Source organism: Grus americana, chromosome 2 (assembly GCF_028858705.1).
Source record: "Grus americana isolate bGruAme1 chromosome 2, bGruAme1.mat, whole genome shotgun sequence".
NCBI lineage: Eukaryota > Metazoa > Chordata > Aves > Gruiformes > Gruidae > Grus > Grus americana.
Window position 1 is genome coordinate 120,826,435 of NC_072853.1, and position 71,795 is coordinate 120,898,229.

At 43.9% G+C, this 71,795-nt stretch overlaps 2 protein-coding genes and 1 long non-coding RNA gene across 5 annotated transcripts; 1 reads left to right on the top strand and 2 right to left on the bottom strand.

Moving 5' to 3' along the window:
• Positions 1–1,130: 1,130 nt before the first annotated feature.
• On the bottom strand, positions 1,131–36,926 carry CDCP1 (CUB domain containing protein 1). 2 transcript variants are annotated; one of them, XM_054817790.1, is made up of 9 exons: positions 30,165–30,321; positions 15,893–16,096; positions 14,233–14,589; positions 12,509–12,877; positions 8,389–8,616; positions 7,274–7,654; positions 6,433–6,798; positions 5,067–5,148; positions 1,131–3,861 (listed from the first exon to the last, which is right to left on the bottom strand). In XM_054817790.1, the coding sequence occupies exons 1-9, from the start codon at positions 30,238–30,240 to the stop codon at positions 3,414–3,416; spliced, it is 2,511 nt and encodes an 836-aa protein (XP_054673765.1). In that variant the 5' UTR covers positions 30,241–30,321; the 3' UTR covers positions 1,131–3,413. The 2 variants fall into 2 exon arrangements, with proteins under 2 accessions (XP_054673765.1, XP_054673766.1); XM_054817791.1 differs by lacking the exon at positions 30,165–30,321 and adding an exon at positions 36,582–36,926 and having other exon boundaries at positions 1,137–3,861.
• A 1,132-nt stretch (positions 36,927–38,058) lies between these two features.
• On the top strand, positions 38,059–42,751 carry LOC129203388 (uncharacterized). 2 transcript variants are annotated; one of them, XR_008576011.1, is made up of 5 exons: positions 38,059–38,250; positions 38,332–38,545; positions 40,054–40,398; positions 41,642–41,744; positions 41,838–42,751. It is a non-coding gene; the product is annotated as an uncharacterized LOC129203388 (long non-coding RNA). The 2 variants fall into 2 exon arrangements; XR_008576010.1 differs by lacking the exon at positions 40,054–40,398.
• A 26,008-nt stretch (positions 42,752–68,759) lies between these two features.
• On the bottom strand, positions 68,760–70,475 carry TMEM158 (transmembrane protein 158). The gene has a single exon (XM_054818274.1). The coding sequence runs from the start codon at positions 70,312–70,314 to the stop codon at positions 69,379–69,381; it is 936 nt and encodes a 311-aa protein (XP_054674249.1). The 5' UTR covers positions 70,315–70,475; the 3' UTR covers positions 68,760–69,378.
• Positions 70,476–71,795: the final 1,320 nt, after the last annotated feature.

A 71,795-nucleotide genomic window follows, 5' to 3' on the forward strand; every position in this document is an offset into this window, starting at 1 on the left:
CTAATTGTTTCAATTTGTCATGCTTTATTTATGCTGCTGAAACAACATGCCAGAAATTTCTAAGTCCCTGTAGAAGGACTGTCCCCTTCTTCAGGCTGGATTGGTTTTCCACACCAGAATTCCTCAGTTTCAAAGAAAATTAGGTAACCCATGCTTACTTAATTGCTGGGAAGCTTTTAGCTTTTGCTATCCTTCATCAAAAATAAACCAATCACTAAGTCGGATGTAGAAAGCCATTTATACTAAAGGAATGAATCCTAATTTTTATTTTTTTTTAAGTCTCTAGCTTCAAAGTTCTTGGGGAGACAGATTTGCTCCCATCTTTGTGTACCCTGCAGCCCACAATTAGACACTGGCTGGCTGAAGATCCAAATGATAAGTACTTTCATTTACATTCATAGTAAGTGGCAATTTTGGAGAAGGCCTAGGGACTGGCCAATCCTTGCTGAGTTTCCTATGCCTTCCAAGAGTAGATCTGACTAATTCAGCCTAGGATCCATTTCCAGCAGTTACTGGGATCCTGAGTAGTGAGGATTTCAAACCCCATTTTCTGTGTGCTTTAAACTTGCCTCAAAATAAATAACAAACCAAGAAAGCAGTCAGTACGTACTGATTCCATGCACTTTAATTTAGAACAAAAAAAGGGCTTCACACATTTTCATAAAGGTCTCTTCTGGGCTGAATCACTAGTCATAAAATGTACTTTTATGCTATTATCCCTGAAAAGAAATTAATTTGGAATTCAATTGTATGTGTCAGTCGGGTGTGAATAAATTACGAACATCATGACCCTACCGAGAAGGCGCTGAACCATTTATTTTTATACGGAGAGCTTTAAATATTTTACAACCCTTCTCCCCAACGATCTAAACACATGCCTTTAAAACCAGCAATTAATAGTGTATCACTGGCTATGAGAGAAAAACAACACACAGAATAAGCAGTATATTATCCCAGCAAACTAGGTTCTCTAGAAACTCATGTCTATCATCTAGGGCAATGGCATAGCTACCAACAGTCAGACAGCAAAATACTTGAGGCTGAGTTTACGCACACACACGAAAGACACACTAGTTACTCCAGCTGGTAGTATCATTATATTTTATTTATTTTTTTTAAAAAAAAATTAAGTCACAACTTTCTGTTAATGAAAAGTGAACTGGAATTTTTGCCTGAACTCTTAACTCTAAAAACATACCAAAGTAAGCACAGTGAAAGTCAACCTTAGACTGGAAACAACTGTAAACTAAGGTTTATATTGCCATACCAAAAGCCGAGTTAAAATAGAATAAAAAAACCGCAGTCAACAAGCATCATATTCTTCTTCAAAGATCAAGAGGTTGTGAACAAAAGCCCAACCTCCATTACATTTTCTTCAGTTGGTTAGAAAGACCATGAAGTAAAAAAATATCATCTAAGCAACTGCAGAAACCGAGCTAGAGGGATGAGACAGCCTTGAATTTCTCTTACAGACTTCTTTTTTACTAAAAAGGAATGAGACGTGAAAAACATTGACCAGATGAATGCACAACTGGACTACCATGACAAAAATGTATTGTGGCAATTCAGTTACCTGAGAAAAAGTTATCAGTATTGCAGAAATCTTTTTAAGTTCTCAAATGACATTAAAATGACCCAGTACACTTTGAAATATGTGATCCCAGTGACTAGCCAGAGATGTAGGAATACACATTTCTATATTAAAAGTGATAAACATAAGCAGAAAAATACCTGAAACAATTAAAAGGCACTTTTAGCTGGCACGTGTTTTCCTATATGCTACAGAAAACCAAGTCAGATACACCATTATATTGAATCTTGTAGTGGTCCAAGCAGCATAATGGTATACACTGTTAAATACACACACTTGACATAAATAGTCGATTTGCAATGTCAGCATAGTTAACACAGGAAGAAATCCACATTCTTTTTTGATGTAAACAGTAAGGTTTCTAATAAAGACATTTTCATTTTAGACATTATTATTATATGTTTAACATTATTGCCGTGCAACATGTTTTAAGAGTTTTATGGCCCTTCCGTGTATCCTTAGACAAGAAACAGTCACGATAAACCATTTGGAGAGAAATTCTCAAGTCATTGGGTCTAGTGCTGCACACACGGACAAGCCAGATGTTTGTATATAAAAAGTAACTTTATTCAAATACCCGTAGTCCTCTGCATGAAGATCTGACCCTCAAGTTTTAAGAGGCACAGAAACTGAGGTGCATGGTAACTACAGCATTTAAAAGTGAGACCTATTATTTTACCTCATTTCAAGAGGTGGCTTTCAAAGGCAGCTAGATGACTGAAGAGTAAGTCCCGCTAGAAATCAAGAGCTGTCCCCACCATCATTTCAACATGGTTGTTAAATTCAGACTGATTAAAAAAAGTAAATCTAGGCTTTCCTTATGGATTGACTCTCATTCTTTGCATGTCGGAGAAACCACCTGCTGGAAACAATGTTTTCTTTCCCTCTTTTTTAATCCTTATTAACCAAGCATCTCTAACAGGTGAAGTGAAAAGCATTAGTAAACAGCTGGATGACCACACCATTATTTCTTCATTGAATCCTTACTCTTACTTGAGTCAAAAGCACAAGATATTAGTAAAATATGAATGCTACAAGCATCTGAACAGAAGCACAAATTGGTTTAGACTTTTGAAATGTTTTTTGTAAAAAAAGCAGAGAAAATACAGTTATGGTGTAGGTTCACACAGTGCTATCCGAGTATAACAACATCAGATGGAAATTAGAGAAAGCCCATAACTTCTGAACTAGAAGAGCCCAAGCTCAAGCCTTCACACTGATTTACACACACAGTGCTCTTCCAGGAGGCTTACGTGGTCTTTCACTATACTTGCACAGCCACCAGCATGCTAAATATGATGAATTTTCAAGCAGCAAGTAGTGGAAATGACAGCATCCCCTCCTCTGCTCAGACATTAGCAGATTGCTTAGACAACTGTGCAACCTGGAGCTGCCTTGAGATGGTGGTGTAGCCTACACCTTCCAGGAATCACCAACCAACACTCAGGAAAAAAAATGACTTGAGAGAGGAGGAGATACTGGACAAAACACTTTCCCCCGTCTATTTAAGCTGGAAGTTAGGAATTTATTTTCCTGATGGCTTAATAATAAAAAGCAGGAGCATACCTTTGCCACCTGTTTCACAACCAGAAATGCGTGCAGTCCAGGAGTGTCTCAACTGTTTGAGTTTGCTAGATGTTCACTCAAACTGAAAGCTATCAACAGCTGAAGTTTAAAAAAACCAAACAACCAAACACATACACAAAATAAAACAACATCAAAACACATTTGATAACACCACTCATCTTAATCTTTTTTTTCCTAGACCCTTGTCCTTATGGTCACCTGTATTCCACAGGAAACTGCTATACCTGGCATAGAATTACTCCACTAAACCATCCTGTTCCTTATTTTCCAGCAAGGACATGCTCGTATCTCCATTATACTTTTCATTTGTATCTCCATTGTCCTCTGGTTGTCCTGATTTCTGATGAGCAAATGTGTAAGTGTCATGGTCTGTGTCCATCAGAGGTGGAGGTTCCTCAGTGATAGAAGAGCGTTTAATGTCTTTTCTAAAGGAGAATGGAGGTGGAGAAGGTGGCAAGCTACCAACAGGTCCATCAAAAGGCCGGTACACATCAACTTCTGGAGTGACTGAGCCATTGGATTCCTTCAGCAAGTGCCCGTAGACCACAGCATCATCAATAACTGCATAGACATGAGACTCGTTGTTTTTCCTCTCTTTTGGGAATAAGCCTCGTTTTCCAGGCACCTGGGTATTCACGTTAGAATTGTACACTCCCACCATGGGATTCTGGCTTTTCTTCTTCCTGTTGCAGAGTTGAAATTGTTAACAGTTCAGAACAACGCATGGCTGGGGTGTTTGAACTCAATAACAGCAGCTTCTGTTTACCCATCCCAACCACCCAGGCTCAGGCAGCCTACATTGAAGGCTTTACTTGCAGTCTTTGGAAAAACAACTCTTGAGTCTAGACATGTTTGGGGTTTTTTTGCAAAACAGAAAATAATTTCACAGTATTTAGTTACCTACTGCTGTTCTGCTGACCCTGAAGTTTGCAAGATTAACTCCAACGGCCTCCCAAGTACAGGGTTGCCAGCTGTGCGGAGTACAGAGTCTCCCAACATCCACAAACACTAATAGGACCAGAGGCCATCAGATCCTCACAAAACAAGGCTGAGAGTTGCTGAAGACCAGTAAAACAGTGGGTCCTCTATAAGTGTCGAATGAATTTTTCTGGATTGCACTTTCTGGAGTGACTGTCCCTAAGGTAGGAAGACCAAACAAAGGCTGAACTGAAGATTTTTAAGCCTGTATTTGTAAAGTCTTTCCCGTGCTCACAACTGCTCTAATCATCATATTGCACAAATTAATTCCAGCTCTACAGCTTCAGGAGGCAATCACCCTGCCAGCACTGAGTGTACATGTATCAGAAACCCCAAGCTACCGATACCTTAAGACTCTGCTTGCATCAACAATGCTATACACATCTGCTTTGCGCAACCTACTTCTCTCTCCATGGGCTCATTTCACAGAAAAATGCTCCCACTTGATGTGCGAAGTCCAGAAGAAGTTGCTGGAGGTCATGTAGATGAAAGATAGCTCTTAGTATATCTGAGTGAGTTTACAGCTTGTCTGAACAAAGCCTTGTCTAGAGCCACAGGCACAGCAACCGCATTCATTGCGACTTCGTTTCACAGGAATTGCTGACTAAATCCAACCAATACCTTACTTCCAGGACAGCCAGAAGCCTGTGCTAAGTAAAGCCAATAGGCAATGCACAGGGGTGGAAGTAATGCAACTCAAGGAATGGTGCTCTACTCTTAAAGTCAATCAATTTAGAGTAAAGCAGCATTCTTGGAGGTGCACTAACTTCAACCACCAGCACGTTGCCCACCTCATGCTTCAGACGCTTAATCAAGGGATTTATATCAACACGTGAAACGGAGGCCCCAGCAGCTCTCCTGAAATGCCTCCTTGAACTGCTAAGCTACACATGCCAAATTACGAACTTACTTCTTCTTAACGCAGCACACAGTGAGTCCAATAGCCACGAGAACTCCAGCCCCAGCCACCACAGCAAGTATCACTCCTAGGTCTGCAAACAGACAAGGTACAAGGACACTGAGCGAGAGAGAGAAAACATTCAGCTTTCTCCTAAAAGCCAGCTAGGTTTGAACCTCCTCAAGAGTTTCTAAGCATACTAGCTGCTGGCAGAGCAGGAGTTTCCAAGCTGTGCTCACCGCAGGGTAACACAAGCCATTTCCAAGAGGTCGGAGGCCAAGCAATGACAAACTCCTGCTGCTAGCAGTGGAGCACAACCAAAAAACCCAACCAACCCACCACCCACCTCCAAGAATTCAACACAGTTCACTGGCTGCGAAACTTACCTGCAACATCTCATGTGCCTCTGGCTGAATAGGCAGGGAAGAAAAAAAAAAGTGCAGAGAGAGACAGAGAGGGACTCAACAAAGGAAACAGTGACATTTCACCAACTTCCTGTCAATACAATCCTTTCCTCTGAAACACACAAATTGTGTGGGTTTTGACCTGGAGCATGCTTGTTGACCTGGAAGGTTTTTTAAGAATCATAAAATTGATCAGGAAAGTCCACATGTGAGCAAAGAAAAATGCTGCATGTTAGAAGAACTATACGTTACAAAAAAAGAAAAAGAGGGAAAAAATAGAAATTAATTTGATACTGTTTTAGTTCTAGCCTGTGTAAATACTTCTACAGACAGCAGTCTCACACAGATGAAGTGCAAATGTGAAGCAAATTTACATGAGCAAAGCCTATCCGAAAAATGCCTTTTTTTTTTTAATTATTTATGTTTCAGGGAGATGAAAGACATCAAGAATCCAGATTTTGCTGTTAGTAGTCAGTGCACTCTCCACTAAATGGTCAGAACTGCCCCAGGGATGACTTCTTGCTCATGTGAACACTGAGACTAATTGAACTGCTAACACAAAGTAAAAACTACTTGGATGAATACGTTTGCATAATCAAATCCCCAGTTGTTCACCTGGTCTGTGACCCTGGGAGGGGAAAAAACATCACTTGATCTTCTTATACTTTCTGGCTGTGATCTCCAATTTAAAAAGCCAAATTAAATAAAGAAAATAAAATCCAGTCTTACTCCCTCTGAGCCCTGCAATCCCATCTCAAAAAAAACCCAAACCCAATCACATTAAAAGCTCTCCTTCCTCCCCAGCCTCTAGAAGTACCCAGCTGTAACTCTCAGAAGTTTGAGGGACAGGTATTTCTAAAGGCAAGGATCTCATAAAACCCAGCGCCAAGGTGGGCCAGCATCCATTACTGTTCCCCCAAGGGAAAGCAAGGAAATGAGCAGAAAGCAAACCACCACAACCTTACAGGACTCACCTATCTGCTTGTCAGCAAAAGTCACCCAGAACTGCAAGGTCAGCTGCGTCTTATCCACAGGTTTACAGTTGGAGACATTTACCCAGAAGTCGTGATACATATTTCGGGGCTCGGGCAGAAGCTCATCCTCACGGCGCACAGTTTCCTCTGCCCCCGATGTCTCTTCCTTTATGTTGACATAGGCACGGCCCGTCTCACAAGCAATGCCCATGCGGTCCTTGGAGAACCCTAGGTGGGCAACTTGCTTACTGGGCACGATGACGTGCCAGGATATGGAGACATAAGGAGGTAGACCGTATGGCCAGTTGGGAGTCTGCAAGTAAACTTTAGCTTTTGGATCTGGACTTACAGTGAAAATGCACTCATCTGTAGTAAAGGAAAAGAATAAAGGACTGAAAACTTAGTTTTGATATTTAGTTGTGTTTTTTTTTAAAAAAAACAAACTTTCTCTTTCAGCACGTAAAATTATCTGGTCTTTCTTCTCCACAATAAAAAAGTGTCACTTATACCAGTGACTAGCAAATTCACAGAGTCAACTGCACCTCAAAATCAGCAATACAACTCATCTATCACCCCTTTCACATCAGTAATTATCCCAATCAGCACAGATATATCTGCAGAATTTCCCACAAACAACTATCTGCCATATGGAGCACAAAGGTCCTTCCTTCTTCCAGGAATAAGCCACCTCATTGATTCAGATAAAGATCGATCTTAGCAATGGCTCCAGGACTAGACTCTAAAGAACTGAACTCTTATCTCTCTTTGTTCATATGTGCTCTAACAAGCATATTGACAGATCCGACACTGTACAACAAAATAGTACAAACCACTGCCTTACCTTTAATATGTGGCACAAAAGACATTTTCAGATCCTGATGGTTAGACTCATTGAGGAATCCTTTACCAAATGTTTTTAAGGATATGGTGACATTATTCCTCATCTGAATCTTTTCTATGGATCCACCAGGACAGAATACACCAACATTCAACTCCGTCTCTGAGGTGGCACTAACAATGCCGTAACTGTAGCTTGTGTTGCACCTCTGCTCTGGGATGTGCTGCTGAAGTTTCAAGGACGGAGATGTAATTTCTATGTTGATCAGATCAGGAGCCAAGAGCCTCCAAATAAACTTATGCAGTCCAATCGGCAATTGGGTAATAGCCTTGGGCACCGAAAGGGAATAGATCTTCTTCTGACACCACCGAAGATCAACACAGCCTGCGATCACAAAAACAAGTCCCAAGGGTTGTATTTTTCTTGCAGAGGAAATATTTAGGAAAAGCAAGTTTTCCTGCGTAACAGAGTACTGTCAGTTTTGTGATACAGACACAGATAAGCGTTTACCCTCTCTTAGTAACCTTTACCCAAACATCTATCATTTGTAGTTAAAGATCTTTCCTTAAAAGGGTGCAGGATGCCAAAGAAACCAACAGACACAAACATTCAAAATTTCTCACTCAAGATATTACTTTTGCTGTATCACTGGCTGACTGGGCCACAATTGCAAACTAGCCAAAGTCCAGATATATGCTTTAAAACTCTTTCTCTACTGGTAGTTGAAAGCATTTGGGAAAACTCTACACCAAGTGGACATGAGAGCAGCACAAAATGCATTCCTGGTGGCCACCTTGGTCCTAGATTTTCATGGGCAGATTTATGGCTCTCCTGTTCTGTTTCCCTATTTTACAGTTTTCAGCAAGAAGATTCTTAGGTGCCTTCTGTCCTTTCCCTTCTAGGAATAGCTACGCAGTTTCTATTTTTAAAGGTAGAATGACGTGGCAAACAGCAAGGTCATCTCCAGATTCACTGTACCCGTCCCCCAGCTGGCTGACACCTCGTTTCCAACCTCACCCTATTTAAAGCCCAAACAAGAGAAAAGGTTTGGCTGACCGCTGGGGAAAAGCGTGCAAAAGCATTCCCTAGGAAACAACATTAAGCCACTTTTGTCATACTTATGCCTTTTTCAGCTGTGATCCTCAGACGGGACAAGTCCTTGCACAGAAAGGAGATCTTGTAGACAGTGCCAGACACTAAAGTCATGACGCGGTCGCAGGTGCGAGGATCCTTACAGATAAGGCATATTGGTTCAGACATGAGCGGGATGTGGCTGGGCCACCCTTCGAAGTGTATCGTTACAGTCATATTCCATTCCTTGCTCAGGTCAACCAAATGGGTGACATCTGCAACGAAAAACACTCCAGAGTAATTACTGGCAAGAAGCATGGTGTGAAGCAGAACTTCCTCCATCTCTTCTCACTCCATTACACGAGCAGCTGTTATAGCTATTTCTATATTAGCTAAGAAAACAAACTTGGACAGTATCGTATCACTACTCTTATTTAGACGTTTGAGCCTTTCCACACACAAAACCCATTTCCCCACCACTTTCCAGCTACAACAGGGTAATATGTATGCTAGCCTCTTTTGCACAGGTTAGGCTATAATGTAAGGAGCTCAACCAACTATGTTAGATTTGTTTTCCCTGAGAGTTTTCTTGTATTTCTTTTAAAGTCAGCTCTACTGATCACACAACAGTCAATTGGAAAAAAGGTTCTCCTTTCTCAAATTTTGTATTTATTGCAAGATTGCCATCTCAGCTAACTTTTTGTTAGTTTAGGTTTTTCAGAGCCAAGCTGAAGAAAATTGTCCAAAGTCAGTAATTAAGCACATCTGGTTGTCTGGAGTCAGTAAAGATTAAGCTAATTTAAATGCAAGTACCAATATGGTTCAAAAGGGAAAAAACTGCCAAGTACTGTACTTCAGCAGAAGTGCTGGCAGTCATCATGAAGGTCACTGGAGCCTCCAAAGACACTTCCTAAAAGTCTCTTCTGTTTGGCAGTTCAAAGCATACAGAAATGCCACAAATTATCAAAGTCTGTCACCATGTTGGTGGGAAGGCTGAGGACCAAGCCTTGCTAGACTGCTTGGTTTCCTTCAACAGCATGACTGAACTACCACACTGCCCTTCCATTTAATTGCTCAAAATCATTCTTCCAGAAATATTTTCTGACTAGCTGTAAAAAACAAACCTGAGGGCTGGCAGAGATAACACTGAAAAGTAAAGAGCACCTTCCCCTTCCTCAACACTGGCCTCCACTTCTCTTGCAGTCCACTTGTTTCCCCATACCCCACCACACAAGAGCTATAAGTCCCTCTGACCTCGCTGGTCCTGAGGTGCCCGGGTGCATACAGCGACCATTGTCCCTGGCACCCTCTCTCAAACATTGAGATTCAACTCAAAGATCTGCTTAAGGAGGCATGTACCAAGGCCAAAACTGCTTAACATTTTCACTAGCGGGACAGATGATGGGATGGAGTGCACCCTCAGCAAGTTTGCAAGAGTGGGGCTGGAAAGCAGGTTTGCAGAAAGACCTGGAGGTCCTGGCTGACACCAGGTGGAATATGAGCCAGCAACACGCCGGTGTAGCAAAGGTGGCTAACAGCTACCTAGGCTATGCTTGAAAGCATCAATAGTAGGTTGAGCAAGGTGATTCTCCCACTCTGCTAAAGCACTGGTGAGACATCTGCAAGTGCTGGGTCAAGTTCTGGGCTCCCCAGTACAAGAGAGGCATGGATGTACTGGAATAAGGCCAAAGACACTTAAGGGACTGGAGCACCTGTCATACGAGAGGAGACCAAGAGAGCTGGGACTGTTAAGCTGAAGAAGGTGGCTCAGGGGGATGTGTGCGCGTGTGTGTAAACAATATGGTGCCAGACTCTTCTCAATGGTGCCCAGTGACAGGGCAAGAAGCACAAACTGAAATACAGGAAATTCTGCTTAAGCATAAAAAAAAAAAAATCCAAAAATAATGCAAGTGTGGTCAAACACTGGAACAGGTTCCCCAGAGAAATTGTGAAGTCTTTGGAGATACTCAAAACCCAGGTGGACACAGTCCTAGGCAACCTATTCTATCTGTCCCTGTGTGAGCAGGAGGATGGACTAGATGATCTCCAGAAGTCTGTCAACCTCAGCCGTTCTGCAAGGCTGTGATATCCTACATGACTTGCTACAGCAAGTCAGAACAACAGGGGCAAGCAGGGATGACAAACACCTTCTCCCACCTAAGCTAATGACAGCTGCAAATACTTGCAACATCTGGAAGGGGGAGAGGAAAGGAAAGAGAGAAAAAAAGATTCCAAGATCATGGCCATAGCCTAGCTCACAAAGATTAACTATCATGTGGAAAGATAGTTATCTGATCGACACAGCATCCTTATGCTGTTAACAAGGCATGTGTCTCTGATGTCAAAGAAAGATTAAACAAAAAAAAAAATATATATATATACTTCTTACTCTTCATTTTCTGTTTTCATCTATGGATCTCAAAGGCATAAACAGAAAGTGAATAAAATAGCTTTCTTCTGTATGAGAAATGAGGCACACAAAAAGACAAGAGGTGAGGTGGAAATCTCCAAGCCATTGCCACAACCAGGCACAGAACCTAGGATTACTACCATAGGGTTATTCATTCTTCAGAGGTTTGCTTTTTTGCAGCAGCAGCAGCTAAACACAGAGCTGGTTAGATCAAGAAATTATTTTGATTTGAAAGAGCTATACTTTCCTTTTATTTAATGATAAGCATTGCAGACAGCTGTGGAATACTCAAATGTTCGGGAAGCTTTGAGAATATGCAGATACCAATGCATTTTTAATAAGTCATGTTTAACTTGCACATTGTAGACAGCATTTTTTGTTTTTCTTTTTTTAAATAAAAGTTTCAATACTGTCCTGAGGGCTGAATTTGAATCTTTCATGGAGCTTATATAACTAGGAAATCACTCCTGAAATCCTATAAAATCCCTAGAGAAACCACTGTTGTCTCTCAAATCTGAGTGGTTTATTACTTGCATTTCATTCCATAAATGACAACCTGTTTTTTATTTTTTTAGGTGATTATCATCTTATCTACTGGTCATGAATATATTAAAATTCCTCTTTGCTTTCCAAAGTAGAAGGGAGATAAAGCTGATTAAGTGAACATAATGTTTTCACTCTGTTTGGCTTCTAAGGTGCAACACAAAATAAATGTAAGCAAACATGATTTGGTTAACAACAATTTCAGGAGGATTTGCAGTTCATGAACAGAGCCAGACTAGACAAAAAACTGAGGATTACAGCGGTGAGATGCTACAGACCCTTTCTGGATACGTGACTTCAAGGTACAGGCTATTCAAACTCCATTCCCTCTAAAATGACTTAAAGCTGCTAAGTAGCTCCTGCTGCAGTGGTAGTCCAGAGCATGGACTTCCCTCCACCTGCTCCTCTCAAGGGCACCTTGACCATTAACCTCCACCATGAACTGAGGTCAGAGCTAAGAAGCTAGAGGACAAATTACTTATTTCATAGCTCATTACCTAGCCAGGCCTTTTATTTCTGTTTTTCGATAGATGCTGTGGTATTACAAACCATGGTGTTAAGCCTGTCTGAATTTAGGGCAAGAAAACAGAAAAAAAAATTTTCTTAGTGTAGCAACAAGCATCAAGAAACCTAAAGAACATCCAAATGTGTAGGGGATATTATCATTGGAGTATCTTATTGACAGCTTCCACGTCTAGAGTGACAAAGTCATGCTAGAAGATGTTCAGGCTTCCCTAGGAAGCAAAATAAAACTTGGAGGAAGGAAGAAAGGAAGGAAAAATGCATATTGATGCTATTAGTAATATGAAGACAATTTTGCATTGCAAGGAAAAGCTGCACGGTGCTTAGCTTTGTTTATACGACATGCAAAACCTGATACTGCAGGTGTAAAAGGCATTTTTCAATTACATGATGCGAGCACTAGAAAAGGAAAGGAATTTTCCACTTACGAGACACATTGTAAAATCTGCAATGGAGCTTTATACTACATTGCAAATTACAAATTTCAGCATCTCCATCTGCCTTGCCATAAAGACAGCCGGTGGTACCCAGGGTGGCAAAACAGGCCTCAGCAACCTACCTCCTTAAACTCAAGGAAGGCCCAAAGTTCAAGAAAAGAAAAAAAATGACAAAACCCATAATTTATCTTCCTCGCGCTGCTGAGCCCAGGCATCTGTAAGCAAAAGCAACAGAAGGGGCAGGCAGGTACTTACTCTCATCGAGCTGCGGGTGCTGAACGATGACTTGGAAGAGCAAGCGGAGGATGCCCGGGTTCTGAGCATCCTGATCGCAGCCCTGCAGGGACAGGTTGAAACTGCCAGCGATATTGGCAGGCTGGCTGTCGCTCAGCTTGAACACCTCTGGGTTGCTGAGGGAGCCGGGGATGTAGTACTCCACCCTCTCCTCTTTCCTTTCGCAGTTGGAGAGGCTGTAGTTGTGGAAAAAGACGCTTGCTCTCATGTTGGAAGGAATCACAAACTGCCACGTCATGAGCTCGTCTTCTGGAAAGCCCAGTGGATAGTTTGGGGACATCAGGGTGATTGAAGACTCTCCCTTCAAAATGGATTCAATAATGCATAACCCTAAAGCATGGGGGAAGAAAACCATACCAAAAAAGTTGCAATTAAAGGAGACACATTGGTGCATGTAGCATCCCAGCAGCAGAGTATTTCTATTTTGACAGCGAGATCATCCATTTCAGCTATGGGTTAGTTTATTATAAAACCCTTAGACTAAAACATACTTGAGTTGATGCTTTTGTCTTCAATTACAGAAAAGGTAAGGTTATATTCATGCTGTACTTTCAGTTAAGTGGGTTCACCTTTCAAGAAGGTGAACAGTCTTTTTTTTTGTCTTTTTTTTTTTTTTTTTTTTTTGAAAGATGCTAGTTCCAACTTCTGCTCCTGGCTTTACAAGAGCAAACATGCAACCTGACAACTACTTCTGCTTCATTGGGTTTCAGGAAACAAAAGATGCGAGCTTTTATACCAGCATGGAGCTGTCCATCCAAAAACCTCCCAGATTTAACAAAAACAAACCAGCAAAGAGCCTCAAATATGCATGATAAAACATGAATGTGAACCATGAAGACTGTGTAGGACACTTCATGCTTGGCAGACTCTTGACAGCGTGAAGTTGGGTACACAGAGATTACAGTCCCGCTCTAGGACTCCAGCGATGATGTGCAACTGCGAGGAGTGCCAGGAGTTACAAAAACTCGTGTTCTAGAAGCTTGAACCTGGACAAGGTCCCTTCTACAACTGATGGCAACAACTCCAGAATTCAAGTAAAGAGCAAGAACATCTCCCAGAGAGGGTTTGTCACAGGATCACCAAGTAACCCACTGATTGCTATACAATATTCCAGGGATTTTAATAAGATTATTACACAACGTTTTATGTTACTGTGCAGGTTGAAACAGATAGCTGTATTTAAGCAGCCTCATGTACCTTCCAGGCACTGCTTCCCCTTTCTCCCATCTTCCTCTCTTGAAGGGAGGCACTGGTTTAAGACTCCAGCAAGTTAAGGAAGCTTTATTTAAAAATAAACAAACCCAACTACACACTGCAGCCAGCAAATAACTCTCTTGGCTCATTCTAATTATGCTATTTAGTCTCACCTAGTTGAAAGCACAAAAACAATAGAGCAGGTATGTTTAAGTTTTAGGTAGTTTAAAGACGATTGAAAACGAGCAATGTACACCAAAAGCAGCAACACAGTAGTTTTCATAATTATTAACCAAACTAAGATATTTTGACCCCAGAAGAGCTACCAAACTAAAAAACACCCAACAACAGCTTTTAGAAAACATGAAGTAGAAGGGAATTAGGGATAGCATCACCGAAACTAGAAGGTTACCCGAGAAGAAAGTTTTGAAGAATTGTGCCTCAATCTGCACGAGGTGGCTACAGGTGAGGAAACACTACTCCGCACTTACGTTTTATGGAAGCCCTGTTAGCTATGTTGAAGCCCGAGCTGTTGAGAGATGAGTCCCATGGGAGGTGCAGAGACATGACGACTCCTCCCAGCAGCTTGACGCGAGACACCGAGCCGTTCCTGCAGAAGGTGCCAATGTTGACTGTGGCCATATCGATACAGCTGTTGATGTTGTAGCTAATGGAATCGGGGCACCTCTCTCCTGGTTCAATCTGTCTTAGCCACGGGGTAGAAAATTTCAGTTCAAGTCCAGCCTTTGTACTGGCCTTCACGTCCCAGATGAAAGTCCTGTTAAGGCGAGGTAGCCCCGGTGGGTAAAGGTAAACATCTCCAAAGGGACACGGGCCTGACACACAGTCTAAATGCAGAGAGAGAACAGCCATGATACACTCTGGAACCTTCTCCATCCATTAAAAGACACTCCTGTAACATGGTCACATGCTATCTCTAACCAGGACTCCTAGCCCATACAGTAGACAAGATAAACCTGCTTTAGTCAGGTTGACTAATGGAAGGAATTTATTGTCTCTAGTATTCCCGCCTTGTTTGCTGAAGAATTTAGAAGGTATTTAGTGAATAGGGTAAAGCACTGAATGGGCAGAAGGAAGAAACGTAATGGCAGGAGAGCTGGAAATTGTGGATCTAGGGAACCAATTTTATCCCATCTTGCTCAGAGAACTCCTGGCAAATCATTCATCTTTCAGTTTTCCACTGCTTGCCATGAACTGTATCTTTGTTTCACTGGTGCCCTGATGAACAACCTGGGCTCCAGATTTTGCAGAGGTCATGAATAAAAACAACTGCCACTGCAGGATTCTGGGGAGAACTTAGAAAACCTTTCTCTGAAAAATCCACAATTATCGGTATTTCAAGCTGGACACTAAAAATAAGCATACTTTATGTCTAGGCGCCAACTTAAAGAAGAAATATCACAAATGCATCTTACAAATATATCATGAAATATTGTGAACACTACTATTTACATGAATCATATGAATAAAACTCAAAAATGTGAAGACAACTATCCTTGAACACTGCCCCAAAAATAACAGAGATGTTACTAAAGACTAGATGCCCAATGAAGTTTGAGATCTTGTTGAGAAGTAGCACATGTTCATACCTTTAAAGAGTATATTAACATACGTACATCAGGGAGAACATCCAGGGTAAAAAAAAAGCAAACAAAGCTTTAGTTACAACACTTGCAAATTTTCAGTTTATTGCCTTCAATAATGTTTATTAAATACAAGGAAACACATGCATGTCCTCAATGTTTCTGTTGCCCTTATAGACGCAATCAAGCTGTTAAACAAATAATATGGCTAATACGTCATTATCGGTGCTCAGAGGCTTTTGACAGGAAAGAAGATTCTTTGATGGGTTTATAAACTGTGGGAAAAGGGAATGTAGCAAGGAATTGATGCAACAACCTATCATTTAACTGTTTCCGAAACAGCCAAGTTAACATTAATTTTGCCAGCCATGACACAGACTGCTTTAACTTGCATAGTTTCAGTAACTCAAGGTTATTTATCAGTGCTCAAAGATTTCTTTTTACCCAAGATTATAGGGGATACCTTAATATAGTAACAAGAAAAAAAAAGCATGTATTTTTACTGAAGGAAAATTACCATTGGGGGGAAAAAAACCCTGTATCTTACCAATATTTTTCTGAATTTCCATGATGAAATACTTCTCCGGATTACCACAACTGAAGGTAAAAGTCACGATCTCCCCAGGCTTTATCTTGAGTTCAGACACGCTGCGATTTTTAAGACGAATTTGACAGGTTGTTAAAACACCAGGTCTCGTTTTAATCATAACTGTGATGTTATCCACCTTATGAAGAGAGATCGAAAATGAAGCTAAGAAAGAAAAAACAAAGAGATAGAGGTGTTTTGTCACTAGCATGTATGAGTATTGCCAGCCATCCCCATAGACGCCACACTGCCGGAAGAAATATTTGCATCCATATTCTCAAAAGTCTCTGGTTTTGGACCTACAGAAAACACCTTGGCTCTCCCAGCCCAGCACAGACGATTTAGAAATGTGCTTGCTGCCTGTGCCCAGAGAGGGGTATACATGGAATTTGCATAGGACCAGTTCTGCTCCAGTTTACTTTCACCTGTGTTATTTATTTTATGTTAAAAAAGCAGCTCAGCTTTTGTCCCAGTTTTGGTTTTTGGTCTGTTATGCCTATCATAGAGCCTGCTTCGTTCCTGAAGGCACCAATAAAGTTGTGACTCAATTCAGGAAGTTTATTCAGCAGCCAAACAACAAAGCAAGCCTCAACTTTAGCTGCACCCAACGGTAACAGGTGAATGTCCGGGTATACCTCAAAAATTACTGCAGACCAGGCAAGGTACTCCAGCAATACCAAAAGCACATACCAACAGACACTTCAGAGTTTCAGCTATTCCTAGTTATTAATGCAGCGTTAGCTACTGCACAGTTTGGTTTGCTCTATGAAAGCTTTTGCTTTCCAGTCCTCAAGACAAGGAAGAGACAAGCAATAAATATCTTCTTACAGATGACAGCTTTGGCTAAGAGAGAATTGGCTGATAAATATATGTGGTCATGGCCCTCTCCCATCTGCCCCACCTTTTACAACTTGTTCCCTGAAGGTACAGGGCATCCATGCAATGTTCCTCAGCAGCACAGAAGGGATGTGTGGCCTGGGACAGACTGTGTGTGCTTGGATACCTCTTCTCCATCCCTGACATGACCATCACAGACGCAATGGCTTTTGGGGAATACGTCAAAGCCTCAATCTTCGCCTATTTCAAGCCATCCTCAAGGACTACCAAATGCAGGAGCTGCTCTCACGGGAATTGGATGTTGAATAACCTTCTCATATTGAATGGGTAGTGGTTTATCAACAAATGGACCAAACCTGAATGTCTTTTAAAAGCATACACACAGTATAAGACACCAAGGAGCACCAAGTGGACATTCAAGATGACTAGAAAAGTTATTAGCATCAGTTTGATGCTTAGCAAAGATTGACCCCAGTCCTGGCTGACATGAATAAAGTTTGCGTTGAAGTGAACCATATCCCAGCCCCAGGTGAAAATCTGAGGACACGCCAGTTGGTAAGTTTTCTGCCATTTGTTTTCACTACTCTCCCTTCCTTATTTCAGTGTATGGAAGATAAAACCACAGTGTCTACAGCATTTGTGCCTTTTGTGTTTATGGAAAAAAAAAAAGTTATGTATACATAAAAAACCAAGAAAACTAGAAATATGGGTATCCCAAGTTCTGTTCAAAAAGGTCTGTTCCTTGAGTGAGACATCAGGCAGGGCTGCATGGCAAAGCTCTGCCCATATGCCAGGCTGGGAATCCTCTTGCTCATAAACCCCAATAAAGAGAGATTTACCCTAATGAACCCAGTGGCGCAGCACTCCGGGAGAGCCCCTGCAGCCATTCCCATTGCCAGGCAGCACGCCAGGAAGGTGTGAGAGAACAGCTGGCTCAGAAGTGCACACCTGCAGAGTGCCCTGGGCTCTGCCTGACTTCTTGCCATCCCTTGAGCACCTAAACTTCCAGCCTGGCCCATGCCAGCTGCTATCCCTGTGGTGGTGGTAAGGAGGCTGGCCAAAGCCCAGAGACCCAGGAGCTCACCTGGTGAGCGCTGAGCACACCTTGGGAATCCTTGATTGGCAGAGTCCCCTCACAGCAGATGAGCACACCAGAGACCCTCAACCAACCTACCCACCCAACTCAAAACTTTTGCCATTGCAGCTGCAGAGAGAAGCGTACAGCATTAGTGACTCAAGTTCCCACAAAACCCACCTGTCCTATTTTTAAACCTCCCTTTTTAAAACTCCTGATTTTTACAGCAATCTTGTGGTTTGCAGGGCCTGACTTTCATTGCAATGTTTTGCAAAAGCCCTGGGGACTGAGCAGCCAGCACGGGCTATTCTCCTTCCCTGCCACTGGGAACATTGCAGCTCCAGGTTGGCAAATACCAGGCATCAAAAATATCACTGCTAGGGTAGTGGCAAGTAGGGCAAGAAAAGAGTACTCAAACAGATAGCCCATTGTGCTTTTATTTGAGTTTTGTTGGTCTTGAGCCTTTTTTCAGCCTTTCCAGCTTTTCTACACAATCTTGGAGTCAAAAGACTTAGCAAGCCCTTGAAAATGCCTTACCTATTTGCCTCCGGGATCAAAGGCTGTAAATGAAAACCTCAAACACCACGAGGTTTGCCAAATTTCTGCACGTACTTGTAACTGAGTTTATCAATCCTCTATACCATTAGTAAGAACCTGGTCACTTAGCAACTTTCAAATGATGGGACAGCCCTCTTCCCTGAGCGCCTACACTGAATTCCCTCGCCTCTGCCAATGGCTGGCACTACTCAGCATCTGCATTTCTGCTTTAGAAACGCTTTCGTAAAGGTTTTCAATCTGGGTTTTCCTGAAGGGAGGAAAAAAAAAATAAAAAAAATAAAAAAAATAAAAAAAAATAATACCATACAGGCTAAGAACCATCCTGTGCAATGACCTTCCAAGCACACAAGGGACAATCCCTGGGGCAGTGTCCGAGGGGTGGGGAAAAAGAGTAAAGCGAAGCCAGTGCCCAGAGCTGCTCCTCCTCGTGCTTCAGGAGGAAGCAGCTTTCAGAAAAGAAAGTGAAACAACTACTTCCAGCCTAGCCCAGAGTTTTATTTTCCATACCACCAGACACTTTTTGGGTTATTTGGGGGTTTTTACTTATCATGTTTAGTGCACAAAATACCCTTTGACCATGATAGCAACAATTTTTCTGACGTTTATGTCATCCAGTTATGAAGTGTTAATAGCATAATACCAATAATGAATAACTACAGACAAAAAGAGCCTTCTTTCTTATATACATTAATTGTCACGCTCACCTACAGCTTATAAGTAGGACTGAAAAGTCTGTTCCTCACTTTCTTGTCGAACACGGTTATCACTGTTCCTTCTCCCATCCCTGGGAGAGCACAGCCGTACGGCCAACCTGGCAGGACGGAGAAATGCAGCAGGGTCACTAATAGACGGCACTTCTGCACTAAATGCTCATGCACAGCTCTAAGACCGTTTTTAGTCATGAGGATTAAGCTTAAGCATAACCTTAAGCACATGACTAGCTTTCAAATAAAACAAATACACGCCCTGAGCTGAAACCAAGGAACATAAATTTTCAACATGTTGTGAAATAGGCAAAGCCTTCCTACAAGGGTCAAAACAATGCATCATCTTCCCCGGCCCTTGAAGGACCTGACTTCTGCTGCCTGGGTTTTGTGTCCGTCTGTCCCTCCCACCCCCTCCAGACTTCATGACCATGTCATCATTCATTTGATCTCCCTGCAAGAAGATCAAATCCTTGTCAGCCCACTATCACTTTCCAACGTGAACATGGCCCACACCTCAGCTTTCCAAAACAGGGCCTGCCCAAAATTGCAGAAGTGCTGCAATGATCAATATATCAGCATCCCAGTAGGCAACAAGGACGCAGCTTGTATAGCCAATTATGCTCAGCAAAGCTGTCCACTAGAAGGCCGCACAAGGACAAATACCAAGCTAGTTTATAACATAAACAAACAGCTTGCTAAGATGAAACTCCACACACAATCATTTTGTTCAAAGAACAAGAGCAGAGTGCCGTCACGTCAACAGCAGCCAGCTGCTAGAAACGTGCGCAGTAGCATTAGACTATCAAATGTCATTTTCGTAGGAAAAATGGAAAAAGAGAATCATGCAGAAAGTATATCCAGTGATCCCAAAGTCACTAAAAATAAACGACTAAATGGCTAAACCCCCCAAAATATAGCCACACACATGCAGGGCAATAGAGAGACTACTTAATGTCACCTCTATTGCAGAGCTTTTACAAACATCAGTGAGTCTCTTCGTGACTCACACTGATCTGTCATTGTCTATGATTCCCACTGCATGCCTTTTTATTAGGATTACCAGTAAGCGTACACGTTTCTTGTAAAGAAGGAATTTCCACGCCTCATTAATGCTGCGCAGGGATGACACACAGGATATCCAAACCAACAAGAGGAAGCATTGCCAAAGCTGGATCTACTCTCCGTCTACACAACAATGAAATTGTTGGGCTAGAAGATGTCAGAGATGAAGCCACCGGTCCTGAGCTGGTTCACAGGCTGACGTAGATATCTGATCTCACCCTAAGTTTTTCTCCTCTAAGCAATTAGAGTTTTGCAGCTTCCCTTGGCTATTTCCTCAACTGCTCTAGTCTCAGTCTGCATCTTCCCTGCAACCAGATTTCACTACTGCTCACCCATGTTTGAGTCTGCACCTTCACGACAGTTGTCTCATCACAGCATCCCTTTACCACTCAGTAACGCTCCTCCCTGCACAAAGATACCTTGGCTAGCTTTTTCTCAACAGTATGATTTTCCCAAACTTTTAACCAATTTTATTGCTCAGAGCTCTCCAACCTGAGTTAGAAACAAACTGCACAGTATAAAACAAGTTGGATTACTCCACAGAGTTAGCCTAAATTTATCTACTGTGGGTGCACCTGACACTAATCTCCTAGTATTTTTGTAGTATGTATACATAAATGTCAAAAGGACATTTTTTTCCTGTACAAGAGGGGGGTGCAATGTAGCAGACAACTTGAGGGTGGCAGAACCAGTGGCACTCACAGACAGTGTGCATACATACATACAAGGAAAAGACTTGGCAGGGCAGCAATTTTTATTGCTACGTACAGTGCCTTGTTAAACAAATCAGGAGTGAGAACAGAGTCCAACTAGTTTTGGCTAGAGAGTTGCCTTTTATTACAGCAATTTATCCATAATGATCTATAGATTGTTTCACATAACTTCACTGGATGAATTAAAACAATCAAAAAAAACCCAGACCGACCAAAAAACCAAAGCCTACAAGAGTCACCACCAAAAATAAAATAATAATCCCAGATGTTAATTTATCCCAAAATAAGGTACAAAAACTGTTGGTTTGCTCATTCTGGTTAAATCAAGGGCTTGTTCCCCTACAGCCATTTTTAATAAAAAACAGTTGGATGGGACTGACTCAGACACTGTTCACGAGCCGGCGGCAGCTGGAGGAGACGGGTTGCTGCAGAAGACGAGTAGCAGCAACACTCACTCCGGATATGAAGTACGTGGATCCAAACCCCTGTTCTGCCCGAGGGGGATCTGAACCCACACAACCAACACACCCCCCAAGAGAACGGGCTTGTCCACCGCAGCGCTTCGTGCCACCGCCTCGGGACAGGGATAGCACCGCGGCACTGTTTGCCTCTACAGCTCGGCAGGCTCTACCTGGGAAGCTCACCACCCCTTCTGAGCCCTCACAGGGATGCTGGCCTGCAGGCATGCTCGTAACCTTGCTGAGGTTGTTCCGCTACACGTAATCTACTGCAAAGGTCAAGGCAAGACAGTAGGAAGCAAGGAGTATGACTCAATAACACAGTGACCCAATCATAAGCTGAACGATTTCAGTTTCAAGCTGTAGGAACTCCTATTTCTGATCTAATGGACAGTCTCGGTGCAGGAGACAGCAGCCTCGGTAGGACACATTCAGAGCAATCCATCAAAAATACCCCTTTGCTATTGAGGGGACCTCAAGGATGTCTCCTGCGTGATGGGGACTGCAGGCTCCAGCTCCCACATCCCAAGTGAATGCCCTATGGCTCAGCTAAAAGAGACACACCAACAGCTACACCATCATCTCCAACACAATTCATCGCACAGTTGACTCAAATTTGCCAACAACACGTCAAAGAATATTTAAGAGAGTAAATGTTTCCCTGCTTTGCCGACTTGAACATTTTGTACATGCCTTATTGACTCTTTCTTTGTCAGTTTGAGTCCAACTCTCTAGTTTAACTACAGCACCCAATTGCCCAAGCATCATCACTCCTCCGGTTCCACCAGCAATACCCACCCAGGTAATTGCCTTCACATTCTTCAAGACCTTAGCAAAGTTAGTCAGGGACCCAGACACCATTTATACTCTTCTCACCCACTAAACGGTGCAGTGAGCAGCAAGCGGAGATCACAAGTACAATCACAAATGACAGCCAACCCTATTTGCTGCAAGCTGCTGAAATCCTGTTGGACTTTATAAAGCAAACAGGTTTTCTGTTTACATTTTAAATATAAACTAACTGCTCTCTACATTGCTCAATGATCTCCTTATGTTTGGACCTGTCTTCCAACACCATGCTTGCTTGGGATACGAGGCCCATATTTTGTGAAAGGATTGCTTTCAGGGAATGACCCAGAAAATTAAAGCTTTAAATCTGCGAAGATTGTAAACACAGAGATAGACGCTGCTAAAGACTATGACGCCAGTGTGACCATCCACATCTCAGGAGAGGGCACCTAGGGGAGAATATCCATTCCTCAGCTGCCACAGTACAACCCCCTAATCTTTGCTGACAGTTTAAACCGATAGCCAGGATAGGATGGGGATACGAAGCAGGCAAGAGGTCACACATCCCATTTTCCTCCTCATCGGGAAAGAAGGGTGGACACTTCTGGGGTAGTGATGTTACAAGCCAGCACAGCTCAGCAGAGCAGGTCTGTCAGTACGCTGGGCCAGCAGGGGTTGTTAATTCAAAAATTGTTAATTCATTAAGTTAATTTGTAACACCTCACAGGAATAAAGTACCTTTGGCTTAAAAATACCTTTTTTAAAAAAAAAGTAATTACAAATTTCAGTACTTCACCCCTTTCTCTAGACTCTTTTTAGAAGGATAATTAAGACACTCACGTAAGTTGTGTAGAAGACACTTTTAAAAGAAGCTTTTTTCACCAAAAGCAGTGAAAAAAGATAATTTGAGACTTGGAAAGCTTAGCTGTAACTAAGGGAGAACGTTGGCTGCTTTTTCTTAATTATTATTTTACAGATATGAAGTTTTGTAGCTTCTGTAAAAGCAAGATACAGAGCTCAGTGAACGCTGTCTGCAAGCTGACTGCCAAGTGGTGTACAGCGTACAAAATGTAAGATACATGGGTCGTGTAACTTGTCAAGAAAATGTTGCACTGGCACAAGGAACGCTAAGACAGCATGCAAGTCGCTGCAGGAGCCTCCCATGATCAAGAGGGTGTTTGCCTGCACAGTTTATCCCTACCTCAATGTAAGCCAGCGAGAGGACAGCATCATGGAGCATGTCTGAGCAGCTCTTTGGTCTTGGCTCTAGTAGGTGGAAAAGCACTGTTTCACAATCAGTGGTCCCTCCCACGCCAAACATCCTGCCAACAGCTTTGTCTCTCACTTCTGAGGAACTTCAGATCATCCCTTTTCACGCCTCGCAGTTTGCTCTCTGTATGCTAATCTCTCAGCTCCACCCACGGACCCAGAAGATCCAGGGCCAACTCTGAGATGCCATGCCGGCGTGATCGTACCTCTCAAAATAAGCATTTGCTCTGACAGTGAGCAACCGCGCTCACTTTGTTCCCCAAGAAGTCAAAAGGCACAGCTCTAAGCAGGTTGTCCCATGGCACCCTTGAGGATGGTTGTTAAAAGGTGTCCGATGGAACAGGCACAGGTGAGACTCTTCCCCCAAAACACGAGATAGGTAAAAAAAAAAAAAAAATCTGTTTTCCCACAGTATTGGCAGCCTGAGCACTCAGAAGCAGATGAAACTTTACTAACATACATGAAATGCACATCTACCAGATGTTATGGCACAATTCTTCAGCTGGGTCTTCCTGAAGGTCTTCCAGGAGGTCCCATCAATACTGTCTACATGGGGCAGGTTCAGCTACAGGCAGCAAACCCTTGCCTCTGCCACCAGCTAATACAGAAACAAAAGATTTTGCTCTGACATAACAGCCAGCAATCAACAGTTTACTAAGTGCAGCACAACCCAAGTCCTTTCCTTCATGCCTTGGTGGCACAAGCAGATGTTGAACAAGAGGAATCTGCCTGGCCACACCTCCATCAGATTAGAGAAGTTTTTGAGTTGAGGGATGGTGACCAGGCTCTATTGGCTGAATCCTACTAAGAGACCACCAAAAGTCACCAGGTGCTCTAGGGGAACTGGCTAATGGTTTGGCTCCAACAAATAAATCACCACCACTGTGCTGCAGTGGGTGTGTTGTTCGCTCCAGAGCTGAGGTTTGACAGGGATACCTGAACAGCCTTAGTGAGATGGCTGATGTCCCAGAAACTGCTGGAAGTGCTCTGTTAAGGTTATATCTTTAGTCTTTCCACCAGTCAGATAAAGGTTTATAAGTTATAAAAATTATTAAAAGATGTATAATTGTAAAAAAGTTTTAACAGAAACTTAAGAAAAGCAAGGGCAGAGAATATGAGATTACCCAAAAAGAGACCCGTTAGATCAAAACTGGCATCCATGACCTGTTTTTCCCACATCCCACAGTCTAACACACACTTCGCTGCAACGGAGCCTTTCTAGGAGCTCTTGCATGGAAACCGTGGCCAGAAAGCATCCAAAAGGCACACTCAAAGGAGCACCCAGAAGACAGTGAGAGGACCCTGCCACAGGTGTAGTACGCAAATCGCTGTTCAGTTCAGTGAAACACCCTGCCAATGACAGTGGTCAGCAACACCCAGCCTCCCACCGCACAGCCCCAGCAACAACCCAGCACCACCAGCAGCCCCGCACTGGCCACAGCATGAAGGGGTACGACTCCACGCACATCCACTGCTCTCAGGTTGCATTCGTCTATGGCTGGCCACGACCCGAAGGTGGTCATGTTTAGCCATCAGCAATGAAAATGAAATTCAAATCAATACAGAGAAGCTGGTGAAGAAGAAAAAGAGTTAGTCACCCATGATCTACACTCATTTGCAAACACATCACATCCCTGTCACAGCTGTAGCAGCCAACACAGGTAAGGCCAAAAACTTCTTGACTTTGTTCTCAGCAAAGGATGGCTCCTCATGCTATTTCTAATATGAAATATTTCTGCCATGAACTAAGTGCAAAGTTGTTCAGCCAGTACCCAAGACTGAGGATTCCAAAGCTTTTTATTTAACACATGTATGTAAACATGTTTGTTTAAACAAACACATTATACACATGTATAAATATCAATTAAGCTGGGTGATAAGGGCTATACCAATAAAACAAGCCCTGGCAATATTTATTTGTGAAATTACTGCTACTACATATTTCAACAAGTCAAAACTTATTTTTTTCAGTAGCTTTCCTCCTACTTTCTTTTCTATCCGATATTATTTAGAGATAAAATTAATTCATTTAAGCAATTAACAAGCCTGAACACAACTGACCCAAAGGATACCTGGTATCTGGTAGGGGAAAGGTTCTTCCCTTATTTCATAAAGCCCTGATTTCTGTGTAGAAACTCCCATTACAGTGTAGCGAGACAAGGCACACAAATCAGAATAAAAACGAGAGGAGGGCAATCCTCTAGCTAAAGAATAATTTCCTCCATGCCACAGGTCCATGGTACCCTGGACATGAGCTTCAGCCCTGTTCCTCCCCTAGTCAGTCCTTGGAGTCCATACCTTGAGTGAAAATATAATCCTTTTCAGTCTGCTCCCCCTTAATTATTTTTTTGGCTGATGAGCCACCACAGCTCATCAAATGATAACCCCAGGGATAAAAGACGTGCCAGCCACCTAAGGAGCCATCCTCAGGAACTGGCCCACCACATCATGTTTCTTCTCTCTTGGGCCACTCCTTAGCCAAATAACTGCTATTTGTTGGTGGGTTTGGCTTTGCGTATGAGTAACCCCATGACCAAGAGTATGGCTGTTGGAGAAACTTTGTTCACACATGACTTCAGAGACCATGACCTAACTGAGAATCTCCAGTGAGGGCATTCGAACTGGTGGTCGTTTGTGATGCTGCGAACAAGCGCAATTCAGTGTATTAATACTCAAATATTTTCAAGCCCCCACCACCTCACTTCCCCACTTGAGCCTTCACATTACCTCTGCATCCTTTCAGATTTTAAACAGACAAACAAATGAAAAAAAATGTCACAAACAAGACTCACCTGTTAAAAACAAACATCTCTATCCCCCAAAAATCTGGAATTGAGAGCAAATTTTAAGGGTATTTCCTGGTGGAAAATTAAGCACCAGAACTGAGACACACAATAAATAATTCATTCACTATACACACGTTATTTTCTAGAGAGTAAAAACGAAGCACTCCAGACTAATAATGGCATGAGGCCAACAAAAAAAAAAAAAAAAAAAAAAGGCACAACCAAATACTCATGCACATTAATTGTGGTCTTAAAAGGAGAGGTCTCGATCGAGTGAGCAAAACGGTGATTCAGAATGGAAATAATACAGCTTCCACCAATTTTCAGAGAATATAAATAACTGGCCTCTTTGTGCTTCTGTCCTAACACCAGAAAGACCCTGCTAACAGCTTGGGTTATTTTTATTTTATTAAAAGCAACAGCTCTACATGTTAAGACTGACGCATAACTCAAATCAGTCAGTTGCCAAGAAGTTAACTAGAGGGTAAAGCAAGAAACAACACGACATAATCTGCAAATTCACTTATTATACAATGACAGTTTAAGACAAACCCCATAATACATATGCAGATTTTATTACATAAGGATACTTTAAATCTGAAATATTTGTTTATGTTTCATAGACATCATAAAAGTCTGATTAACTTCATTATTAGTGTTTCAAAGAAACATGTTTTAGTTGGAAAACACATTTTCAAAGGTCAGATACGCAATACTTCGTTCAGACTCCCACGTCTATGCACAGCTATCGCACCAAATACTTCTTTCTGCAGTTTTCCAGCTACAAGTTAACCAATGTTTCATTTGATAATTTACGTTATGCATAAAGTTGCATCTGAAGGACAATCACAAGCTCCTCTGAAGACAATGTGACCAGCCACGCTTCACCTACATGTTTCTATAGGACAGTAAGCACAACACTATAATACTGTACCTGCTGGGAAAGAGTGGAGGGAAGAGGAGAGAGAAGAAAGGATTTCATCAAGGATGACAAGAGACAGCTTTAGAAATAGGCACACCAAGATTTGTAGCTGTCCCAACGGAGCATCACCAGTCCCTCAGAAGAGGCACGTGCACCTCATGGCCACTTCGTGCCCGGTTCTGCACACCCAACCTAAATGTGGCCTCGCTGAAAGGAAGATTGCTGCAACCCGCAGCCAAAACGCAGCAACAGCGGAGCCAGTACCAATGTCAGCACCAGGGCAACTCCTTAAAAATTACTAGCTACGTAGGATTGTGGGGGAAAATCTTAATCTGAATTATCTTTGGTTTTCAGGACAAAGCTTTGCTGAGGGAAATGTTCCAACTACAGTTTTGGCTGTGCAACAACAAAAGCAACTCTCACTGGGATGAGGGACACACCAGGCACATGACATCTGCCAACAAACCTGGGAAGGCACTGCTCCCCCTCACACCATCGCAACCTTCAGCCTGCCAACCCATGCCACTAACGCAGCCAAGATTGAGTCACCTCTCTTTTGGTGGGGCTGGAGGTCCACTAAGAGGAAGATGACACTGAGAGTTTGACAGGATGACAGAGGACCTGGTACACAGGAGCGGTGGTGCCTGTGTAGGAGAGGGACAAGTGGGCAGAAGCATGCAGTTGGTAAGGAAGGAACTGAAGGAGGTAGGAAGAGGGACCTCCAACAGTGGCAGCAAACCATTGGGTCTACCAGCAGCATTTTGTGCCTCTTCAATGTTACTAACTTTGCTTTACAGAGCAACTTCACCGTTTGGCCAAGGACAAGGTCACTGGCTGGTGAGAACTCTCTCCCCGGTTCCTCTAGATGAAGCTAAGAAAGCCCCAGACCACACAGACATCTTGTTTGTAGAAAAGGTTTGCACAATAAGGATAGACTAGACATTCTTCATCAGACTTGTCATCTTCCTTCATTTCCTGCACTGTCCCATCTGATTTGGTTTTGCCATCTTCCTGACAAGAGCTATTACAATCACATGCAAAGCAGACTTGCTTGGCTCTCCGAGGACACAGCCTGCACCCACAGCTGCCACACAGCTGGTGTCCTGCTCACTACTACACCCAACCAAATTAATGATGTGGGCTCAACCTTGCAGAAAGCAGGTATAAACTTTTTTTTTTTAAATGCCAACACAAATGCATAATTCATTTGGATGCTTTACACATGAGAGAGGGGAAGAAGCTGGAGCAGACAACCACAATAAGTGAAAGTCAAACACATTGGCTCAAAAAGAGCTGTACTGTACTGCAAAAGCAAGCCCATGAAGTTTAATGTGAGGCATCAAGAAGATTTGGGGTGGTGGGTGGGAAATAAAAGGAACAAAGGATTTTGATAACACAGCTTGACCAGAGGGTGAGAAATAATGTGTGAATGTATGATTAATAGGCTGCTGTGTCTCCCAATGAAAGTCTAGACCTATGAATGAAGAGAGATGCAATTGAGGATTTTTTCATTCACTACTTCAACAATACAAGATCTTTGGAAAGTCTAGCTCCTCTCCTTCTAACACTGACCCATCTAAGGTTTTAAAAGTTTGTCGTCTTTGAAAACAGCACACAGTTAACCACAGTATAATACACAGTTTAATATTCTTTTTCCTTGGAAGAGACGTAGAGAGGCAAATAGCTGTCATTCACTTGACTCTGAGGCAATGCATTAAATGCAAATATTTTATTTAAAAGATTACATCGCTTGAAACTTAAACCTCAGTGCTGTCCAATTTCACAGTCAATGTTTAGACTGTATTATTTATAATAACAATGGCTGTGAGCCACACTTCAGCATAAGCAGGGCAGTTAAAGGTAATAGAAACGTTAAAAGTGCACAAATTTCACATCTGACTCTTTAGCTTATTAATAGTCATTCCAAATAACTAGGCAATTATTTTGGCTAGAAGGACTCATGGTTCAAGAGTCTTTAACAGGACTAATAGCTATAAACCAGACTGTTTAGATTTGAAGACTTTTTTTTTTTTTTTTTTTTGCAATCAAGCAGCTTTGGAAATTGAGGGAAACCCCACATGCTGTCTCTGCATTTATTAACCGGAATTCTTTTGGGGTCACAGACAGGATTTGAGAAAATTATTTGTGGGTTATATACACAAGATTGCATCAAGCATCCAGGAATTTCAAGAGACGCAGAACTCGTAGTGAGGAGCGGTCTCCGCTTAATCTGTCCCACCGGGCTGAGCACACCAGCCATCCCGTTTCCCTGCACGTACAGTTCCTCCATTGCTCCATATAAATAATACCATTCTCTTTGCTTAAAAGCTTCCACGACTGCACGGTCCGACACAGAGCGCAATCCTGTGAACTCCTGCTCCTTACAGATAATTCAGCTGCGTCTCTGGCATGCAGGGAAAAGGACTTTGTGAAGTTACTTGCACAATCAATACTCTAGCGAGCGAGGATGTAAAGAGCAAACAACTTACCTCGTTAGTATTTATTTCATAGAGAAAGAAAAAGGAAGGTTCAAACGAGAGGCTCTGACAGCGGATGCCCCTATTTCAACGCTATTTTTAAGCGATGTCCGAGCACCCCGCAGAGCGGGACGCCTTTGCCGGGCGCCTCCCCGGGACGCGGAGCGGGGCAGCGCCGCAGTGAACTTTCACTCCGGGAAGGAGACCGAGCACCTGCACACGCCAACCCCGGGGCTCGCCCCGCCTGCCCACACGGCAGCCAGGAGACCCGCACACGCTCCTGCCGGCGGGCTGGGGCTGCCATAAAGCACCGCATGAACGTTACAGATGCGATCCTACCCCATCCCCCCCCCCCCCCCCGCCCCTTTTAACAAGTAGTAGTTATCAAATTTGCAGCAGCACGCGGAGATAAGACAGAGCCACCGGTCTCTCGCCTACGGTCCGGCCAAGAAAAGCAAGGTAGGGCTCAGCCGCGCACCGGGCGGGCCCCCCCTGCCCGGCCAGCCCCAGCCGGAGGTGAGCGGCAGCCGCCCCGGCGCAGCCCCCGCCGCCCCGTCCCTATCCCCATCCCCATCCCTACCTTGCTGCTGGAGGAACTGCGCCGAGGCGGCCAGGAGCGTGGCCAGGAGCGCGGCCAGCGCCCGGCCCGCCGCCATCTCCCCGCATGGGCCCGGCGCCGAGGCGGGCGCGGGTCCCCTCCGGCGCCACCGCCGCTTCCTGCTCCACCTCGCACCTGGCGGGGCGGGACGGGGCAGGTGAAGTCCTTCCTCTTCCTCCCTGGCGGCGGGGAGGGCCTGGGCTGGGCTGAGGGGCTGGGGGCGGCCCCGGGCGCTGCCACCGCCCCGGCGCGGCGGGGTGGAGCCGGCTCGGTGCGGGCCGTAATCGATGAGAGGGTGCTGGTGCTGCGGAGTGTTATTTCTGCTGTTACACCTTGCTCTAACGCTTTCCCCTCCCCATGTCCGACATTATTAACTCCTACCGAAAGAGTTTTGAATTTTTCGCGATGAGGCTGGTGAAACACTGGAGCAGGTTGCCCAGAGACGTTTTCGATGCCCCGTCCCTGGAAACATTCACGGTCAGGTAGGACGGGGCTCTAAGAAACTTGGTCTAGTTGAAGATGTCCCGGCTCATGGCAGGGGGGGTTGGACTAGATGACCTTTAAAGATGCCTTCCAACCCAAACTATTCTATGATTCCGTGTTTGGAAGTGCCACGTTTCACAGAGAAGTAGGTTCCTCCCTGTGAGCAGCGGTTTGTATCCTGCTTGTTAAATGTTTGGGGACTTTAAAATAAAAAACTCTGAGCAGAAACCATCATGAAGTAGTGAGAAGTAGATGTTTGCTCAGCTTACTAACGAGGGACAGCTCAGCTCCTAGCAATTCCACACCATTGCTTTGGAGCATTTGTTTCTTTGGCAATATTGTTGCAAAAAATCCAGTACGTTTATACTAACCCACAACAGCACCTAGCGATTACAAAAACGTACACAGCAATATTCATGTTCAAAGAAGGAGAAAAGTCAAAATTATGTCAGAATTTTTACAGATTTAAGACCAAGCTTTAGACAAGGCTGAAGACTGAATCTTGCTGATTTCAGCTGCCAACAGCACACTCAGCTCCCCTGGGAAATCTTTACTCCTCTTTTGTAAGTAAATCTACTTTCAGTGGTCTTCTACGTAGTATGGCTTTTTACTCATCTCAATGAAAAGTACGCAATTAAAAGAAAATGTGCATGGCAAAAAAAATCAGTCTTTAGGAATGGAAATTAATAAGTTAATAAACCGTTAATCAGAAAGTAGTTAACTGGTTATCCGACTGCAGAGAAATGAATGGATAGGCGCGTTGCACCACATGAGGAGGAACAGAATGATATCTTAGGCTCAGATCAGTTCTGATGCCACTTCATTAACATAAGGAAATAAGAAAGGGCTAGGGTTTCTATTTTCTCCTATTGGAGAAAGGAAGGCTTTTGGCCGACTCACAGCTTTTAGTTCATGTTAGGTGTGTTTTATCAAGTTTCACATCTTCATAAAGTTCAGTACTTTCCCACTGAAGGCAATTCTTATATCAGCTTTATATTACCTTACAGTTCCTTTTTTCTTTTTTCCCAGATCAAAATATGAAAAAAATGTGGTTGACTTGCCAAAACAGATGTGGGTTTATGTCCGTGGTAGTTCTTAACAGTATTCTGTCGTTTGTAATTCTGAAGTAGGAACACAGAACCAGTAATCACTTGCCTTCTGGCTGCTCTTCTGTTCTCAGTCACCCCTCTGGTCACTAGCATTTCCAAACGAGCCCATCATCATCTCATTCCCTTTGTAAACTCTATAGACATTAGCTAGCCAGTCTAACAATGGCCCTGTGAGACAACTAAGTTCAGTTCCCTCTGATTTGGAGATGATGGACCAAGGGACAGACGGTCCTTATGACTTCTCCAGTGTGACAGGAGAGCGAGTGCTCCTCCGCAGAGTTGTGAGGGCTGTGTAGTGACAGACTGGCTAGTTATGGGAGTCACTTCCTAGCGGATTTGGACATCTACTGTTGCATAAACAGTGTAGATAGCTGGATTAAGATGCTTAAAATATTCGGCATGGGAAAGCATGCAGAAATGACCACTTCAAGTCAAAAAACATTGACTGTACACATAGCTCTATGGGAAAAAAACCAACACAAAGCTAAGACATTTTCCATTGACTTCGTTAAGATTAGCACAGCTAATGCACTTCCTTACAGCAGTAGCAATCCCGGTTGCTGTAGTATCAGCTACAGTGAAGGAGTCGACCTCCATCAACACCTTTTGTCTGGACATGCCGGGATGCTATAGCAGAGCCCCGGGGGTCAGCAGGGTTAAAGACCCCAAAACACCCTGGCCCTCAGAGTACAGTGCAAATGGAGCTGTACCACTCTCCGTGATGATGCTCCAGCATCCAGGAGGTAAGAAAGCGTGCTCTGAAGGTGAATGCCGTTAAATAGGTACCCTGCTAAAATCAGACTTTTCTCCTTCATCTGCAAAGAGTGAGGCCCAGAGGTAAAGAATTGTCAGTCTAGTGGCAAGAGTCAATATGCTAAGCATAAAAGTAACTTAATCCACTTTGCTATGACTTTAATTGCTTCAACTTTGCTTTTAAAATTGAGAAAAAAGGAAAACGGGAGGAAGAGACTCTCCTCCTTTCACATGTCTTTTAACCAAAATTTCCCTTGAAATAGCTATTGACTTTCACTTCAGTGTATTTTCTTGAGAAGGTGAATGCTCTTGTGATACTGTCAATTTATCCACATGTCTATTTTGGCTGATGCAGCTGATGAACAACTCCCTCAGTCAGTCCTTTTATTGAAGACAAAGAATTTTTTTAAATTGTCCCATCTTCTTCTTTTTGTGTGTGTGTGTGTGTGTGCTTGAGACATTTCTGCTTTTCCTCTCCTTTTGTTTATGCTTATATATTGACAAGTGATGGGAAAGATCCTGATTTGGTCCTAATGTGGGTTAAATGTGAACGAGTCTGCAAGCAGAGCTACCATCCTGCAGGCAGCTCTCTCCTCCGTCTCAGGCTGGAGGTGAGCAAGAGCAGCGGGTATCATTTTACGTTCCTCCTCTCTGGTCTACAGTCATTTCCTCAGAAAAAAACAGGAGTCAGCCCGGTCACATTTGGGGGCAAGCCTTACTGGATCAGCTTCATGTGGTATGCAAGTCTATGGATAGAAGCTCCCATGGATTGAGAAGTAATTGCGTCTGCAGTCAGAGTGTGCACACATGCAATGAAAGCTCCATCAAAACCAGCTAATTTGGCTTTCACCTCTCATTAGCTTAATGCACAGTGCCCTGGTCCAGCTGGAAGCAGTGTAGAAAATCAGGGTTTAATCTTCATTAACATTGCTTGTCATTTTTATAGCATTCTTCTTCCACAAGACTTGAGCAGCCATTTGACACAGCCCGTGCATCGTTGTTCAGTGGTGAGCTTTACTGACCAGCTGACCACAGTAATGTCCATACACTTCTGAGGAAGAGCTAGGATTAATCATCTTGGAAATGTGAATTTAGCAAGGAAGCCAGGGAAGAGGTAAATACGGGATAAAAAAAACCCAAAAACAACACAACAAAAACAAAACCAAAAAAACCCACATGTGCTGGTTAGTCAAAACTATTCCTCTCCTTTGTCTACGGGAATCATATCCTTTGCCTGGAAATGCCCTGTTAACTACACAGAGCAAGTTACAAGAAAACACAGAAAAGTTGTAAATGGAAGCACATGAACTCTAAACCATACTATATTTGAGGAGCAAATCTCCCACTTCAGCTTCCTTATCGCCACAGTGCGTGTAACATTGCTAAATGAACACATCAAAGACTGAGCCAGCGTTGTTCCTACCAATAGTTGTCAATGAAAGATTCCACTTCTTACTTTTTTCCACCTAAAATGAAATCATCAAAGTAATAACCATACAGGCACATGGGCATAGACCCCCACAGTCAGCCTGGGGAAAAATCAGCTGAGAAAATATTCTGATAACCTCACACCAGGAGAGACACACATAAATGTGCTCTTGTCCTAATGAGAGAAAGTTCACTCGAGTAATTTTTAGGCTGGTCGTTTCTACCTTGCTCTGACTCTCAACGGCAAAACAAGCTCAGCGATCCTGAAATGACACGGTGTGTATTTAGTGCAGATGTCCATGAGGCAGGTGGTAGAAGAGCCGATGCGGCCTCAAAGAGAGTCATCAAGATGCAGTTCATCGTGCTTGAAACACAGCTGCTGTATGACACAGCACTTGCTTTCGCTGCGTAAACCAAAGCAGCTTTCAGCCAGCTGCGTGACGCTCATCCAGCTGCCCGAAGAGCACCAGACAAGTACCCCACGCGGGTGAGAGGGCACCCAACGGGTTTTCTAGCTGAATTTCCAAGTATTTCATCTCCTCTGTTACTAAAAAAGGTCAGATTGAGCAGCTGCTTTATGACTATATACTGTGGTGATGCCTAAAGACCATACCTACCACAGCCAGCTTCACCCAAGGCGCCGTGCCAACACCGAGAGCGAGCCTTGCTCCACAGAGCTTGCAAAGACATAAGCAAAAGGCTGCAGAAGCCTGTGATGGAGAAGAGGACATGGTAGGGGCTGCAGAACCTGGGGCTGTTGGTATCTGTACACACCAGACTCGGGTGAGTGCAGCTATGCTTTACTGGGATCTGACGTACCGGGGCAATTGCTATGTGCTGGCTCTCCAGTTCTGCTGCTGTTGAGAATAGCATTGATGCAGAGCATCTGCTTCCCCGTGCTGCTCAGTATAGTACAAAGTACAGTATCTCTTGCAAGAGCACAGGAAATACCACATTTTTCAAACCTAGCAAATTCCAGGCATATATTTTTTCACTGTCTGAAGCTTATTAGTGGAATAAACTGAAGGTGCTACCTCCTGACTGAGGTAGACATGGAAATATGTAATAGCCTATTTTTAAGCTGTTTTTCCTTACCGTGCTTTATGAAAGTGACCTATTTCCTTTCTGCAGTAGTTGCATCATCCTAGCAGGCCAATTAAGACAGAGCAGATTAATATTAAAGGAAAGACCAAAGAACTTTCTATGTTCCCCTCTCTTTATTCAAGAGAACCAAAGTCACTGTAATGTCTCCTTCAATCCTATCAGGAATATCCAGCTATAGTAATACAGCACATCCATCATGGCACTCAGGGGATGCAACACCTCTCTGCTGCTTGTGGCAGCTGCACGGAGAAGGAGGAGTTGGAGTCTCATGACTGCCTCAACAAATACGTAAGGAAATGGGGTTTTTATTGCCTGCTGGGCATACAGCCCCCCGCGGTCTTCTGCCTGTTTGTGAAAATGAGAGCCATACAAGCACATTTCTATTTGTTTGATAACTTCTTAAAGAGATTCTTCTGCTAAAGAAATTCTTCTACTAAAATGATTCCACAGGATAAGTCTGCCCCAGCGGCCCTGACCAGGTCTGGTGAGTCACTTCACAGGGGAAGGAAGTGACTCAGGAGGAACAAGGGAAGGCAGCGAACATAAATGCCAAGGTGCGTTAAAGTCAGGGCCCTTCTGATAAGTGTAGGTATGTACTTAGATAATTTTGTAATCGGCATGATCAATGTCTTACTGACACTGGCTCTAGTCCACTCAACCCTCTGGACACAGGATTAAGTCCATCTCTGCAGGACAGAACAGAATTTCCCACAACAAAAGACAATTATTTGCATGTACTTAAATTCCATTGCTTTCAAGTTGGGCACTGGCTTAAGGATGTTCTCAAAATGAAGTGTATCTGTGCTGCAGCTGTAAAACACCTGCTTGCTGCATTTGGGAGTTACTCTATTTTAGTGTTTAATAAGGATACATATGATGCTAAATAAGCAATACAGCTCTGCATGTCATCATATATGCATTATCGATCATAAAAAATGGAGGAAAGAATTTGGCCCAGCTATAATAATGATCCATGGAATATTTTGGAGGCAACAAATCACTCTTCTATAGACTGAAGTCACGCAGCATATAATTTTGGTCAAAAGCTTAATTATTTCCAAGTTATTCATGGTGGTTAGATGAATTGTGGGAAGCACAGGGACTGCTTACAGCACTTGAATACGGATTCTGATTAGTTTTTGAATATGAGTGAGATTCAGCAATGCCTGATTGCAGGACTTTGAGCCAAGGCTCATTACCTGAAAATACACCCATGAAGCACCCCGATAGCTTAAAGAAAGTTTTCTCTCGCCAGAACATTTAAAATGCTCTTGTTGATATCTCTGATTTGACTTGGCAGGTACATGGCACAGTGAGCGCAGCGACATTTGTTACAGCTTGTTCAATGATTTTATGCCGCAAAAGAAAACAGCCCCCCAGCTGACCGGAGTTACCTTTCAATCCATTAGTTATCATGGGGCTTTTTTCTCATCATAGCAGTGAGGCAATTCTGAATTGCACCCTGGTTATTAGACAAACAGGCTTACCTTAAAGATTCCAAGTTATATGTGAAAGGACTTACCTTGCAATCTTTTTGCCCTTTGCCTGAGACTTCACAAGCGGGGATGGATGGAGCGGCGAAGTGGAGAGGGGACACGAAAAGATGCGCCCTGAGCAAAGGAGGAGGTGGGTCACAAACTGCGTGGTAACTCTGTCCCTGGCCAAACTGCTCATTTAAATAAGAGTTACTCATTCACCTAAAGAAGACGAGCAGGATTTATCCCTGAGCATGCGTCAGTAAACAGATAGCTTGCAATTTTCCTGTGAAACCGGGTGTGAAGAATGTGGTGCTGTTACAGTAGCACGGGAGAGAAATTGCTGCCTCCGGTACATTTCATTTCTCTTTGGTATAAAGTTATTGTTTTCTTCTTGTTCCTATTTTAAAGGGAGCTTACTCAGGAAAAGAAATAGAAATGGGACTTCATAAGGAGCTGCCTGGCCCCCTTCTGCATTGTGCTGTGCAAAATGCAGGGGAAGAAAAAAAGCATAGCCAGAGTGGCTATTTGGCTGGTTTGTATCCATCTGCTCCCAAATGGTGGTCAGGGGTGGGTCAGCATAAAACGTATTGCCTTACCACGCGAGACATTGTGGCCTGAAAGGAGTGACCTGCTTGCGTAGGAAGGGAGCGCTCGTCATATATCACACAGACAGGCAAAGGAGACAGCAGAGAGAGTCTCAAGGCTCGGGCATTTCTGAAGCTCTGGGAAGAAACCCAATTTTTTGTCAGGAAGAAGTCATATTCCATCATCTTTATCTGTCTCTAAGTGAAATCATAACAAACCAGCTTAACAGCAGGAACATTCCTCGACGCTTAAGGGGTGGTTATTTATTGCATACTGTATGTATCTGTCAGTTTATACAGACATCTCTGGTACAGATGTTCAAGCTCTGATAACAAAAGATATAAATAGTAGGTGTGGTAAACAACTTGTAGAATAGGATGCCTCTACCAAATAACACATATGCCTATTTGTATTCTTAGCATCCACAGAGACAGCGTGAGTCACGTGAGGGACTCCATGGAGAGACCAGTGCTTCCCCATGGCTCTCGTGGTGGCATGTATGCAATGGGTCCTTTATATGTGGGAACTATTGGTGATGTGCCTGCACTATTAGCTGTTCTGATAAAAACAGTAAATTTGGAAAGAGCTTGAGACATTGAGGTTTCCTCCCCGAGTTGCGCATGTGGTCTAACATTCCCGTGCCTTCATACAGGTCTATGGCTTCATTAGGAAAGTGAATCAGGTGCCTACTGCATAATATTCTGCCTTTAAATGGGTTATGTTAGGTACTAAAATGATCCGATTCACACAGACACCAGTTGTGCCTGGCACTGACAGTCTTTCCACCATGGATTTATAAAGGTCCCAAGCAGGGGGATTGCATCCCAGGATTTTCTGTTGTCACTTATACCCAGTCCCATTCTGGCAAAATATTTGCCATCTCAGGTGGACAAGAAAAAAAAAGAAAAAAAAAGAAAGAAAAGAAAGAAAGAAAAAGACTATGCCAGTGATTAAAGACAGTTGCGGACTTTAATGGTATTTTGTGTTGAAGTTCTAGGTGCAATTGCAGCAGGTTCTCCAGGAAACTGAAGCTAAAGTTCTTATTCCACGTGTCAAACTTCCACACGCTAAGACTTTCCTGGAAATGTTTAACGAGGAAGAAGAGAGCATATACTGAAGCTATTTTAGGTAATACAGAATGTATCAAAAAAGTGAGATTCTGCCCAGCAAGATAATGTGAAGTGTTAAAGGTTTTTTTTAACTGAAAAGTTTACAGTTGGATCCAGTTGTCACCAAAGCCTGGCAGAGCTGGACGTGATGCTCCCCGATGATGTTGCGTTTACACTTTGATTGTTCAAGTGGCTCCCGATGCTGCCGTAACGATTTCTGCAGGCTACAGGACACCAAGCTAAGAAGCTGTCATCTACATTTGAATTCAGCCTTCCAGGAATCCGTGGCACGTAGGTCCAGCATCCCAACTCAGGTTTGTAGAAACAAAATGTGGTGTTAAGAAGCCTGCTCGGGAACGCGAGCACAGCAGTCAGTTCTCACGCTTGGCAGAAATTAGACATCTGCCCGTCATTTTGCTGTGCACCTCACTAGCCCTGCTTCGCCAAGCTTCCCAGCAGGGTGAGTTAACTAGACGGAGAACTTATTGGGCTGTACTGGGTTTTGTGTCACCCTCTTTAGATCCTGCTGGTTGAGAGCTGCTTTGTGTCGTACAGATGAAGTTTTAGGCTTTCTGTGCCTTAGTTGCCTAATGCTTAACAAAGAAAAATAGCAACACCTTCTTCATTAGTGCTAGAAAGATTAAATGCATTCAAAAGTAGGCCTGGCGGGGTGTTCTCTGATGCTGTGGCAATGGAGATCATACAAGTGTGAGAAAATTTACTTTCAGTTGAAGTTATGGACTTCAGTAGGTCTCTTGTTATCAAAAGCAGCTGGAGAAGAGGCTGCTTTGCCCTCTGGGGAGAGGAGCCAGGTTTCAGAAAAGCTGAATGCCCCCCCCTGGCCCCAGAAGACATACCTTCTTTCAACCTGGATGCTGAAAGGGCACAGATCAGCAGAGACTTTCTGTAGAACCTGTTAATACCAAGAACATGCAGCCCCGAGGCGAGGTCTAGGTCTATGTTGTGTCCACAGATCATCCGCTGCTCTCTTGGGTGCTAACTTTGTAATACATGCTGCTATACTTCTGCCGCAGAGACGATACATTCACGAATCCCCAGGCTTGTACATTAAAGACCAAAATTCAGGTGAAAGGCAAGGTAGCGGTCATTACTAGGAAATTGTCGATTCTCAGAAGATAATTGCCACATGTTGCCTATGGTGATTATACAGACACTGTGGGACCTGAAAATCAGAACGCTTTTCCAAGAGCAAATAGCGTTTCCAGTTAAGAGAACTTCTCCCCTAGGATTTTAGAGCTGGACTTCAGAAAACATCCTTTTTATAATAAAAGGCTTATCAAATCCCTAGGAGAAATACGGTCTAGGTAAAAGAATAATTTACAAATATCCAATTTATTGGACAAGGAGAAGGTGCTGGCGACGGCAGGTAATGTAAGATCCTTCTGCCTGAAAAGCCCCAACATCTTTTTCTTTCCTGATCACTGTCTGTGCATTCAAGCTCAGCAGAGGGCACCGGGCCCTCTCAAATGAGCCCTTACAGACCGAGCCTGTTACCTTCTTCCTAACAAAGCTGTACATAGAACAGGAGGAGAGAGAACCTATTTTCTAGGACACTGCATCTGTACCACAAATTAATTTCAAAAATCAGTTGGCTCTCACTCCACATTTAGCAAAACACGAATTCACATCTTCCATCTCAGAGAACTATGCTGAGGAAAGTAGATGCAGAATGTCTCCATTTAATTCTGTAACAGGACATAGCATAGGCCCTTGGTGTATGCTTTAAATTACATTCTTTTCCATGCTTGATTTCATTTGACTTTCCCTTTGTGCTGTCAAACATTCCTGCTGTTCCGCACAGGTTGAATCAGCTGAATGCAAAAGTCACTGCTGCCGAGACATCACGCACAAACTTATCCCCCGCTGGAACCTTCTGTCAGCTTTTCACATCAGGGAATTTCACATTCATGGAAGAGAGTAGGGGCAGATCCTGGCATGACATCTAGACCTATCCCCTGCTTAAGAGCTTAAACTTTCGTGACTTCAACTTCTGCACATTTGATTCTGCAGGACATTTGACATCATAGAGGTTATGGCTGATGTCCTGCAGAGCTAACGTGGCTAAGAGGCACCAGGTTCTGTAGTAAGAGCAGCACAAGGAGGTGTTGCATCCTTGAGTCCCCAGAGAGAACAATGGGGTAGCCAGGTACGTACGGAGCAGTTCAGGAAAGGCTTCTGGTGCAGGTTTGTGGGGACAAACAAGGAGATGAGACACCTTTGCTGTCCCCTCCTTCCTGGCAGTATGCAGCAAATGTAAAAAATCCCTAGATAGAGAGCTGGGATGCAAACTCGGCTGAAAATCCTAGTGAGTGTTCCTAACGCTTAGCCACTTGGGAGCCTTTGGTACACAGATGCTAATTGCCTCCTGAAATATTCTTGAATATCTTTGTGCTGTCAGATGGCTTTTTTTTTTTTTTTTTTGGTGAGCTACACAAGATGTCACAGCTTACAGCATCCTTTTATGTCAGCGGTACCTCCTGATCATGCAGTGATTCCTGCACTGTCCCCAGGAAACTGGTGAGGCCAGCAGGTTTCCTGGAAGGGAACAGAGACTGTGGGGGTGATTCAGACTGATTGCTCTGCCGAATGCCACATTCACCGTGTGGAGGCTGAGTGCCCCTCAGGTTATTTCAGCAGAGCAATAACTTACGTAAAGTGGTAGCCAGTTCATTTTGGAGGGAGACTACGCTAAATGGAAAGCCAGTTCCTCATTTCTCACTAGACAACAGCTGCAAGAAGAAAGAATATTAGTGCCCAACAGTTCACTAGGACATATGTGTCTTTGCAGAAGTCAAAAATCTTGTACAGGTAGTATAAACTAATGCTGGATCTGCCAAGGGCATACTTCTTGCATGGGGGAATGCTGCTTCTTTAATAAAGGTCCCTGCTGAATACCTGAAGATATAACTGTACAGCAAGGAAATAATCATTATCATCATCAGAAACAGCTCTATACCATAGGAGGTACCCACAATATCATATGTGGCATTTAATGGGATATATGATATTCATCCGTTACGGATTGGGAAGAGCATCTCTGGTTAAGGTTGTCTGATGCTTCCCTCTCTAAAATTGTTTTTGATTGTTTGTAAGCTTATCATGCTCTTTGTGCCAAAATTTTTCATGCCAACTATCTACCTCAACCTGAATTCTCTGAGGAAATTCTAGCCAAATTGATTCAACCGATTCAATAAACTCATCATTTTATTACATGCTACGCCTGTAAAAAAATATGGTGAGCATTTTTTTCCCAAAGAGCGCTGCTGTTCACATGCTTTGGAGCAAGGACTAGAAATACTGTGGGGGCAGTGCGTCTGTCTGTCTGTCCGGGGTTTTCCAGCAGTCTGAAAACTCCTTGGCTTTTGTTGCTGATGCTGTGTAGTTTTCAGGTGTCCCAGACTGCTGAGCCAACAAGCTTAGGGCAACAAGCTCTAGAGGTGACATGAGAAGGGGAACAAAGGAGGAGATGGGGCAGTGCTTTCGTAAGTCAAGGTAAGATGTTTCTAAAACAGTCTCTCAGGCTAAAGCAGTGAAACCAACATTTTTGACAAAAGTTTGTCTTACCTGAAAATTTCATCCAACCAGGTCCCAAAGCAAATACCAGAGAAAATCCCAGGAGATCTGCAGGTCTATCTTCAGAACAGTGCCCGGCGAGGAAGGCACGCAGCTTTGCCCGTCCCGGTGGGGAGAAAGCAGGAGGATGATCTGCTGGCACTTACCTGAGCACCATCCCTGCTGCCCTCTGTGTTCAACACCTGCTCCAAGAAAGAGGTCTCAGGAGCTCAGGGACCACTGCTGCGAATTGGCAGCTATCGAAAGCTGCAGGTTACACGTTGAGAAGTAGAAGAATCTTTATTTTTACTGCATGCTCCTGGATCCCCAAGTCATGCAATGTTTCTGCTTGCACATTGCTGAGGATCAAACCGGCTCACCAGGCTGCTGCAAGCTTTATTTGCAGCCACGCACACGTGCACCTTCTGTAGAGAGTAGATTTGCCATTTATCATCAAACTTTTCCATGGATCAAAGCTTGCTTTATTTGGTGTAATTTTTCTTCCAACCAACATTTTAATCAGTCAAGTTTTCAAAAACCATGTCTGTTAGGAAGGCTCACTAGTGCTGTGTAGAAGGGTAGAAAGAAGAGAGAGAGAAGAAAAAAGCAATGAACAACAAGATCTCCCCAATGCGCTTCGAAACGCTCCCAGACTTTCCAGTTTGTTCCGCAGTTTTGTTTACTTTGCCATTGTAAGGAGAATAAGCAAAACTTCTTTGTCATCATTCTTCCTTCCCTGAGACAGAATATTATCAATACTTACTGCAGCCAAGGAAATAATTAAAAATGAATAATTTATGCAATTAATGCAGTCTTTTCTCCCATTTATACAATAACTGCCAGAGGATCAAACATTTCTTTTCAATTTATTCCTTAGTTAAGTTTATTTGATACATCTTAATGATCCTACTGCTCTGTAGATTGAATGTTAATTTTAAGTAATTATTCACATTCATTAATATGCACATTGTTTTCCAGTGGCTGGTCAAATAAATCAAGTGATGTCATTTTTATTCCCTGGCAGAATAAATCTGCAGTCACTTCCAGTATAAATGTTCATAAGCATGAATTCGATGCCTATATTTTTGAATAGTCAGGCATACAAACTTTGAAAATTTTCTTCCAAGTTTATTTGAACTTAGTAACCGTGATTTCTCCCATATCTGCAAGCAAAAGAACACAAAAGGCATGACGGCACGTCTAGAGTGAATGGATTTAAAATTCAAATGGATATTGGCTTGTGGTTTGTTTATTTGTACATCTTTTTCCAGTCCTTCAAGTGCAGCTGATGCATGCAGGCCTCTGCATCAGACTGCTATATAAAAGACATTATTCCCTCCAAATTCTGGCATCCTCCTCTCTCTAACGCATTCCCAGCAGATAAACAGCATCCTTTTGTACTGCTGATAGGCATTTAAGAGCTTCTTTAGCCAGTCCCCAGCAGCAAAAAGTATGTAATGAGAAATAAAAATTACTTTCCTGATATTGTGTGGCCAGACCACAACTATCTGCTTTAATACAAACTCTTCTTTTGACTTCACTGGCAGATGGATCTACTCCTGGCTCCTTTTAGCAGATGGTTTTTTCACTTGGAAAAATCAACATTCCTTTAGCAGCAGCATGCAACCTTTATCAGAGGGAGAAGGAAGGGTACTCGCCTTCCCAAAGTCTCTGTTGTCTTTAAGAGACAGTAGCTTTTTAGTGTTGTATAAGTCCTCAGTAAAATCCCTTCTCATCATGGCACAAAGCTCCTGAGAATGTCATAGTAGCAACAGCACCTCGAAAACTAAGGGTTAGGCTGTCCTAAAAGCTGAAGCATCATTACTGGATTTAACCCTTGTTCTTTGTGGGAATTTCAAGTGTGATTTTAAATAATTTAGGTGCTTAATGTTACAAAAAAAAAAAAAAAGGTATAAAACCCAATATAATACAATAATACATCAGTAATCCAACCAATATAGTACAATGCAATATAGTATAATGCAATACAATATAATGAAATCCAAAACCTATACCACCAAAAAACTATTTTGGCGTGAAATCTACAGGTACTTTAGATGGGGAAAGCCCTCCCTCCGCACGCCAGAATACTCTTTGCCTGAGAAGTATCTCCTCAGAAGCACGCCCAGATTAATGCCGCATATTGCCCTGTTGTGAATGCTGGGTACTACTGATGTGGTGGGAGGCTTTGCTACTCTGAAAGAGCTAGGACAGCTACAAAATTATTTCCATTTCATTGATTTACAGGTGTAGGCTTGAGGACAGCTGGAACAGGTTCTAGCAGAGGAGCAATACACCAGGAGGTGCTACGCTGGCAGGCAGACATATAAAGAATGATCATTATAGCCCCAATTCGTGGGTTGCCATGGTTAGCGCAATCTACTGCCCAAAATGAGCAGCTCAGAGGCATGGAGGTACTTTGTGTTCAAGCCAGGACTTTAAGCAAGGGCCGCGGGGTGCTGAGCTCTCGCCCTGACTTCAGCTTCTCCTTCCCCACCGGTGCAGAGCTCTCTCCTGGCTTCGTTCCTATCTTTCATTCTCTGCGGATTGTTGCTTTGCCACAGATATTATTCACCTGCCCAGCCTTTGTTTTCCCTTCTATTTCTAACACGCTCAAATATCCGCTTGATAAAACATTTTCCCTCTGATTCCACCTCCTCCAACTGTTATTCACTACATGCTGCCTTTCCAAGGGCATCCAATTTAACTGAGGTGCCTCCTGGGGTTAATCATAGGAGATAAGCAGGACAGCCTTGCGAGCCTCTTCATCATCTCCTTTGCAAGTCTGATTGCCCTGCTGTTATTTGTCCATTTTTTGCACTTCAGCTCATCATTATTTTTTCATTTGTTGTTGTGAGTGCCAAAACTGTTAAGAAAGGCTTAATGCTTGTTTAAGTAGATAAACTAAAGGAGTTTTCTGTGATAATATTCAGGTATCGATAGTTTTAATGGTCTGCTTGGCAGCCGAGACAGACTAGGAGTGACCTCTGTGGCAACCTAGGTAGGCTGAGCCCAAGGCAGAGTCTCCAACCAGCTGGAGACAAAGCTGGGGCTCAGTCCTTCTCCTACTCATTCCAATCCATGTCCGCTCCTGGGCTGAACCTGTGACAACTGCCATAGCAACGAGTTTGTGAAGAAGTTTGAGGATAAAGTCTGTTGATATAAATTGTTCTCTAAATATCAAGATTAGTCAGAGGAATAAAAAAAAAAATCCAAAACATTATAAAAGTCAGGATTATAGGGGAATCATTTGATGATCTCAGGAAAAACTCACTCGAAATACCAGAGATACTTCTTGTCCATGTATAAAATGAGTAAACAGCCTTGAGAAGAAAACAAGCACTTTTTTAAAAACAATTTTATGAAAATATCACAGTAAATATTCCACTTCTTTGCACAAATGAATACCATTGACTTATACATAGACATCAGTCTCTCATTCTTTGGAAATGTGCATTTGGAATTGATTTAGATAAAACTCTTCTGTTTAGTTAAAAAAAAAATCAAAAGAGGCTATTGGACACAGAGGTAATCTTTCCCCTGATGTTTTTAAACAAGAAGGATTTGCACTAGGAAGGAATCCCTGTGCAAAGCGCTTAGTTTGCATTTTTTCATCTGGGGGAGGGAAGCATTGCTTTCACACGGGGAGCTGCATGCATCAGAGCACCAGCAAGCACGACTGTTTGTACTCTGAACCAGACCGCTATGGTCTTTATTTTTTTCTGAAGAGGGTGCTTGTGCTGAGGGAACAATTACAGGGTTAGCAGGTCTCTAGATAGTGATCCTGAAGAAAGCTTTTAGCAGAATAGATTTCCCGTTATTGTAACGCACCTATTCCACTGTTATACTTGTTCCAGATAGATCCAGTGCTTTCCATTATGCATCGCTCAGATTGCTTTGATAAACAAAGCATTTGCTCATGTTGATTGTAAAGTGAGAAGGAAACTCACACCCTAATCCAATTTAAAATATAGCCAGGAGGTGGATGTTGATTACAGTTTGAATATAGCCACCATCATGTTGTTGTAAGCCCAGTCGCCGGATTAGAGACCAGGCAGCTTGGTACCTGCAGCGATGGGGGAAAGGAGCGGTACCCACTCCCAGAACCCCTGGGAGTCTTGGGGGTATTGATTTTCCTTAATCACCCTTCCTTATCCACTAGAAACGTGCTTCTCAGTGTGTTTATGCATTCTGCTTATTTCAACCACCTAGAGGTGGGATGGGAAAAATAAATTTGGGTTAAAATGTGAGCACAGAGCAGTTTGTGAAAGAAGTGTGTGATTTTACCGGTTTGCCTTGCTTCGAAAAAACTCTGATAACTGAAGGATGGAAGAGAAGAAAAGCAGGAGCAGTGGAAGAGAAATAGGGAATTGAGGGAAAGAGGGAGGAATGGAGACAAGCAAAAGACAAGGGTAGGCATTATTGGGGAGCAGCATGAACATTAATGGGAAGCGATAATCCTAACCCCCCCCAGAGAACCAGGATTCATGTTCACAGATCAGACCTGTTAGAAATAAACAGGCTCTACCCTTTGCTCAGTTGCTTTCGTTTAAGACAAAGAAGCAGGTGGTCTCAGTTCGTTTTGGGTCTCATTGCAGATTCCACATCAAAAAGCCACTCACCAGTGGCCTTTTTGTTACCAGCGTAGGCACAGATGTCAGGAGCTGCAAGATCAGAGAGCCTTCCTCTTGCTACAGGCTCTCGCATGGCCTCCATCCCCGTAGTGCCTGTGTGGAGCGATAATCCCATCTGACAGATGGGGAACAGAAGCAAACCGATGCTCGAGTTCGACCAGGCAGCCCGTGTGAGAGCGGGGTTTGAATCCCCCCGGCCTAAGTCCAGTCCTCCTTTCAGCCATCCCTTCTTGGCGACGCATACATGCGCTGTAGCCTCTGTGCCTTCTCCTGAAGAAAATAGGGCTGGTTCTTCTCATAGACCAGCAAGGCACCAGGAGAAGAGACTTGTTTTCTGCCTTTCTAATGGAGTTTTACTTGGGGGCGGGAGTTGGTTTTGGGTAGCTGGGTTACTGCAAACATTATGACCTTCAGATTAAGGGAACTGCCTTTGTTTTGCTTAAGAAATAGGTTTTAAAAACAGTGTAGATAAGATCCCGTGAGACCTACTGGCTCGACTGCAGGCTAGATTCAACTATCAGCTGATTTAAATGGAGAGTAACCCAACTGCTGTCCATAATGTCGCTGCAAACTCGCTCTCAGGCAGCAGAGATCAAAATCCGCTCCCCGATTCTGCCTCAGAGTAAAGCCAAAAGCGGCATGCTTCCAAGGAACATGTAATTCCCCCGTAATCTCATGGCCAGCTACTCCAGGTTTGAACTAGACACGTCTGAAAAACATGTTTCTATAAGAGGCTTGGACTAACGATAAGATTACATGCTTTTTTTTTGCAGGGAAATGTTAGCTTGCCTTGGTGGTGCTCTGAGCCAGGCAGAAATAATGCAGGGCAGTGTTGGACCTGCGCTGGCTACAGCCCCTTGTAGGACAGTGCTTCTGCACTGGACTCAGCTCCATGCAGACTGCAGCTCTCCATCTTCCACCTCAGAGCTGACTCCGAGCGTGGGCTGAGCTCAGTCGCGTGAGGCTGCGAAGGCCATGGCGATGCATTCCTGGACAAAAGCATGGGAAAGAAAAGCAGAAGCAGCTGGGAAACTTTTGCTGCACCTCAGAGATTAAGATGTGTGGAGCAACCTCTGTGTTCTCCCCTTCGGGCTGTTACTAACACAAAACATGGCTCCACCAGAGAACACTGACCAAATGAGTGCAGACCAGAAGACTGTTACCTTCTGCAGGTCAGGATACAGCCACAGAGCAAGGCACTAGAGACCTAGGGTTTCATTTTCCCCCATAGGATCATCCTGATCTGAGACACCACAAAACAAACTATGCTTGGGCTTAATGAGGCCCCATTGGCCAAGACCAGACAGGTTGAGCAAGCCATGGGATGGGCCTCCTCGCCAGACAAGGCCAGTTTGCAGCGTGCCTTCCTGTCCTTGGTGCTGGTGGCTTCAACACTAAATCCGATACCCAGTACAGTCATTTTGCTGGTACAATACTGCAGGCACGAATGGTGCTTGACTACCATGAAGCAAGTCTTGGCCCTGAGGCATTCATAGTCTAAGACTTCAATTGCGGCAGGGAAGAAACGGGCAGATTCCTGGCCTAAACAGATTTCGTGACAAGGTATGAGCTGGAAAAGAGTGAGGGAGGCTAAGAGTCCAAGTGAGATACTTCAGCACTTGGGGGGCATCTCTGGTTTTATCGCTCCCTATCCAAATAATCCTCTTTTCCCCATTTAGCCCATCCCGAAAGATCTATTCAGTCCTTGCGGATGAGGATCTGCATCACCTCCCGTCGAGCAGAGGCTGCAGCAAGGCTTGGGTCTATTCACTTCTTACATGGCATCTCCTTGTGCGGCTGTGGATGCTGATGCTCAGGAAAAGAGGAGGAGAGAGGAGGACTAGGAGTACGACGGTAACTATCAGATTTGCTTGTTGTCTCTGGTTATGGCATCAAGTAGTGTGACTAGTTTGAGGATTTACACCAAGAAAAGCAGTGGATTTGGGGGAAGAAAGTGTAGAAGGGGGATTAGACTGCAAAGTCCATCAGAATGGTGTATAAACTATATAAACACACAGACACAAGCACACACACATATATATAACATAAAAATCCAAGGCACTCAAAAATGATTAATAAAAGACTACTGAAAATTAGCAGAAGTGCATTTCTGAAAGCAGGGAGACAAATGTGGGAAATGCTTAGTTATTAGCACACACAGACTCTTTGCAACACAGTTCTTCACAAATCCCCCAAATAAACCTGTACCTGGAATGGGAGTAAATGGAAATATTGACTGTTCTCTTATATTTTCTTTGTCAGCTTCGTTTCCCAAAGTGCCTTATATTTAAAGGATAAAAGATTTGACCCCAACATTGGCTTAGTAGGATGAAGATCCTGTCTATTAGCTGGCTTTGGAAATTCTCTTTTTTGTTAGGAACTGAAAAAGCTTAAGATGCAGAGAAAAGCTGTAAAAATGGTTTGGATACACTTAATTTGAGTGCCAGTTGCTTTTTTCTATGGTTTTTTTATTTTGGTGGTCCATCATTTAATATACATTATAGGATAAAATGAACCCTGGCCAGGTAATGGTTGTTTACTTACCAAAGAGGCACAGTTCTGGATACCACCTGAAATTTCAAGCTTCCACATACTGCTCTGCAAGCCATTTGGGTAGTCAGCCTTCCTGACCTACAAGCTGTCTGTGCAAAGCTGGAAGCCACAACACCTGTACCACATCCCTCAGAGAACCAGGGAGCCCTGGCAGTGACTCATGGATGAAGGATAACTACTTCTCCTTGTGTTTATCCTTGCAGCTTGCAGGACAAAGCAGGGCTGGACATGCCATTAGATCCAGGAGCAACCTCTTGATGTTTGCAGCAACCTTCCTTCACACAGCCTGCACAGGGACCATCTAGCCAACCACGCCAGTCTAAGGTTGTGTTAGGGGAGCCAGCCTGCACTGATGGTTCATTTTTGGGCTGCTCAGAAGCCACCATTGCTGCACAATAGCATTCTCCAGTTTCTAAATCCCAGCAGTTATTAAATCTTCCCTACCTGGCGGTTGTTGCTAGGCAAGAGGTATCCTGCAAGTGCTCCATCACTGAGGTCAATTAAATGCTATCCTCAAGCAAGCTGCTTTGAACTGAAGCCTCTGTGTAAACAAAGAGACAAGATCCTTGTTCTCTTCATTAAAGAATGATTTGAGATGTTGATAGAGACGAGCTTTAGTCACAGCTTTTAATTTCCTCAGAGTGGAAAGGAGGTTTGGACAGTAATTTTTAGGACTAAGCAAGGACACTGAATTTTTAAAGAGAAAGAAAATGCATCCAAGATAATGTACATCATTCGAAACAGCAACGCAGAAAGGTCCACCCACCCACTCCTCCCATGCATCACTTTTTCATCTGAAATGAGCGTGAGTGTTGAATGACACCGTAGTTTATGCCCATGCAAATGGCAGGGTCCCTAGTTGTACCAACAGAATGAGGCACACTTCTCTTCAGATTTGGGATTTACTGCAAAAGAAGGAGAAAGATAGGAGGGTTGCTAAGGTCTGAAAGAGACAGTGAAGCAGAGAAAGTAAAAAAGGGAAGGAAAAGATCATGGGTAGGCTTAAAGGTAAGGATGTTTTCTCACTGATAATAAATGTGCCAAGAAGGCTGAATTCATTTAAAAAGGTCATTGGAAAAAAGTCGGATGAAAAATGTTTTGATAATTGAAATCAAAAGTTTTGTGCATATTATTTCATCCCGGGTTCCTGTCATCTCAGGCAACCAGCTTCTGGGTAAGCAGCGCTGCAGCTTGTCAAGGAGCCTGCCTCAGAGCCAGGACCCCTGCACCCCCGCTGCATGCAGCCCTGCACAGCTCCGTCAGGCAGACACGGCCAGGGAAGGAGCCTTGGACCAGCCAAAACAGTTCAATAACCTGGGGAACTGCTTACCCTGGGACTGGGGGAATACCCAGGCCTCAGATAAAAAAGCTGGAAGTGGGATTGTGGTTGGGGTTTCCCTCATTTCAAAGCCCCTGGATTTCCTTTCAGACCAGCAGGCAGAATTCTATTTTTAAAAAAGTAACATGTAATGCCTTTTTTTTTTTTTTTGAGAAATCCCAAATCCAGAATGTTAATGTAACAGACTATTCATGCCTCATTCAATCCTAGTGGGTACCTAAATTAATTTTTGTAGCAAATATTTTTTTTTCGTCAGTGAGAGACAGTTTAGGAGACACTATGCTTATTCAAGTTTCATGACGAATTTATTGAATAATTCAGGCAGAAACAAATATTTAGAAAATGTCAGATCATTTTACTTTGAGTTTTTGGCATTTCATTCTGCTGCAGCACTGTAAAGCTAAAGAAAACAGAGGAAAACACTTGGTGGTGTCAATTCCTTCGCTAGATTGGGCAGCGGTGTGGGAAAATCCACATCTTACTACTCAGTGAATTGGAAACTAGAACCCACCTGCCCTTCACATGCTGAGCCTGTCACCACCAGGTGACAGAGTTGCTGGCTCAGGGTGATTTCAAGTATTTTAGTGTATTTTTAAAGGAATGTATTTTGGAGCTACAGCATTCACCTCAGAGATGAGGAAGTCCAACTTTGCTCTCCCACATCTAGGGTGTATCCCCCAAATGCTAAGTTTCTGTGGGAAGGGGGAAGAAACGTTGTGACCATGTCAGTCTTCAGTATCCAGAACAAACAGTGTGATGCTGTGCCTGGATATAAAAAATTTTGGAACTTTTTTAAAGGAACAGGAATCTCACCTTTCCTCTTGCTCTCTCCCAGCTGTGTTCCACCTCCTCCTGCGCAGGCTGCAGCAGAAGCTGCCGAAGGCATCTGTGAAATGCTCTATAAATTATTTCATTTAACCTGAAACACAGTTTCACAGCTTCTTCTTTTGGTGTGAAAAACAATGTTTGATTTTGGGTCAGTCCAAAATGGATAACTCTTTATTGTAATATAATCCTACAGCAATACAGTGCATTATTCGATTCCTCCCTCAAACAGTTTTCCACCTGGAAAAAATGAAGCCCTTCTTTTGATTTCTGGGCAGGCATCCTGCAGGCAGTAGTAGGCAATTTGCTATTTGTCATAGGATGGTAGCATCTTGAATACATATCTCAGCTGGTGAACCATTTGTCTTTTCAAATCTACGTTCTGCACCCTCTGGGTATAGTTGACACCCCAAACTAACACACTGGAGTAACAGGGGCTGCCTGCAGTCATATCCACATTTCCCAAAATGCAAAATATTTGGATCTGTGGGCTTGGTTCTAACCCAAAAAGCATGAACATTTTTTCCCCCATCCTCCTTCCCCTCTGAAGGACCTTTCCCAGATTGCGGTGGCTGTGTCATGTAGAGGAGAAGGCATCCACAAATTCTTTCAGCCAAGCCCAGTGCCAGGAAAACCACGGCAGGTATTTCTTACTGACTTCCTGTCTCAGCAGTAGTTTTCAAGGGTCTCTCCTCAGTGCTGTAGAAGTCCCTACAGGTGATGTGCCATAGGAGACCTTCAGGCTGCTGGAAAAGCCTTACGTAGAAGCCAGTGAGATTTTAGAGCCAGAGTTCAGACATGGTTTGTTCCCATTTCTGGGGCTGCAATCCTGCCCTCGCAGGAGAAGTGACAAACATTGCCCATGAGAGAAGACTGTAGTACACAAAAAAATCATTGGGTAAGAAAACAAATGTTAATTATGTAAGCTAAAAAAAAAACCCCAGCCAGTGCACAGAGGAAATCACAGGCAACTGCTGAATTTTCCTGCTACTGCATCTCACTTCTTTTTATTGCTAGAGCTTCCCATAAGAAGAGCCAAGCTACTCACGTATGTCAGGATTTGCCAGGGTTTTCATCTTTTCTGCTGTGCCAGAGGGGCCAGTGGCAAAGGAGCCTGACAGTGGTTTTATCCAGCTTTAACATGAAGTGCAACAATACGTCCTGGCAAGGATGCAAAATGGGGGAGTCAAGTCATCACAGCACATAATTTCTCACTCAGCTTCCTCCTGCTTCCCTTTTTTCCCTCTCTGGACAAGCTACTTAACTGCAGTCATCTTTAGTTGCCTTATTTTTGTGTTAGAGACAGAAATATCTGTGCCACGTTTCCATGCCTACTCATATTTACAGAGTTTGTTCTGAAATCCTGAGCTGAAAAATCAAAGGAAAGGGTTGCTAATAACGCGACAGCAAAGCAGTCCACCTCCTGCATCCCTTGTTTTGCCCTGAGTCTTATCTCCCAGGAGAACAGTTATTCAGAAAGGGAGGTCAATAAAACCCTAAAGACAAGCTAACTCAAAAGTTCGTATTTCTTATAGTCTTTAATGATGTTCAATGACATGAAATTGTTACCATGGAAACTAGTTTAACAAAGGTGTTATATGTGCTCTTTCCAAGGTTCAGACGAGGCTCCTGCCTCTACCGGTGAAGTTTCTTAGAAGAAGGGATGACTTTTCAATGTCTTCATGGGTCAAACAACAGCTATCTGAAAATCTGCAGGCCAGTAATTAGATGTTTGCCTGACTTCCCTCAGATAGGGCATCCATTGTTCCCAGCTCCTTCCTTTTTAAGTAATCAGTATAAATTTAAAATACTATTAGTTGAAGACTCTTCAGGAAATGCTGGAAATGAATATAGCATGAAACTGGACCTACCAAATCAATTATTTTCTATTGCTTTGCTGCAGGCTATTTTAGAACAGAGAAGACATGAACTGGACATTTAAGATGGAGTTCATCACTTTTGTTGGATGCTGAGAAAACAGAACATTCAAAATCTTTAGGGGTTTGATGATGGACCTACTCTCATTGTCAAAAGATATATTTCTGTGGAGCATGCTTCTGAATTCCATCCGGAGTGTATAGCAGGTGATTTATTCTTCATAGAATATAATTCCTGTTAGGTAATATTCCTATTCTATTCTTCATAGAATTATACTAAATAGCATGAAGAGAGAGTGAGAGAGGAGGCCTTTGGCAGTCAGGATTGAGAGATTTGCTCCGGAACTCCAGCACCAGCAGTGGCTACGAGGTAGGAACAGCGGGAAGATCATCTGTCGTGCCAAGGCGAGCGCAGCCCTGCAGGAAGCCTACAGAAGCAGAGGGCTGCTCAGTGCAAGTTGTGTAGGTACGTTATACCCAAGGATGGACTGCCTTGGGAAGGCCAGCTTGATGAAGAGATCCCCGATGACACAAATATGAAAGTCTAGAAAATAAGACCTGCAAGGAGAAATGGAAGGATGGGTGGTTCTTTAGCCAAAGAAAAGAGCATGGAGGAGTGATGTGAGAAGGGTCTTCAAATACTTCAAGGGTAGCTATAAGCAGGAAGGGACTATTTGATGGGGGGGGACGGGGTGTGCGAAGGACAAGGAATAACATGTTTAAATTACACATGGCAAAATTCAGATTTGGCTTTAGGGTTGGGATTCATCTAAGCATATGTAGACATCTACCATGTAAATACCCCACCTAAGCTTCAGCCATAACAGTGGAAAGAAATAGTCACTTACAGAGCACAGATCATCTCATCCTAAAATAGACATCTAAAATAGTGCTTTCACAACACCTCGTGCTTTTCACCCACAGCAATGCAAACCTGTTTCTTGCACCCAGCACTTCCAAACCGGTTCCTGCTCTCACAGCCCTAAACGTTAAAGTTTACAAATCCGCCGTGTATGCAGGACTAGGTGCCGGGGGCTGCTAACCCTGCTAATCCTAGTTTGCCAGGAGCAGGAGCAGGCTGAACTGCTACATCCAATTAGCGCTGTGACCGCGAGCCCGTATTTAGCAGTTGTAGCACACCACTGTGAGCACTAATGGCCACGTTAGAAAGACCGCACGTTTATGCAGAATATAAATGTCCCTGTTTCCTGCTGTCACGTGCTGGGAATTGGCTCTGGGTCGTGCTTCCTATGAATCCTTTCAGGAGGACAAGGGGAAGAAAGGAAGAGGGAACATCATCTTGGTGAAAGACAGGTTTTTGCTTGCAGTCCAAGCTGTGGCACAGCATCACGGTTTTGGAGATGTGGATGATTAGTGTGCGATGACCAGGTTTATATAATTGAAGCAAAATTATAGCTTAGGTTGTCAGAGGGTAATAAATTAAATTACTGCATCACCCAGAATAATACCTTCCCTTCACCATATTGAGTTCTCTGCCACAGACACTCCTTTTCCTTTCTATGTAATTCTTTATTCCAGTATTACCCATGCAAAAGGCCAGCAGCGAAATTTTTTTCCTTGCAGCGAGCAGACGTACACAGACAGACACAGACACACTTATCTGCTCCTTGTTTCTTTTTCTTTGATAGTTCCTGTAACAAAAATGCAGGGATGCTTGTAAGGGGTAATGGCAAACAGTAATAAGGGTGCATATTGGTACAGTATTATTATCTTTAAAGAGAAAAGCAAATTGCAACAGCTGTATCATGAGGAAAGAAAAAACCTCTCCAGCCAGAGCAAATGGAAATGACTGCGCTGTGCCCATCTCTTTTCTAAACCACAGAACTCAAAAGGGCTGAAGGTTGGTTTTAATGATCTCTTGATGAAGTGTAATGAAGGATACTTTTACTGCCCAGAAAGTACAACCCCACAGCGCATTTTACTTACAGAAACGGTCTGAATGCTGAGCCGTGGATAAGCCACCCCGCCTTTGAGACTCTGGCAAGCTTCTGTATATTTTATCAGATGCAATAAATAAACACCAACCAAAGGAACAAAGAAACAGTCAGGGTCAGTACACAGAAATCAGGTCAGCCCACTGGTACTTGGAAAACACAGTAAACATATGTTACACCATTAAATCAATACATGAGAAAATGAGGTGTTATCAGGAGGCAAGCAGCTATAGATATCTTCTAGTTTAATTGTATTTCTGCACCGCTGTAAGCTATTAGAGGTGAGTAAATATGCCAGCGTAAAGGCTTAATGATGACTTACTCTAGCGCTTCTGTAATACTTTCCATCTTCAGAATGCCACCCGTCTAAGACATGTAGGTAAATATTAACCCTGCTCTACGGCTGACTGACTTACAAGCTATCAGCAGGCAGGTTATGCTGGTGGGCTGCAGAGACTAATTTATAGCTCAGCCATGGGGACTCACTTGGTTTGTCTACACCTCGGAGTAACTTCATACCGTCACTTGTCCTTCTTCAGCCTGCGGATGGAGTTTCCCTCGTCGGCCAGCTCCTGCGGTGGGAGGATAACGGAGAGGTGGCTGCAGGAGCGCCGCCAGCCTCTTCCCCTCTGGATTTCATGGCTGCTCAGGTCCAGTCTCCTGGGCCAGTTTGTCCTCCGGCTTCTTAGCAATTGCTAGGAACAGCCAGGGGCACTTCATTTTACCTTTGGAAGAGCCTTCAATTTACTTGCCAGAGAAAAAAAGGTCCTGACCTCATATTCCCAAGTGTAAATCTGGAGAACCGATGCTGAAACCACTGGGGTCGCAGCTTTAGGGCCAGAGCGGTTACAAAGGAATCAATTCCTTATTACGTATTGATCACACAGAGGATCTGGTTCTTGCTGTCTTACAAAGAGTCAACCAGAGAAGAAAGGACATTTCATTAAGGAAATAAATATTTGGTGTGGATTGTTCCAGAGGCTAGGAGACTGCACAACAAATGATTTATGGCCACTTTTAACATCTTCCCTGGTAGGCTAATAGCACCGTAACACACAACATCTATCATTTCCTAACTCACTGTAACCAGTTAAAAAGCGGGTCTTTAAAGACAAATAGGTGATACTTTCCGGACGACGGCTTATGGCATAGCTGTTCTTGCTGTCTTGGGAACGGGATGCCACTGGTGATCACGGATGGGCTTGCAAGGTCTGTGGGGCGGATGGCACACAGCACAGCCACGTGTGGGGCGCTGCCGTGGGCAGCCTGGCTGCGCGGAGCGGGAAGCAGTCGGCAGAGCACAGCAGGACACAGCTCTGATCACAGTGGGGAAAGAGCCAGCGCCGTGCTTCGGTTTGCAGGCTAAAGCACACACATTCTCAGGTAATAAAACTGATTTGGTTAAGTCTATTTAGCCTGGATGTACTGAGATGTTAATGGCGCTTTACGGCACTGTGCATTAATGGGATGGCTGGTGAACGCACATGTTCATTCCCTTTCTGCTATTTAACCTGCCAGTGAGTCACTTCTGCTCATTGCACAGGCCGGTATTTGATAGCATCATTAGACAGTGTGATTACATCATAAATCACACTGTGTTAAAGCAAATCTCCAACTCTGTAGAACAAACATAGACATGCTTTGTGAGTACCTGTATGTCTGTGAGTCTCTGTCTTCCCTGACAGTACTAATTATATTTGGTCCCATTCTTCTCTGATGTACTTTACCCTAAGAGAAATCACTCATTTCAGTTGCAGGGGCTACCTAAACTTTTTGTTTGCTCATTTTAACTTTGTGAATTACTTTTACATCCAAAATGAATCACTACGACAAGTCTTGATGAGGTTGAGAAAAGCTATATCTGCACTAAAGGAACAAGTCCTTCCATCTTCCAACTCTCCTATCTGGAAAACGTACTCAAGACTCCCTAGAGTCAGGTCAGGGGCATGGTATGGCCACAAAGCCAGCAGTAAAGGACGCAGTCAGAAATCAAGCAAGGTCAGGTGAAGTGGTCAGGAACAGAGAAGCAGGTCGAAGCTGAAGGGGTTCCGAGGCAGCAGCAGCATGCAGAGCCAAAAAGTGGGAGACTGAACGAATGACCAGGAGCAAGAATCTGGAGCATAACGGCAGCCCAGAGTCGGGCCAAGCAAAGTCAGGGCATCCCAGCAGCCCCCCAAGGACAGTCTGGGGGCTGGTGACCGACTGTAGCTCGACTGCCTGGGACCCACAGGTTGAGCTCAGAAAGTCCTCGACATTTTGGCTGGTTAAAAGACTTTGGAGCAAGAGGAGCAGTGAGCAAGTCGGAGACCTCCAGCACAGCAGCGCAGCAACGGCACCACAGCGCCTATGTTGCAGTGTGGTGAGCTGGAAGGGAGCATCAGAGCTGAAAACTCAGTGGGGTTCCTGTGAGCAAGCACGGTGATGCCACGTGCTGGGTATGCTGCTGGGCCATGGCCTTTGCTGTTGACTTGTGCCTGCAGCACGTCAGAACGGGCTTGCTGAAGTTTGTACAAAGAGGCACTCATGCTAGCATTTGCAAAGGCTGTAGTAAAGTCGTACACTGCCTACACCCTCTCACGGTCATGGTCAATTCTGCGTGAATCATGTTACCATTCAGATACTGTTGTAGTTCATCACAGAGGCCCAGTTTTCATTAATATTGCCTCCAATTATTATTCAAACATGTGCTCTTACTATCCATCTCATACATTTTTACATTAATTTTTTTTCATTTCTTAATATGCAGAAGGTAACCTGATTACAACTTTGACCTTTAAGACAAGGCATAGCTTGTTTTTTAAATGCCATTTTCTGTATAATGTACACATAAGAGTAACCTTATTAGACACGATTTCTGGTTATTAGTGACATGAAGCATAAATATCCATGCACAGAGACTATAACCAAATGCACTGCTGAATTAAAATACCATTCATGTTAGCACTAATCATTCAGACCTTTGGGCACAGGCAACGTTCACGTAACAGCGTTAGAGCCAGGAATGGATTCCACTGTGAGAACAGTGGTTGTTGGTTTATCTTGCCTTCATCTTCCAACAGGACCTCAAAGAAAAGAAAATTCAGGATATGCAATGAAATGCATGGCAGGAATATAGTCCTACTCAAAACCACCGTGCATGGAGTATTCTGATACATGGGTCAGCGAAAAGAAGAAACCATCAAAGTTGTGGTGAAGTCTAGAAGCCAAACTGCCAAAGGAGAAAAATAACTTATGGAGGGAAGCGTGAAACCTTGAAAATACAAGAAGGCCGAATACTGGAACAGGCAACGTCAACACAAATGCCCTTCAGCCATGACATTTGGATTCCATTTGCACAGCACCTTAAGGTGCAAACAACTGCGGAAAATCTTACTCGATCAAAATGCTTTTTAAAAATTCTGGCTGCCACTAGTAGCTAACAAACTGAAGACTTTGTTTTGGTGATTAATATTTGTTAAACACCCAAGGCACTCCTTGGGCAACGACCTTCAAGAGTGGAGAAGAGCAAAAGTCAAGAAAGCATGACTGAGCACATGGAAACTGGAGTCAGAGTAGCTCCAAGTGCCTCTTTACACCAGCCACAAGAGGAAAACGGCTTCTCAGATTCACCCCAGCTGTTTCCTCCATGGACACGTGCCCACGGCTGTAGGGTTCTGCCTCCGAAGCGGCACAGAGGTTACCTTGCAGCGGCAATAGTGAGTGCTGCCCTCGGCTTGTCCTCTCGCAGAGGTTTCACCCTCCTGTCCCCCAAGGAGAAGGCTCAGCTGTCTCAGCTTAGCGTGGTTAACCAGTGTCTACTGCAGTGCTGTGGGGTGAGTCAAGGCGTGTTACGTACAGAAAGCTGCTGCGCACTATTTTCCATCACAAGTGCTCTTCGTGTGACCTATTCTTTCAGTATATATATATATATATTTCCTAAACTTTCTCTGAAGTAACGCACAACTCTACATTTCAGTTCTCTGAAGTCACTCAAAATCCTACAGTAATGTAGAAACTTACATCCCTCAACACATTTATTTATTAAATTCATCCAATTCTAACAACCACCAAAGCTTAAATTAAAAACAGGGGAGCTGATACATCCTCCTTTCTTTATGCTTTGTCCAGACCTTGACTGCTCAGCACCTTGAACAGATGAACAAAGATCAATTTCTTAAAATAATTGCAGCAAACATTAATTTCATTCTTTTCTGAAGTAGTGTTCCACACTTTACAGCAGGCAGTGCAAGGAAACCTCCAGCACCCTCTGTTCCCATGCTAACTCCAAGCCTGGAAGGATTAGTATTGCCTGTAGCGAGTTTTTTGCTGAATTGTGCACATACTACATTGCTTCCTAAATAACCACAACTATAACCATGCTGAGCATAAACAGACAGTACAGCAGCTGTAGGAAATAAAGGCAAGCAAATGAAGATGGTCAAAGGGAAAGAACATTTTGGACCTTTTGAACCCTAATATTCAGGACAGGCTCATAGTTAGATGAAGTATGCTTGTATCATTGAGGTACTCATAGTAGTAGTTTGAAAATATTTTATGCACATTTTCATGAGTAATTTCTTTTACCGTGAATGTGGGATTGGAAGATAGTAGGAAGTAGCTAACCATAACTATTATTTGGCAAGTAATAGAAGACAACACATGCTTGGGAATTTGCGGTGAAAGCTTTCTGTTGCTACAGCCAACCCATAGTCCTTAACGCTGAGGATTTTTATATTTTAAATACATTAAAGAAATATATTAACTCTTTGATGTTTTCCAGTTTACGAGTTCTCTGAATAGTGTTGTTAGAAGGATTTAACTGGGATTTTAATCAGTTTTTCGGTCAGACATGTCATGAACTTCTACATCCATCATCATAGGTTTCTCACTATCTTTTTATATGTAACAGAATAAAGATAGCAATAGAGACAACTTGATAGAGGTGAAGATACTAAAGATAGTGCAGTTATCAGCTGAATCACACAAAATTTGATGAAATTAATTGGGAAATTTTCAAAAAGTGATCCTATTCCTGTCACTATGGTAAAAGACCTTCCAATCACACAGTTACGCTGGGGCTGTTCTCATGGCAATCAGCAGGAGTCAGATGCACAGAAAAAGGCTCTTGGTTTTGTTTTTGAAGAACTGGTTCATTCAGCATCTGCTTCAGGGGTTTTGTTTTTCTTACAGGGGTAAAGTCACTGATTTCTGCTTTGCTACGCCTTGCACATGTAGGAAAATGGATTAGGCAATGTTGTTTTCTTTCTGTACCTTGTGTGCGGGAGGAGAGTGAATCTCTGTGACCCATTCCACCCACCACACTTCAGTTAGCATTGGGCAGCACCACTATCAATCTCACCGGCTGAATTCAGGGAACTCAAAATTGTCACAGGCATGAAACATTCCAGATGTAGGAGGAAAATAAGAGTCGTCTTCCTCTGTCTTAACCCAGCATGGGCTGGTGTCTGTAAGCGTTATGGTGGCAGTCTCACGGGGAGAGGATATAAGTGTCCGTTTCAGAACTGGAGATAACTAAGTGACATTTTGGAGGATGAGTGTTGTCACGGGCAATCCCCTCTCACACCGGGGTAGCTAGAGCAAAGCCTATGGAATTACATTTTATATGCATGGGAAAGGGGTGTTCCCAAGGCAGTGTCTACAACAATTCCTAGTTAAACTCTGAAAAAAAATAATAAAGCAAACCAAAAAGGCCTGCAAAACTCTCAGTATACATTAAAGAAATCAGTACATGGCTCGTATAGACACTCTGGAATAGCACAGTTAAAGATTTCTTCTGCTCAAAATGGCTTTCAGGCTAAAGCCTCATTCATTTCCTAAATTGTGGTTTCCCTTAGCTGCCCCGCATGGACCTATGGAGAAGTCATAGCTGTGGAGTGCTCCACTGGCACAGGCTGCCGTCAACTGAGGGCAAGAGGAACAAGAGGTCTGCTGGCAGCGGTCCTCTCCAGAAACCGTTACCTTTACAGCTGTATTCATTTTTGTGAGAAACTGCCGCTTGCATGCGCCTGCCGTAAACATATTCCCACCATAATTGTGCTTCCAGGACAGAAGGAAAGGTGATATACGGCTGGGGTAGGGCACAGAGGCACAAGGCCTCTGTCTCCGTGGTCCTAGCCCCTGAATGATCCTACAACTATATAGAGGGGGTTGGGGCACCACGAAAATGCCCGTCTTGGGGAAGAGAAGGGATGTTGCAAGGCCACATCGGACACGCTGTGAGGTAAACATCATGCCTCAAAAACGGGCTTCTCTGGGTTAAGAAAATGATGTGACCCTGCATTGTTAAGTGCTTTACATGTCCTGGAGGGGAAAAAAAAAAAAATCTCAAGAATTCATAGTAAGTATTGCCCGAAGAAAGTAGTTTCCAGTTTCCATTTAGGAGCAACTACAGTGCTGGCATAATTAGGCACAGCTCACATTCCCCAGAGAAAATGTGATGAAACACACAGTGCAAGGAAAGAAATGAAATAGCCCCATGATTAAATCTCCACCAGCTACCTCCACACCAATTTTTTCATATATTCACCTCCTAGAAAGTATTTCTTACACCTTGGGGGATTCTTTCATATACTTTTGGATTAATGAGAATCTCTTCCAGTAACATTCATCACTTAGTAATGATTTGTTTTTAATATATCAGCTCACAACAGCACCTTTCAAATGGGAAAAGCATTTCCTGAGTACAGCTATTGCCTGGCTAAATTGTGGGCAAAATTGTCCAGAATATCTTAATTTAACAACACAAGGCTCAAACCATGCCCCTAAGTGTGAAAAAGAACAGAGAAGGAATAAAATCATGTTCATGTTTTGCATTTTTATTGTGCATCACATGCTCAAAACACCAAACGGGATTTAGCTCATTAATCCTTTCACTACCAGTACAAGAAGAGTAAATATTATTTCCTCCACAGCTAGACATGTTGTTTTCAGAAGGCTTGAGCGCACTCAGACTCCAGCGTGAGCCGTACGTATTTATCATCTTACAGAAGTAGGGCTGCAGTCAGCTGGCCTGGCCACTCAGCCATCTACCAGTGAAACCAGAATCCTACCAGACCAGCGCTTGAAAAGTCTGCCAGGGCCCTCTGCTTGTACAACTTTTCCATCTGCCAACATCCAGGCAAGGGTCTTCAGTTTCTGCAGAACCCAAGGTTTAATTGAAAAGTAATGGCTTTTGACCCCGTAGTTGCATACCTGAGCTGAGTGTAACTTTAAATGCTGATCCGCTCCTAAGTGAGATCACTGCTGCTCTGGCCATGCAGAGCTTCACCAAAGGGTGAGATGCCTACCTTCAGTTAGAGCAGAAGGCAGCGTGAGACGCGTCCTGATGTTGCAATCGAGGGTATGTGGGAAAGGTGGCATGTGAGGGCTCCCATGACTCATGAGACAGGGTTTTGGGCGGGTGCACAAGCAGAGGGTTATTCAGAGAAAGGACTTTGAGGAATTAAGGTGGAAGGAAGGTCTTCAAATGGGTCTGCTTCTCATTTACCAGAAGAAGCCACAATAACTTAGGGCCTCAGCTCAGGATCTAGGGCAGAAGTGTGGAAGAAATCCTGTGACCACAGGACTGGTGGGAGACACAACTTTGCACTTGGGTTTTGCCCTCAACACAAGGTTTCCTGTTCATCTTTGCCTTGTAGGTGTCACAGACCAGAGGCATGAGAGGTAATGGTCTGAATGGATGGGAAGCAGAGTGGAAAAGCAGAAGAAACTGATAGCACAGTTTCCAGTTTTTTATAGCTTGATAATAAAAGATATTCTAGTGGGAAAGACAGGTGAGAAATCTGAAGACAGAAAATGTCAAGATAAAAACATGCTATGGAAAGAGAGAAGGGAAGAGGGAGAGAGTAAGAAAGAACAAATCTTAAGAATGATTAATTTCAGTGACAGAAGACAAATGGAGTGAAGCTTTGGAGACAGTGAAGATAGGGACAGAAAAGGAAGATTATGTAGGTAGTCTTTAAAATGTATGAGTGAGAAAGTATTGGCAATATAGATCAGAATGCTACAAACAGCATACCAGCACGTAGCCTTATCAACCGCAGTGGCCCAGCCTGGGACATACACTCACACCAGCATTACTTTGGTTCAGGTGAAAAGCTTTAATACAGTTCTGATGAACATTCTTGTGCTGGATAATAAGAAACGTATATTTGACATGGATCAAAGCAAGATATGATGGAAGAACCATATCCATTCCATAAAAATAACTTTTAGCATGTTTTCCTTGCAACCTCAGACAACATCTGAAGCAAAACCAGTGTAGATAGTATATGCAAAGAGTGCCTTGCCATTTTGTTGTTCGGCTCCCAGCAATATGTAGAGTGATTTATTTTTGCTTTTTATTTATGGTATGGTGGTTCCATGCCTAATTTTTCTTAGGCCTTCCATTTCTTCCCAGGCTCTTATTCTCTTTTGCTATTACTTTTGCCACTTGGAGCCAAGACGGCAATTATTTATTCAAACAGACCACTGAAAATTTTGATTGAATATGAAGTATGGAATCGAGTTCCTAATTCATCTTATGTCAGCTTTCTTTTTTCCCTATGATCTTAATCGCTGTCTTTTTCCTAGTTAATACTTCACAATTTCTTTACAGAACATGCTGGCACATTTACTTTTTTTTTTAATGCTTTTTCTGTGTCTTTTGTTTCCTTTATTCCTCCGTGCTCTTCTCTGTATCTCTGTTTTAACCACTTCATGTTGCTTAGCAACACTCAGAATGACACCAACAAGGTAAGGTCCCACTGCTTCTAGCAAGCCTCACCTTACAAGGAACAAAAATATAATTTAACTTCATGCTCCCAGTGAATTCACTTCCTCAGAACAGCGTTGATCCCAAATTCATGTCCCATTAATTGGATGGTTTTCTACAAAAGCTACAAACAAGGCAAACACACGGAAGCACACAACGTTTCGGAGGATATTTGGGTCTTCCAGTTTTGCTCTGACATTGTTAAGCTGTTGAGATAATAAGAAAACTAAAATAAGAGATAAGGATTTAGATCCTGGCTTTCCTGACATGCAGATCCAGAGACTCCCCTGTCAGAGAGATGCTCAAACTGCTACGCTCAGTTATGAATCCAAACTTTATAAAAGTTGGAAGATGTTTGGATTGGGACACTTAGTCTGGCCACAAACCTAATTTAACACCATCCAGACATTACTAGAAAACTTTTTTAATATCCCAAATTTTAGACCATGCTGCTTTCTCCCTTGGCATAATAGAATAGAAACAAAACAAATGAGTAAAGCTACTTTTTTTTTTTAAAATTTACAATTGTTTTGAACAACTTTTTTAACCAGAACTATTATGAAGGAAGGACAAGAAATGTAGTTCCTTATCTGTCACAAGCTGTGATCATTTCCAGATCACGGAACAGAACACTATCCTTACAATACGGCTATGCATTGAGCAAAAAATAGGCTTTAAAAAAATGGTTTTTTTTCCCCACAATATCACTTTTGCAAGGGAAAACACTCATATGCACTTCTGATCTTCATTGAAATGTTCTACTTTTGAGGGGGGGAATGGAAACCAATGTTTTTGATTAAAAATATGCTTTTCAAAATCAGTTCCTGGTTAAAAAGATTCATGTTTTGAAATCTGAACATGTTTGGGATTTGATATTTACACATCTTCCCATAATCACTAAAAATGTTCTTTTGAAAAATTAAGGGCTCTTTCTGAAATATGTTGGGGGAAAAAAAAGAGACATTTATTCTGTAAAATTCCTTGGAAAATAACTAGCATTTTCACACGAGCTTCAGAAAAAAGCTAATTTCCAAACTAGCAAGCCCTCACACTGGACTGAGAAATCCTGTCTCTGGATTTCTAAATTATGTGTATAAAAACCAGAGAGGAAGAAAAATGCAATACTTATTCTTACAGCTAGATACGTATATTTAAAATAGATTCTTTGATCTTTAGTCATACAAAACTTCAATTAACTTAACTATTTGATTTCACTGGGCTTTTGTTCAGCCCTTGGAATCACGTAATGTCAGCCCTGGAGACACTTTAATTCAGCAAGCGGAGGTCACGATGAGTAATACTTGCTCAGCTAAGTAAGGCTTTTAATTAGGTTTTTTTAGGGCCTGGTTCAGTAGCCCTTACTCATATTGAGTAATTATTCACTGCACAAATAGTTCTGCTGTTGCAGCCATATTAATCATCGAAAGCGCTGGTGAACTAAGCCCTCAATAAGTAACAATTCTCACATTTACCCAAGTATGGCAATTTCGCCCCAAATATCCACAAAACTGCTCTTGATTACTGATAAACAATTGAACAAAAGTATGATTACATAATATAAAATTATTATTACACTGTACATTTTTATATTTTTATTATGGGTATCAATGTGGCACCAAGTAACAGAAAAACTGTGTCTGTGCCAAAACTCCATATTCATCTGTATACTTTTGCTTCTAATATATCTATAAAACATAACTAAGCAAGTACATGAGGGAGAGAGATTAAATTCTGAGGTCTGAATATACAGAAAAAAATGTACCAGCCTAACACTAGCATACAAGCCTTAGTACCTTCTAATGCTAAATCTCTCTCTGGAGAGAGTTCCTGGTTCCTGGAATGAAAAAAAAATCTGTAAGGTAGTTGAATTACATAAAAAGGAAATCAATAAATTACCTCTGTTTCTAGATATCCCTTGCTTTCCAACAAACACATGTACATAGATAAAGTCGGGATAACTTACCAAGGAACACGATCCAACGAATAGTGAAAGAAAACCAGTATTACTTGTTCAGTATTATTTATTTCTCACCATCCTTCTTCTCCTTCTTGTTTTGACTTTGTTGTACACAGTAAGTCTTCATGTATAGAAGTATGTATATATATGCATATACATGCCCTCCTTGAGTACATGAAGGATTATATATGGTGACTAATCCCACTCTTGTGCTGACCCTTCTACCGACCGGTTTTAAAAATAAATCCAAATGAATAAAAATGGCTTAGAATCATCCCCAGTAAAGAGACAATAAAAATCCATTGCCAGTGAAAAAGAAAATAAATACACATTTTGGTGTCTCAAGTTGAAATCTGAAACCAGCTGGTGTGGAGACAGATCATTTTATATTGCTCTAGGCTTGACTCTGCTGGGGTTAATTCAGATTAAATTCCCATGGATGCGGGCAAAAGTTGTGTGTGCCTTTCGTTACTCAAAATTATCGGCTGCTTAGAGTCACAGTAACAGCCACAGCTATGGGAGCGGGGTTATTGGTGTGAGATGTAAGAGCGACTGAAGAAAGCCCACGGTCTGCGTAATGCATTTCTGTAACGACTCTCCGGACTGTGAAAGCTGTTAAGTCACCTCCCTGTTAACTCGGGGCCGAGGATGCAGCTATGCAGAACAGCTAGACAGCTATCCAGAATGGCTGCGTACACCCAAGTTTGCAACTCTGTTCCTTACAGGAGAAACCCTGCTGCCACCTCACCGAAACCCGAGGGTTCAGGGAGTTAGGTCCAGGCTAAACCCTGTATGTACATCACGTAATCTCTGTGCCCTCCGCTGTGCCTAAAAGTCCTCTTTAAGGCACAGAAAACATGAACTGTCGTCTCTCGATGAAGGGAACGTGCTTACCCTGATGGTTACTGTGATGTAAGGAAACACCTTCCCTAACTGGGAAATGCTCTTTGCGTTTTGTATCTGAGATCAGTGCTCCCTGAAAATGTTGTGAGTTTTTTTGTATTCTGGACGAGATTTGCCTTTTGGGGTTTGTTTTGGTTTTTGGTTTTTTAATGCCATCCCTGTGTTTTAAACATTTCACATTTTAGCACATTTTTAATCACAGCTCCACTTACAAGCATATTTATAGAAGAACTATAAGCAAATCCCTCTCTTCTATCACACTTTTTAAGTGAAGCAGCAAAATATTCTGAGGCTGGCATTGCGTGTTCACAAGGTTTGTATTCAAGCTGATATTGGTAGAAGTTAGAAGACATACCCCAAAACCATTCTGTACCAGCTTTATTGTTCTTGGTAGATATCTGTAAGAACTGCAAATAAAAAAAACTTCAATAACTGAAGCTGCCTGTTTCAGACAGTAACACCATTATCTTGCTATGTTGATGCAATTCAAGCAACAAACAACGGCAGGTCACTGGTGAAACTAGGATAAGCAAAAAAAGAGATTTCAACTTTGAGTTCAAGCACAGGCTCCCTGGATAACAGTGAGTACTATACACTACACACTACAAAGCCAACAAAACTTCCAACAAAAGTTGTTAACTCTCTGCCTAAATGTATCTCATGCAAAAGAAGAAACTCTCTGCCTAAGTGTATCTTCATTTAAAAGAAGAAATTCTTTCCTGGCATGGCAACTCTTCTGAGGTTTATTCCATATGGAGAGCATTTCTCTTTCAGGAGGGTGTTAACATTAGCTTGGTGTTCTCTTGCTAGCTTTGCCTTTCAGTACAAAGAGGGTTCTCTGTCACACGGTGCGTTATAGGCAAATAACTGATCTCTAGCAGGTCGCACATCTGCGCACAAATTTGCAGAAGGTGGAAATGACGCTGTGTCTTTCACATCAAGGAAAAAGTGGGGCTCTGTAAACTAAGCATATGGGGGAAGGTGCCCTTCAGATCAACAAGTCAAATGAACACTTCTCACAGTGACTGGATCCTCTACTTTCTGAAAACACCACTACGTGCCCATTAAGAACAATAGGACAAACAGTGGGTGTATCAACAGGACAAACAGTGGGTGTAGAGGTAGCCGGGTAACATGGAACATTTTAAAATCTTGATTTATTTCTACTGTTTGTCAATCTTCTTCTCTCTGCAATTTTTCCAGATAGCATACACATAGAGCATGCATTTATTTTCTTTTCAATTAAAAAAATAGGAATCCTAAGAATTTAATCCCTCCAGACCTTTCATCCAGTTATTTCCACCAAATCATACAGAAGAAAACAACATTACAAACACACCAAATTAGCCTTGAGTGAGTTCACATGTCCCTAACAAATTGAATACATTGATGTTGACAAAGGAAGGAAAATTCCTATTGCAAACCCTTCTCGCTTAGTTCACATTTTGGTTTTAAAAACTTCAGCGGGACTAATCATGTCTAAGGCAAATGAAACAACTTCTTGTAAGGCTAAACAGTTGGAAGTATACAACAAATGATATTTCAGGCTATGCAACTGTCTGCTCGAACAAGAAAGAAATCTTGCAAAGCTTTCTTCCTCGCACGCTTGCACAGCGGCAGCTGTAATCTAGTTCTGGACCAGCAGCTCCTGCCTTCTCTCCACCGCACAGGCACCCTGCAGACTGGTAGATGAAAAAAAGAGGTACGATATTACCATACCTCCAACAAATACACTGCATCTGGGCTGTTTTGGAGGGATGCACTTTGTGGAAGTCAGAGACTTGCCTCCGGGCTGCTTTTAACACATCTCAAAGAGTGGGTCTTGTCTTCCCAGGACTGAAACCACCAGATGTGAAAACGAGGAGAAAGCATTAGCCTGTGGAGCAGTGCTAAGTAAATCACCTTGGAGGATTTCTGGCACAGACACGCTCCCCATCTCCCCCCCCCCCCCGATGTAAGCATATAGACCTAAATCTACTGTACAGATAGGGCAAACGCTGTTCAGAAAGGGTTTGGGATTCCCCTTTTTCCACCAACAACCCTAGTAACATCACCTCACGGGGAAAGAGGAGGTTCACGGCCAGTTTGCATATGGGGAGGCCGTCCGAACCCTCCATTCCACACTGGCGGACACAGATCAACGACAGGCTACAGTGGCTCCAGAAAGAAAACCTCTGTATTAAAAGCCAAATAATGCGGAGCTACAATAATAAATACACACTATCTCAACTGGGAAATACAGTGTAAAAGGTTCGTTAAAGTTCAGCTTCAGCAATAACAATATATATATACTACTTCAGTTCTTGATCCTGCCAAAAAGAGACTTTCCTTTCTGCAAATAAAGAAAAAACCCGCTCAAACTGTATTCATATACAAAAAAGCTACTCCGACTACAACAAACGCGGTTGAATGGGAGGATCTTTTATTTCCTGCGTTGATCGGGGGGGGGGGGGGCTTTTTCTTTTTATTTTTTTCTTCTTTTTTACTAAAAGGTTCGTTTAAAACGGGTATTAAAGATATAAAACGAGCACACAGGATCTGGTCGTCTCCGGCGGCGGGGCCGGAGGAGCTGCTCCCCTCAGGGCGGGCCGGGCGGCCCCCCGCGCCCCCCGGCCGCCCGGGCACCTGTAACACGCTTTAAACAAACAAACAAAAAAAAACCCAAACCAAAAACAACAAAATCAAAACACGACAGAGTCCGGCCCGGCGGGAGGCGGCCGCCCCGCGTCCCTCCACACCGCACGACGAAGAGAAGAGGGGGGGGTGTCACCGGGAGAGGCTACTTGGCGGCGGCGGCGGTGCCGGCGGCGGTGCTTCGGCGCTGCTCCATGCCGTTGGGCAGGAAGCCGGCGATGATGGGCACCGGCCAGATGAGGGCGGCCACGCTCCACACGATGATGACCAGAGTCATGAAACAAGCCACCAAGGTAGACTCGATGGGCTTGCGGTTCATCCGCCAGCCCGGTTCTCCCTTCAGCTCCTCCAGGCTGAAATCCAAGCAGCAGAAATTCAACGGCTCCCCTTGCAGCCAGTACTGACCGGGCTCCGCCGCCGGCGGGTAGGAGAGCGAAGAGGAGGAGGAGGAGGCGGCGGCGGCGGCCGCAGCGGCCTGGGGAGCGGCGCCCCGCAGGCGCCCGACCCGCCTGCCCCGCACCCAGCTGCAGCCCACGCAGAGGCGCAAGTCCTGCTGGGCACCGCCGGCCGCCAGCCCCAGGTGCTCGATGAGCAGCGGCGGCCCCACGCGGTGGAAGGCGGCGGAGAAGAAGGCTCGCCCGTGGCTGTTGGTGGAGAAGAGCAGGAGGTCGCACTGGATGCCCAGCGGGCGGCTCCAGCGCACCAGCAGCGAGCTCAGCATCTGCCGCTGCACGCTGATATTGCAGTGGGGGTCCTCGGCGGGCTGCGGTTGCCCCTGCGGCTGGGGACGCTGCTGCTGCTGCTGTTGCTGCTGCTGCCCGGAGGAGGTGGGAGAGGAAGGGAAAGGCTCTTGGCTAGGGGCAGTCGGCGTGCCCGGGCTGGTGGTGCTGCCTTCCTCCTTGCTTGCTGCCCCGTCGAGGTCCATCTCGAGGCTGGCCAAGGAGCTGGAGGAGGAGTTGACATGGGGCAAGAAGAGCTCTTGCTCCTGTTCCTCCTGCCCGCTGGCAGCCGCCGAGGGGCTCCAGCCCTGGCAGGGCGGCAGGCAGGCGGCCAGCAGTGCCGGGAGGAGCAGCGGCAGCATGGCATTGACTTAGAGCCGGAGAGGAGGGAGAGGAGGAGGAGGAACGGGAGGCTGCATGGCGCTGCCGCCTGCCATCTGGGAAGGGAGGCACACTGCTCTCGCCGAGAGAGCGAGAGAAAGGGAAGGAGGGTGGGGGCAGGCGAGGGGGTGGGAGCGGGGCTGGGGCCGCCGCGGCGGCGAGGCGAGCGAGCCGGGAACCTCGGTGACGGCAGCGGCTCCCCTCTTCCCCGCCTCCTCCGCCCCCAGCCCGCCAGCGCCCCGGCGGGAGGAGCCGTGCGCCCGGCCGGCCCCGCTGCCGCGCCCTGAGGTACCGGCCAGGCGCCCCCGCCCCGCGGCCGGGCAGCTGCCCTGGCGGGGCGGGCAGCGCCTCCCTCCGCTGGGGCACCCGCCCGCGGCGGCGGCCCTTCTCCCCTCAGGCAGGGACCGCCACCGCGCCGGTTCCCCCCATCTCGTCCCCCGCGCGGGAGAGCTCAGACCCCCCAGCTTCGCCGCCGTTCCCGCGGCGGGGGCGAGAGGTTCCCCGCGGGCTGGGGAAGGGAACGGCGGGCGGGCGACGCCCTGTGCCCCGGGCCGGCTGGGTCCCTCCCTTCCCGCCTCTCCCGGCCGAGAGGCCAGCCGTGGGCGGACGCGGGGGCTGCTGTGGCAGCAGCCGTGGCAGTCCCCTTTCTCCCTCCTCGGCGGGCAGGGGCGAGGGAAAGAGGGTGGCTGCGGGCAGTGCCCTCTTGCCGCCGCCCGAGGCTGGGCTCGGCGGGGGGGCGCAGATAAGGGAAGAGCCTCCAGAAACCTGCTGCACAGACTTTCATTTCGACTTCATAGGAAGGGAAAGGGACGCGTGAGACGCGGAGGAAGGGAGTTTGAACTGTCAGGGTGCAGTGGCTGGTGCCTTCCAGCGGTTCTCTGCAAGTCCGGGCTCAGCCCCAGAAGCTGCTCCCGCAGCCGGGTGCCCACCACAGCCTGGGCTGGCCTGGGGCACAAGGCATCCCACAGCCGGGCGCAGTCCGTCCACGTAGCAAAGATTTAAATGTGGAAACTTACTACAAGGACCACAGAGCTACCAAGTGTGGTAGCTGTGAGACTTGGCTGCATTTTTCAAAAGGCTGCTTTAAAAGCATGATAGTTTATAATCAAGCTAGATACTCCGGCCTGTTTCATGACCTTATGCTGGCTATAGTCTTACTCTGGACACAGGCTGAGGCTTGCTGTGTTGCATGTTGACATTTGGAGGGGAGGGACAGAACTAGATGACACAAATGATGAACATTTCTTAGCCTTTACCTTGGGCAGAGTTACATTTTCCTGGCAAGCATCCAGAGCTGGGACTCTCTTCTTTGCAGCCCTTTTTGGACAAATACACAGAAGGGAGACATAAATACAAAAAACTAGGCTTTCCCAAGTATATATGGGACAATTTATGTAAATGATGGAACTGAACTCCATAAGGTGCTCCTTCAAGGCTGGCTTTGGTCCCATGTCAGACGTGG

What these genes read in the sequence shown, in the direction of transcription:
- CDCP1 (XM_054817790.1), bottom strand. Translation starts at nt 30,240, where the DNA reads ATGGCGGCGGGCCGGGCGCTGGCCGCGCTCCTGGCCACGCTCCTGGCC. An exon ending in CACAGCTGAAAAAGGCATAA is followed by an intron (nt 7,655 to 8,388) that starts GTATGACAAAAG and finishes TTGTGATCGCAG; the next exon opens with GCTGTGTTGATCTTCGGTGG. An exon ending in TTTTGTGCCACATATTAAAG is followed by an intron (nt 6,799 to 7,273) that starts GTAAGGCAGTGG and finishes CCTTTACTACAG; the next exon opens with ATGAGTGCATTTTCACTGTA.
- TMEM158 (XM_054818274.1), bottom strand. Translation starts at nt 70,314, where the DNA reads ATGCTGCCGCTGCTCCTCCCGGCACTGCTGGCCGCCTGCCTGCCGCCC.